The 72,089-nt window shown below is 42.5% G+C and overlaps 1 protein-coding gene across 3 annotated transcripts; it reads right to left on the bottom strand.

The window, feature by feature from the left end:
- Window positions 1-19,136: 19,136 nt before the first annotated feature.
- LOC132403458 (alpha-N-acetylgalactosamine-specific lectin-like) lies at window positions 19,137-43,009 on the bottom strand. Of its 3 annotated transcripts, none has more exons than XM_059986861.1 (6): window positions 42,939-43,009; window positions 42,390-42,460; window positions 29,481-29,635; window positions 26,571-26,711; window positions 24,520-24,634; window positions 19,137-19,314 (listed from the first exon to the last, which is right to left on the bottom strand). In XM_059986861.1, exons 2-6 carry the CDS (start codon window positions 42,442-42,444, stop codon window positions 19,238-19,240), a joined length of 543 nt encoding a protein of 180 aa, XP_059842844.1. In that variant the 5' UTR covers window positions 42,445-42,460; window positions 42,939-43,009; the 3' UTR covers window positions 19,137-19,237. The 3 variants fall into 3 exon arrangements, with proteins under 3 accessions (XP_059842844.1, XP_059842845.1, XP_059842843.1); XM_059986862.1 differs by lacking the exon at window positions 42,939-43,009 and adding an exon at window positions 42,538-42,656 and having other exon boundaries at window positions 24,577-24,634; XM_059986860.1 differs by lacking the exon at window positions 42,939-43,009 and adding an exon at window positions 42,538-42,647.
- Between the last annotated feature and the right edge of the window lie 29,080 nt (window positions 43,010-72,089).

Below are 72,089 nucleotides of genomic sequence, written 5' to 3'. Positions count from 1 at the left end.
GACAGAAAACTATCAGCCAGTTAGGCTAACTTCAGTGTTTGGGAAAGTTTTGGAGTCAATTATTAAGAATAAGGTTTCAAGATACTTGCAGACTGATGAAAAATGTCAAAGTCAGCATGGTTTCTGTGAAGTGAAATCTTGCCTTACAAATCTGTTAAGAGTTCTTCGAGGAAGTAGCAAGCAGGGTGGACAAAAGAGAGGGCAGTGGATGTCACTTACTTGGATTTTCAGAAGGCATTTGATAAGGTGCCACACATGCTGCTGCTGAATAAGTTAAATCCTCAGCTGTTACAGGAAAGGTATTAGCATGGATAGAGGAATGGCTGACAAGCAGCTGGCAGTGAGTAGCAATAAAAAGGACCTTTTTGATGTGGGTGCCAGAGACTAGTGGTGTTCCTCAGGGGTCAGTATTGAGTCTGGTACTTTTCACATTGTTAATAATTTGGATAACGGGATTGATGGATTTGTGGCAAAGTTTGCAGATGATACAAAGCTAGGTGGATGGGTAGGTAATGCTGAGGAAGCAATGCCTTTGCAGCAGGGCTTAGACAAATTGGAAGAATGGGCAAAAAACTGGTAGATGGAATACAGTGTTGGGAAATGTACTATAATGCATTTTGGTAAAAGGAACAACAGTGCAGACATCAGAACAATAGGTTCGAACATTAGAGTTGCAGATCTACTTAGGAAATGTCTTGCAATATTCCCAAAAGATTAATTTCCAGAATGAGTCTATAGTAAAGAAAACAAGTGCAATGTTGGCATTTATTTCAAGGGGAATAGAATACAAAACCAAAGAGATAATGCTGAGGCTTTATAAGATGCTAGTCTAGTTGCACTTGGAATATTGTCAATAGTTTTGGGTATCACAGAAAGAATGCTGTCATTGGAGGGAGTCCAGAGCAAGGATGATTCTGGGAATGAAGGGGTTAACATGCGAGGGGCAGGTTTAGGCCTGTTCTCACTGAAATTTAGAAGGTATGGGGGGGGGGGGATTTCATTGAAACCTACCAAATGTTGAAAGGACTAGATGAGGTGGATGTGGAGAAAATGTTTCCTATGGTGGGGGTATACAAAACTAGAGGGCACAGCCTCAAAATTGAGGGCCATCATTTTAGAACAGAGGTAAGGAGGATTTTTTTTTAGCCAGAGAGTAGTGAATCTCTGGAATGCTCTGCCACAGACTGCAGAGGAGACCAAGTCCATAGGTATATTTAAGACAGAAGTTGATAGTTTCTTGATTTATCTGTGCATCAAGGGATTTAGCTGCCTTCTCGCCATATGAGGTTGAGTGGGATCCAGAATCAGCCATGATGGAATGGCTGAGCAGACTCAAAGGGCTGGATGGCCTAGTTCTGCTCCTATGTCTTATGGGCAAAAAACAAACCTGGAACACTTGACCAAGTTCTTGCCTACTTGCAGAAGATTTGGAACAATTGAAAAATTCTGAGATGAAGGAGACAGTGCACCATCAATGCATTCTGACAGCATCAGAGGAAATTTATGGCTGAGGGGGAGATCCATTGGCCTATTGGTGTTGGTCTTGGTGGAAATTCAACATGACCCACCTCACACAATTGTGTCCATAGCACTGCTGGTCACAGCTTCTCAATAATACATCTCAGTGTCAAAATATTGTTTAATGTGATGAGGGTTTCTGCTTCTACTGTCCAATTAGGATGACAGTTCCCCACACCCATCACCTTTTAGGTTAAATAAGACCACACTTGTATAAAATTGTTTCTCAAGTATCTAACAAAATTTACTTTTCTAGTTAAAGTAGCCATGATGTCCTTTCTCAAATATTTTGTTCAAATCTTTGATTTCCACAGCTAATATTCTATCCAACCTGATACTTTGATTGAAGATATCACATTAATTGTTCATTAGAAACAATTATGTTAACAAATGTGCTATCCTTGAATAAGTTGCTAAACTCTCAATACTATGTCTTTCCATCCATCACAACCATTTCTAACTAGTTCCCATCACCAGTGTCTTTGTGATCTTGTCATAAGGTGAGCATTGAGAGCAGATCCAAATGCAAGATACAGACACTGAAGTACTGGGAACAGGACTAGGCGTATCAAGAAAGCAACGGAAGTGGGGAAGTGGTGGAGAAACAACACTGGCAAGACACAGGCCCTGGACAAGCCTAGGATATAGGGCCTAGGCTAGGACTAGACTAGGAAAGCAGGACCTGGACAAGGACTCCAAGCCAGAGACTGGACAGGGACTCAGAACCTGGGTCTACACTCAGGCTCAGACTCCAGATCTAGGTGAGGACAAGACGTGGCAAGGCAACAGGACTGGAAGAGGGTGCAAGACTCAGGACTCCTGGGCTGGATGAGGACATGAAGCTCAGACTTGGTCCTGGGAGGCAGGAACGCAGAGCGCAGAGCCTTGGTCCTGGGAGGCAGGAACGCAGAGCGCAGAGCCTTGGTCCTGGGAGGCAGGAACGCAGAGCGCAGAGCCTTGGTCCTGGGAGGCAGGAACGCAGAGCGCAGAGCCTTGGTCCTGGGAGGCAGGAACGCAGAGCGCAGAGCCTTGGTCCTGGGAGGCAGGAACGCAGAGCGCAGAGCCTTGGTCCTGGGAGGCAGGAACGCAGAGCGCAGAGCCTTGGTCCTGGGAGGCAGGAACGCAGAGCGCAGAGCCTTGGTCCTGGGAGGCAGGAACGCAGAGCGCAGAGCCTTGGTCCTGGGAGGCAGGAACGCAGAGCGCAGAGCCTTGGTCCTGGGAGGCAGGAACGCAGAGCGCAGAGCCTTGGTCCTGGGAGGCAGGAACGCAGAGCGCAGAGCCTTGGTCCTGGGAGGCAGGAGCTAGGACCCCTCCTTGGGAATAGGACATTGGGCTAGGACTCATACACAGAAAGCTGAGCATGACAAGACAGATCCCAACTCAAGGTAGCAGCAAACAGCAGACCTACCTAGCAAAGGTAAGGACACAAAGAGACAGTTCCAAACAACAAAAGACAGTTCCTGAGCTAGACACAACAAGGCTCCAGTCTTTCTCCAGCAGTAGAACTTGACAGCAAGAATAGGCAAAGACACAAGGCTTCAGGCAAGAGCTACAGAAAGAAGGGGAAGGGAAGAGGCCAGCCTCAGGGTAACAGCAAAGACAGTCTGACTTACCCCACAGAAGCAAGGACAGCATACTGACAAGACAAACCAGCAACTACACACAAACCCAGGGCCACTTATATTCCCAGCATAAGACAAGCATCAGGTGCCTATGATTAAGCCCAACTGAAACAAGGGATAGTCAGAAGACCCGGAGTCTGGAGTCCACGGACCATACCAGGAACTGGAACACGGATTTCACGGACCGGACCACAACAGATCTGTAATTTCTGGGTTTAGCCCCTGTTCCCATTTCAAAAGGGTTGCCCTCTGGAAACCTCTTAGTTTTCTGGCACCGTGCTATGGGCAAAGAGCATTGGCCAACTTCTTTGGCTCTCTCTGTTGTTGTGACCATCTGGGAATGGTGCTTCAATTATTCCACTTAGTTTAACTCTTAATTCCTCTTTAAAGGGATAGCCATTTCCACAGAAGTGGAGGAAGTACTGCAGGCCCTTACAGAACTTGTGAGGGAGGATGGTTTGTATATCCACCTGCAAGATCCTATTACCATTGTTTCAAATCCATGAAACAGAGAATGACATGGAGGCAAGTCCCTGAAACCAGTGAGTGATCTTGGAGATCTGCTGAATATTTGTCTCTGCTGGTTCATTCCCCACAGCCACTGTGATCAGTCCCTGTGTTCCAGGGTGTGTTTCACTGCACTTGTTGGTTCCAGTTTCTATCAGTCCGATCAATGGGTGAAATATTGCAGATTTAAGAGTCATAAGTCATAACACATGGAAAAGGATGTTTTGGCACAATTCATCTTCTATACCGACTTTCCTGCCTGATAGCCTTATAATTCACCTTACTCCAATTAAAGGCTTTTCTAACTTGTCTGTTCCTATCTCTCTCCAATGCTATTGTAAAGGAGATAGAATTATGATCACTATCTCCAAAATGCTCTCCCACTGACAGATCTGACACCTGACCAGGTTTATTTCCCAATATCAAATCAAGTGCAGTCTCTCTTCTTGTAGGTTTGTCTACATATTGTGTCAAGAAACTTTCCTGAACACACCTAACAAACTCCACCCCATCTAAACCTCTTGCTCTAGGGAAATTCCAATTGATATTTGGAAAATTAAAATCTCTCATCATGACAACTCTTATTACTACACCTTTCCAGGATCTGTTTCCCTATCTGCTCCTTGATATCCCTGTTACCATTGGGTGACCTATAAAAAACACCCAGTAAAGTTATTGACCCCTTCTTGTTTTTAACCTCTACCCACAGAGACTCCGCAGACAATCCCTCCATGATGTCCACCTTTCCTGCAGCCGTGACAATATCGCTGCCATGCCCCCACTTCTTTTGCCTCCCTCCTTGTCCTTTCTGAAACATCTGAAACCCGGCACTTGAAGTAACCACTCCAGTCCCTGAGCCATCCCGGTCTCTGTAATGGCCGCCACATCATAGCTCGAAGTACTGATCCACGCTCTAAGATCATCTGCTTTGTTCACAATACTCCTTGCGTTAAAATAGACACATTTTAATCCGTCCATCTGAGCGCATCCCTTCTCTATCACCTGCCTGTCCTCCCTCATACACTATCTCCAAGCTTTCTCTATTTGTGAGCCAACCGCCTCTTCCCCAGTTTCTTCAGATCGGTTCCCACCCCACAATTCTAGTTTAAACTCTCCGCAGTAGCCTTAGCAAACCTTCCCTCCAGGATATTGGCCCCCTGATCCTTTTTGCACAGGTCACACCTGCCCCAAAGAAGGTACCAATGATCCAGAAATCTGATTTGTGGGTGGTGACACAGTCATGGGTGTACAGAGAGTAAAGGAGTGGGTGTAGGACACAGCTCTGATTGCCTCCTATGTTGAGGGTCAGAGGGGCAGAGGTGAGGGAGCCCACTCTCAACACTTGCTGGCAATCTGACAGGCAGTCCAGGACCCAGCTGCACAGGGTAGGATGAAGGCTGAGGTCTCTGAGCTTGTTGTCATGTCTGGAGTGAAATATAGTGTTGAATGCTGAACTGTAGTCCAAGAACAGTATTCTCACACAAGCATCCTTCCTCTCCAGGTACGTAAGGACGGTGTGTAGAGCTGTGGCTATTGCACCATCTGTCAATCGGTTGTGTCAGTAGGCAGGTTGTAGGGGGTCCAGTGTGGGTGGCAATATGTTGCAGAGATAGTCCTTGTCCAGCCTCTCAAATCATTTGCTTATTATTGAGGTAAGTGCAACAGGGCCAATCGTTCAGACATGTAATCTTGGTATTTTTAGATACATGGACAATGGTGGATGTTTTGAAGCAGGAGGGCACTCTACACTGGGAGAGGGAGTTATTAAAAATGTCTGTAAGCACAGGATGATCCACAGAGGATGATCAGGGAAAGACAATAAATGCTGCTCTGGCCAGTGTCACTAAGTTCTTTCTCAATTGTTTCACCATCTTTCTTTGGGAGATCATGATTTGTGTTTATGTTCAGTGACTATCTTTTCCCACATTGTCCGATAAGGTCAATACTGTGCACTCAGTAATTACAGGAGTAAGTGATAACCCTATTATTATTTTATCTCTTTTGATTTTAGACATGTCACGATATGTTGGTCTTTACACAGAGGAGCTGAACCATCCCTGTGAGTCAGAACTGAACTCAATGCCCAGCAGTTGGAGGAGGATTAATGGGATGTAATGCAGGCAACAGACAGTGAATGAAAATGAAAGAAAATTCAGATAATGCTGGAACTCTGAGATAAAATCACTAAACACTCAGCAGGTCAGGCTCACAGACACTGACTCAAAATGATGAAACATTTAGACTCAACAGAATGCAGAAAATTCTGGAAACACTCAGCAGGTGAGGCAGCATCTGTGGAGAGGGAAATAGAGAAAATGTTCCCATTAATGGCCTTCCTGTTTCTCTCTCCACACCTGCTGCCTGACCCATCGATTATTTCCAGCATTTCCTTAAGATTTCCAAAATTTGCAGAATTTTGCTGATCTAAAAGTAAGTAAATGTTGGATTCGTTTCCTTGTTCCTAGGTCCCAGTGGATGGATTTAGATTCATTGCAACTACCATACCTATTCCATTTGTGCCTCCAAATATTACTGAATCTAGAAGACTCTTGAACCATCCACTCATGGTTTCCAGCAGTGGATTCAGTGCCTTGATTTATTTGTAGCTGTTCTCACTGTCTGATGTGACTATGCTCATTTAATTTCTCGGCCCATAATAAAGAGAACTGCACCATGAGCTGTGTGTATGTTGTTGTGTGAGTTCCGTTTCCAGCAGCCTTCCTGTTCCACTGTTGCTTCCTCTCCAGTTCTGCACTCAGTGCTGAACAAAGGAGAGGCCAGCACAGACTTTGCAAAATTAACTCTTTCCCTTTGACTACACCTAGTACGTCAGGCCCTGTTCACGTGAAAATAGGCTCTGGTGTGGACACAGAAGGACTTACTGAAATGGTTACAGGGTTAACAACACAATGAGCTGCTGAAGATAAAATGGGCCCAGACATTCCTTTGCACAACTGCAATCCTGTCTGAAAATTGGCTGAACTTGTAAATAATTCTGAGAGTCTTGCATCATTTGGAGCATAGTACTCCTGACATTTCAATTGGATTTTCTTTTTCCCAGTCACCTCATTTCCCATTTAAGACTCCCCCAAGTGACATCATCACATTACTGCAGGAAAACCTCATCTGCTGTGGGATGTTCAACTCATTGGCTTGAAGGACAACAGTTCCTCTGTACTGACTGAATCAGCAGCATTTGTTATTGCTTGCCCATGTATTTCAGGACCAGAAATCTTGACTGATTCCTCTTTCCTCTGGGGGTTGCTGTTGAGCCAAAACTCAAAGTTACATTGATTCCTCCCTGTATTTTCAATGGCCTGCTTGTGTTGGAGGAAGCATCGGCAGAGCTACCAACAGAACACCCCTCACTGAAGGCTGTAACTCTGCACTAAACAACAGTGTCTGGTTCAATAATCTATCAGGGTTATGCTACGTGGAACATGTAATTCACAAAGACACCTTTACACTTCTAAACAGTAATATGTGCAACACTGGAATTATACAATGCAGATCAACGCCTCACACCTGACATAGAGCTCATTGGCTACTGTGTCTCAGTGAACATTATTGTTTTAGGAGTTTGATATCAAATATGCAGATGATAAGGGTCAACTGTCAATGGTAGCTGAATGTAATTCAAGCCTGTATGTCCACAACAACTATCATAAAATAGGGAACGAGGATAAATGTGCTGATCTCTGATTGAAAATCAGTCAATACAGGATGCGTCAGGGGTCATGGTGAACCTCAAAAATTTATTATCGACGTTGCTGACTTGGATGAAGGAACAGAGTTACAGAGAGTCACAGAGTGATAGAGCAGTACAGCATGGATACAGGCCATTCGGCTCAACAAATTCATGCTAACCAATTGTTCACCAGCTGATCCTAATTTCCTGCGTTCAGCCCATATACCTTAAAGTCACAACCCGTCCACATGTCAATCGAAATGTCACCATTGCACCTGCCTCACACTCTTCCTCTGGTAGCTCATTCCATTTACTCATATCCTCAATGTGAAAAAATTGCTCTTCAATTTCCTTTTACATCTTACTTTGCTCACCCTTGACCTATGCTGGCTAGTTTTGGACTCTTCTTCCCTGTAGAAATGGCTGTTACCATCCACATTATCAATGCCACTCATAATTTTAAACACATCTGTAAGATCGCCCCTCATTCTCCAGCATTGCAAGGAATAAAGACCGAGACTGACCAGCCTCTCCCTGGAACTCCGACCCTCTCGTCCTGGCTGTATCCTCGTAAACCTTTCCTGCATCTCTTCCAGTTCAATGATACTGTTTGAATAACAGTGTGATGGAAACTCCACAATACTCCAAGTTGTCACACTTCCTGATTGCCACAGGACTTTGCCCAAGCTGATCGATCAGATTACCAAACCAGGAGAAATGCATGTATGTAGGGTCTTTTAACATGGGAGACTGATGCACAAGCAGCCATCACACGGTCCTTGACAGAGAAAGAGCCAGAATCCAATGGCATGGACGCCAAGACAATTAGGGGCCTACTTCTGCTGTAGCCTTCCTCTGACTTCACATTTGTTGTGATGGTCATCAGAGTTCCAAGATTCCAGAGACTCTAATTTACTACAATCTTCTGCCTGCTCTGCCATTGAGGTCTTGTTTAGACTGTGCTTTGATTAGATCCCTTCCCTTGACATTATTGCCGTGGGTGACCCTGCCAGGAGCTAAGCTCCGCACGGCATCACTCTCAGGTTCTCAGAATCACACAAGCCTCTTCATCACAACAAGGTGGCCGTACCCCGGAGAGGAATATTGAGAGCCTAAAAGACACAACATCTCTAGTTGTGAAAGACTCTGAAAGACTCCCGAAGCAGTATCTGGAGGACATTGAAGCAAACTGGACCATACTGAAGACCACCATCCTTGATGCTTGTAAAAACACCATTGGATACAAGATCAGGAAAAACAAAGATTTGTTTGATGAAAATGACAATGAAATAGGAGAGCTAATCAACAACAAAGGAAAAGCTTTTTGTGTCTGGCAACTGCAAGGGAAAAGGAGAAGCCCACTCCAAAGCTAACACCATAGTCCAACACAGAATGAGGGGAATAAATATTCTGTGGTGGACTGAGAGGGTCCAAGAAATATAGCAGATTTCTGGGGCTTCTTTAATGCAACTAAGGCAGTGTATGGTCCAAATCATTGTGGCCTAAGCCCCCTTCACTCCAAAGGTGGACAAAGGCTGCTAAAGGACAATGATGCCATCAATTCTCAATGGAAGGAACACTTTCAGGAACTGCTTAATCGTAACAACATGGTTGACATTGAAATGATCAATCAGCTTCCACAATGATCCATAAAGGCAGACATGAGTACCCAAGAGGTGTGGACTGCTTGAAAGAAATTAAAGAACAACAAGGCCACTGGGCCTGATGAAATTCCAGCAGAAATCCTCAAGGAAGGTGGCTCAGAACATTTAAAGCATAAATCAAGATCTGGGACCAGGAAAAGATTCCAGTTGAACAGAGGGAGGCTCTGAAAGTCACACACTTCAGAAAGGGTGACAAAGCTGACTGGAAATTATAGAGGCATCTTCCTCCGTTTTATAGCAGGAAGGGTACTCCACTGAATCTTTACGTGATTGGCTTTCAACCTGACAGAAGATCTCCTGCCTGAGTCTTAGTGTGGCCCCCACCCAGTCAGTATAACATCTGATATGATTTTTGCAGCATGTCAGTTGCAGGAAAAAGCCTGGGAACAAAATCTCCTACTTTATTTGGCCTTCAAAGACATTAAAAAATCATTTGATTCTGTAAATTGTCCTGCCCTTTGGCAGGTACTGTCCAAACTTGGGTACCCAGAGAAATGCCTCAAGATCCTGCAGCTCTCACAAAATGACATGAGTGCAACGGTCATCAGCAACTGCGGTTCTGAAACAGCAACTTGTAAGGTTGAGAGCAGGGTCAAACGGGGGTGCATCATTGCTCCAACTCTGTCGGCCATTCTCATTGCAACCATTCTTCACCTCACAGGGCAAGACCTTCCACAAAGAGTCCAGATTCTCTGAAGGACAGATGAGGGGCTCTTTAGCCTTAACAGATGCAAGGCAAAGAGCTAGGTGTCAACTACTTCCGTCATGGAGCTCCAATATGCTGATGATAATGCCATCATTGCTCTCTCTGTTGAGGATCTGCAGTGCATAATGGATGCTTTTGCCAGAGCATACAAGCTCCAGGGGCTTGATCTAAACATCAAGAAAACCCAAGTCCTGCACCAACCTGCTCCAGATTGAGCTCCTAGATCTCCAACCATTCAGGTTGACAACATCCCTCTGAAGAACACTGATCAATTCTCATACTTCTTCAAGAGCCAACTTTGACCTTGAAATTAATCACAGAATCGGCAGTGCGAGTGGAACATTTGCCAGGCTGAGTAAGAGTTTTTTGAAGGTGTTAGTTGTAGGGAAATTGCTGGAGAAATTTCTTAGGGATGTGATTAATGAGCATTTGGAAACCCATGACCTACTTAAGGAGCGCCAGCGTGGCTTTGTGCATGGCAGGTGGTGCCTTACCAATTTTATTGCTGTTTTGGCAAGGTGATGAGAGAGATTGATGAGGGTAGTGCAGTGGATGTTGTCTACATGAATTTTAGTAAGGTGTTTGACAAGGTCCCTCACGGGAAGCTAATCCAGAAAATTAAGATGCATGGGATCTGCAGCAAATTGGCTATTTGGATTTAGAACTGGTTTGCACACAGAAGACAGAGAATAGTGGTTGAAAGGACTTATTTGAGGCGGAGGTCGGTTTTAGTGGAGTTCCACGGGGATCTGTGCTGGGACCTCTGCTGTTTGCAATGTGTATAAATGTCCAAGACAAAGATGTAAATGGGCGAGTCAGTAAATTTGCAGATGTTACCAAGATTGGTGGAGTTGTGGATGGTGTAGAAGACTGGCAAAGAATACAGCATGTTATAGACTAACTGCAGCTATGAGCTGATTAATGGCAGGTGGAGCATGAGATGAAGAGTCCTTGATAGTGAGTCCATAGGTTGTGGGAACAGTTGAGTGATAGACAAGTGAAGTCGAGTGATGTTATCCCAAATGGTTCAGGAGCCTGATTGTTGGGGGATAATAACTGTTACTGAATGTGTTGGTGTGAGTCTTGAGGCTCCTGTACCTTCTTCCTGAAGGCAGCATTGAGAAAAGAGCATGACCTGTGTGTTGGGGGTCGCTCATGATGGTACACAGAATGTCCTGAATGCTCCCTCTCACTTCTTTTTATGGTCTGTTGGTGGGGAAGTTAAGGATCCAGATGCAGAGGGAGGTATTGATTCCGAAGTTCTGGAGTTTGGCGATGAATTTGCTTGGAGTTATAGTATTGAAGGTGGAGCTGTAGTTAATAAACTCTAATCTATCATAACTAGCTTTACTCTGCAGATGCTCCAGAGTGGAGTGTCGGGCCAGAGAAATGGCATCCACCATAGACCTGTTCTAGCAATAGACAAATTACACTTGGTAGAGGTTATCTGGAAGACTAGGGTTATGTATGCCATTACCAGCTTCTCCATAAGACAGAGGAGTAGGATTAGGCCATTGGGCCCATCAAATCTGCTCTGCTGTTCCATAATGGCAGATTTATTATCCCCCTCAACCCCATTCTCCTACCATCTCCCCATGACCTTTGGCCCCCTTACTAATCAAGAAACTATCATCCTCCACTGTACATGCACCCAATGACTTGACCTCAATAGCTGCCTTGGCAAGGGACCCAACAGATTCACCATCCTCAGCTAGAGAAAGTCCTTCTTACCTCTGTTCTAAAGAGTTGTCCTTCTCTTTAGAGGCTGTGTCTTCTTCTCCTAGATTTCCCCATTATAAGAAACACCCTTTCAATGTCCACTCTATCTAGGCCTTCCAATGGTTTTTAGGCTTCAATGAGATACCCCTTATTCTTCTGAACTCCCAAGAGTACAGGCCTAGAGCCGTCAAATACTCCTTGCACATTAATCTTTTCATTCCCAATGTCTTTCTTGTGAACCTTCTCTGTCTCTGTCCAATGCTAGCATAGACTTTCTTAGATAAAGGGCCCAAAACTGCTCAGGTACTCCAAGTGCAGTCTGACCAATTTCTTATGTAGTCTCAGCATTATATTCTAATTCTGACAAAAAAACTACTAACATTACTTTTGCAATCCTTACCACCAACTCAGTCTGGACGATAAACTTTAGGGTATCCTGCACAAGGACATCTCTGACCCGGAGACCTGGGAGGCAACTTACCATCTGGGAGTGTCATAGTCTTCAAAACCCCATCTGTTCTCTTTCAGTACTGCTCACCTCCTCTCCCCTCTTACCTCTGAGCCACAGAGCCAGACTCAATGCCAGAGACCTGACTGCTGTGGTATTGCTTTGTGTTTTGATTGTCAGGTTGGATGGTGTGGGAAAATGCTAACTCGCAAAATTCCTTTTGGGCAAAGGAGGCTCATGCACTATTCTCAACACATCCTACAAGTCACCTGGACCAAATGGACTACACCTGCAGTTTCTGAAAGAGGTAGCTGAAGAGATTGTCATGACATTAGCAGTGATCTTTCAAGACTCAATAGGTTCAGGTATAGGACTGGAGGATTGGAAAATTGCAAATGCTGGACCATGTTTCAAGAAGGGAAGAGGCAGAAGAAAGGAAATTATAGGCCAGCTGATTGACTCAGTGGTTGGGAAGATGTTGGAGTTGATTGGTAAGGATGAGATTTTGGGGTGCTTGGAGACACAACAAAATAGGCCAATGAAGGTATGGTTTCCTAATGCAAAAATCTTGCTTGACAAATCTGTTGAAGTTCTTTGAAGAAATAACAAGCAGGATTGACATAGGTGGATATTGTGTACTTGGATTTTCAGAAAGTTTTGACAAGATGCTGCACATGAGTCTGCTAAACCAGATAAGTGCACAGGAAAGATACCAGCTTGAAAGGAACATTGGTTGATTGGCAGGAGGCAAAATGTGTGAATAAAGACATCCTTTTCTGTTTGGATGCTGGTGCCTAGTGGTGTTCCACAGGGGTCTGTGTTGGGACCACTTCTGATGATGTTGCATATTAACCATTTGGATAATGAAATTGATGATTTTGTGGCCAGGTTTGTGGATGATGTGAAGATTGGTGGAGGGGCAGGTAGTGTTGAGGAAACAGGTAGGATGCAGGAGGACTTAGACAGATCAGGAGATTGGGCAATAAAGTAGCAAATGAAATACAAGGTTGGAAAATGCGTGGTTATGCACTTTGGTAGTAGAAATAAATGTGCGGGCTATTTTCTAAACAGGGAGAAAATCTAGGAATTTGAGATTCAGAGGGACTTGGAAGTCCATGCGCTCAACACCCCGAAGGTAAACTTGCCGGTTGAGTCGATGGTGAGGAAGGCAAATGCCATGTTAGCATTCATTTCAAGAGGTCCAGAAAATGAGAGCAAGGATGTGATGCTGAGGCTTTATAAGGCACTGGTGAGACTTCACCTTGGGTATTGTGAACAGTTTTGGGTCCCTCATCTTAGAAAAGATGTGCTGGCATTGGAGAGGGTCCAGAGGAGGTTCACAAGGATGATTCCAGGAATGAAAGGGTTATCATATGAAGAATGTTTGATGTCTTTGGGTCTGTACTCGCTGGAATTCAGAAGGATGAAGGGGGTCTTTTGAATGTTGAAAAGCCTAGACAGAGTAGATGTGGAAAGGATGTTTCCCATGGTGGGAGAGTCTAGGACAAGACGGCACAGCCTCAGGATGGAAGGGCACCCTTTCAAAACAGGGATATGGCGTAATTTCTTCAGCCAAAGGGTGGAGAATTTGTGGAATTTGTTGCCACATGCAGCTGCGGAGGCCAGGTCATTTGGTATATTTAAGGCAGAGAGTGATGATTGGACATAGCATCAAAAGTTATGGGGAGAAGGCTGGAAACTTGGGTTAAGGAGGAGATAGAATAACAGATCAGCAGTTATTGAATGGCGGAGCAGACTCAATGGGCCAAATGGGCCAATTCTGCTCCAATGTCTTATGGTCTTCATTTCAAGAGCACTAGAATATAAAAGCAAGGGTGTAATGCTGAGGCCGTTTCAAGCACTACTCGTGCCTCACTTGGAGTACTGTGAGCAGTTTTTAGCCTCTTATTTAAGAAAGAATGTGATAACATTGGCATTGGTTCAGTGGAGGCTCATGAGAATGATTCTGGAAATTGAAGGTTTATCATATGAGCAGCGATTAAAGGTTCCGGGCATGTGCTCGCTGGAATTTAGAACAATAAGGAGAGATCTCATTGAAAGCTGTGAGATGTTGAAAGGCATAGGTAGAGTAGATGTGAAGAGGATGTTTCCTTTTGTGGGGGAATCTAAAACCAGAGGGAAAAGCCTCAAAATAGAGGGACGTCCATTTAGAACAGAGATGAGGGGAAATTTCTTTAGCCAGATGGTGGTGAGTCTGTGGAATTTGCTGCCACAAGCAGCTGTGGAGTCCAGGTCACTGGGTGCGTTTAAGGTGGAGGGTGATAACTTCTTGATTAGTCAGGGCATGAAAGCTTACGGTGAGAAGGCAGAAGAATAGGGTTGAGAGGGAATTGGATCAGCCATGATGAAATAATGGAGAGGACTCAATTGTCCAAATGGCCTAATTCTGCTCCTATATCTTATGTCTTATATTAAGTTAAAGCTCCATATCTTTAAGTTGCTCACCCCAGCAATGCCAGCATTTAAACTGCTGACAATGCAATCACCACAGAAAGGTATTAAAATTTGATCAGTGACGACTGAGTGCAAAACATTCCAAACACTTGGCTGTACCTCAGTGTTCAAGCTCCAGTTCCATATTCTACACCAAACACAGAACTTCTAAGTCTTCCTCCACATCATCAGTGTGTGAGCAGATTGGATCTTCAGTTTTGTTCCACCGGTGCACTATTTCTTGTGCCTCATCAATTATCTTAATCCAGGAAATGGTGGATGGATAGGTTAACTCACAGCTTGTGGGTGGAAAACCACATTGCCTATCCAAAGTTTAATAGTGAAATTACTGACATTGACACTATTGTTGATGAAAGAACATTTTGGCTTCTTCATCAGGTAGTCTGAAGCTGCAGCAACCATGTAGTATTTGCCTTTCACTAGAGCACAACACAAAAGATTGGTATCTGTGGGAATATTGACACTGAACAATTTTCAGAAGTCACCAAGTCCAGACTCTAAAGTTTCCTTCTGCACCATTTCTTTGGGACAGATCCAATGGTTCTCACCTAAGTCCACCACCATTTACCCTGTTTCATACTTTATTAATTTGAGCAGTGAAACCCAAGTGCCTTGATGATATTTGCCCATGTTTTAACCTCTGTGCATAGAATGAGACTGGTAGTCCCCTCTTCTGAGTATGTCAGATACTGCACCCACTAAAAACTGTCTTCACCTTCAGCACCTTCTAGTACCTGGTTTATTGGTATTAAATTGGGGATACCCAGTTGGGGACATACTGTATCACTGTTTGGCACACATAGGAAGAGATTAGACAAGGTGTGATCCTAATTGAAGAGATGATAGCAATGGCCAGGTATGGGTAGAGACATGCAGTGCTGCTAAAAAGTTTGTGAACCCTGCAGAAAATTTTCTAGTTCTGCATTTTTATGACTTAACACTTGATCAGATCTTCACTCAAGTCCTGGAACTAGATAAAAAGAACCCAAGTAAATAAGTAACAAAAAAAACATTATACTTGTTCATTTACACTGAGAAAAAAATGATCCAATATTACATGTATTTGTTGGAAAAAGTATGTGAACCTTTGGGATAATTCCTTCTACAAAAATGCTGGAGGAACACAACAGACCAGACAGCATCTATAAGGAGAAGCACCTTTGACGTTTCGGGCCGAGACCCTTCGTCAGAACCCTTCCTTCGTCCTGATGAAGGGTCTCAGCCCGAAACGTCGACAGTGCTTCTCCTTATAGATGCTGCCTGGCCTGCTGTGTTCCACCAGCATTTTGTGTGTGTTGTTTGAATTTCCAGCACCTGCAGATTTCCTTGTGTTTGCTCCTTCTACAAAAGCTATTATTTGGAGCCAGGTGTTGCAATGAATGAGATGAGGTTGGATGTGTGGGTTGTAGAGGTGCTCTGCCTTATAAAAAAGACACACAAAGTCAGGTAACTTACAGAGCCTGCTCTTCTTAAGGATCAATACTAGGATCAAAACAACTTTCAGAGGACATTAGAAGAAAAAAATTGAAGAGATGCATGAAGCCAGAAATGGCTACAAAAGCATTTCTAAAGACTTGAGTGTTCATCAGTCCACAGTCAGAGAAATTATCTACAAGTGGAGGAAACTCAGTACTGTTGCTACTCTCCCTAAGAGTGGGCATCCTGTAAAGATCATGGCAAGAGCACAACGTGCAATGCTAAAGGTGGTGAAAAGGAACCCAAGGGTAACAGCAAAAGACCTGCAGGAATCTCTAGAACTTGCTAAAGTCTTTGTTCATGTGTCCACTTTCAGAAAAAAAACCTGAACAATAATGGTGTTCATGGAATAACACCACGGAGGAAACCACTGCTTTTTAAAAATAAACATTTCTGCGTGTCTCAAGTTTGCAAAACACTACCTGGATGTCCTACAATGCTATTGGGGCAAGATTCCTTGAACAGATGAGACAAAAGGTGAACTTTTTGGCAGAAATGCACGTTGCTATGTTTGGAGGAAAAAGTGCAACGCACACCAACACCAAAACCTCATCCCAACTGTGAAACATGGTTGAACAATCGTCATGGTTTGGGGCTGCTTTGCTGCCTCAGGGCTTGGACAGCTTGCAATTATTGAGGGAACAATGAATTCAAAAGTGTATAGTGTATCAAGACATTTTACAGGAGAATGTCAGGGTAGCAGTCTATCACCTGAAGCTTAATAGAAGTTGGATAATGCAATAAGACAATGATCCAAAAAACAAGAGTAAATCAACAACAGGTTTAAAAAGAAGAAAATTTATGTTTTGGAATGACTGAGTCAAAGTCTGGGCCTTAATCCAACTTACGTGTTGTGGAAGGACCTGCAGCAAGCAGTTCATGCAAGGAAGCCCACCAGCATCCCGGAGTTAAAGTAGTTTTGTAAGGAGGAATGGCGTAAAATCCCTCCAAGCCAATGTGCAGCACTGATCAACAGTTACCAAAAACATTTGGTTGAAGTTATTGCAGTACCAGGGAATAACACTAGTTACTGAAAGAAAAGGTTCACACACTTTTTCCAACAAATATATATACTATTGGATCATTCTTTTCAATAAATAAATGAACAAGTATAATGCTTTTTTGTGTTTTTTATTGCATTGGGTTCTCTTTATCTAGTTTTAGGACTTAGGTGAAGATCTGATCACATTTTAGGTCATATTTATGCAGAATTAGGGAAATTCTACAGGGTTCACAAATGTCCTAGCACCACTGTAGTTAAGTTTTCCCAGTAGATTCAGAATTAAATTTACTTATCATGTGTACATGGAAACTGAAGGTGAAAGGTGTTGTTTACTTGAACAACCAACACATCTAAGGATATGCTGGGATTTATTGTGCTCAAAATGCTCAGCAGAATAACACAGAACACAATGTGAACAGAACACAACAAGCGCCAAAACAATAACAGTGAAACAGTGGGGTGCTTGGCCAGATGGATTGGAGGAGGATACCAGCAGGGATGACAGCACAGGATAGATGGCTGAAGTTTCTGGGAATAATTCACAAGATGCAGAATAGGTATATCCCACAGAGGATGAAGTTCTCAAATGGCAGGGGTAGGAACCGTGGCTGACAAAGGAAGTTAAAGACAATATAAAAGCCAAGGAAAAGGCATATAATGGGGCAAAGATGAGTGGGAAGTTAGATGATTGGGAAGCTTTTAAAATCCAATAAAAGGCAACTTAAAAGCTATAAAAAAGAAAAAGAAAATATGAGAGCAGTGGGAAGATTCAGTGAGTGTGGATGCTTGGGAAATGGAGGACATGCTGGTGAGGGCAACATCACTGGTGGAGGAAGGGAAATCCATTTTACTGAGTGCAGTAATGATTGTAGATTCGATATTTAGGGGACCAGACAGGAGATTCTGTGGACATGAAAGAGAAACCCAGATGAAATATTGCCTCACATATACGAGTGTCAGGAATGTTTTGGATCAGGTCCAGAGCATCTTGAAGTCAGAATTGTGATGCATATTGGTAAGAACATCACAGGTAGTAAAAGGGAGGAGGTTCTGAAGAGAGGATATAGTGAGTTAGATAGAAAGCTGAAAAGCAGGACCTCCAGGGTAGTAATCTCTGGATTGTTGCCTGTGCCACGTGCCAATGAGGGTAAGAGTAGGATAATTTGGCGAGTGAATGCGTGGCTGAGGAATTGGTGTAGGGGGTAAGATTTCAAATTTATGGATCATTGGAATATCCTCTGCAGAAGGTATGATCTGTACAAAAAGAATAGGTTACACCTGAACTCGAGGGGGACAAATATCCTTGTAGACAAGTTAGCTAGAGCTGTTAGGGGGGATTTAAACTAATTTGGAAGCGGTTGGGAACCGGAGTGATAGGGCTGAGGATGGGGCAGTTGATATACAAGTAGATGCAGTGTGCAGTGTGGCTGTGAGGAAGGAAAGGCAGATCAGCAGGAACATTTCAGTCAGTGGGATGAGTTAATGAGCAACAGGGGGCCAAAATCTAAAAGGATGAATAATACAGGACTGAAGACATTATATTTGAATGCACGTAGTATACAGAATAAGGTAGATTATCTTCTCGTGCAGTTAGAGATTGGCTGGCATGACATTGTGGGCATCACTGAGTTGTGGCTGAAAAAACAACATAATTAGGACCTTAACATCTAAGCATACGCATTGTATCAAAAGGACAGGCAGTAGGCAGAGGGGATGGGATGGCTCGGTTTGAAAAAATATGAAATCAAATCCTTAGAAAGAGCTGACATAGGATTGGAAATTGCGGAACCCTTATGGGCAGGGTTAAGAAACTGCAAAGGTAAAAAAAGACTCTGATGGGAGTTATACACAGGTCTCCAAACAGTTGTCAAGATATGGGATACAATTAGAATGGGAAATTGAAAAGGCATGTAAAAAGGGCAATATTATGATAGTCATGGAGGATTTCAATAAGCAGGTAAATTGAAAAAGTTAGGTTGGTAATGGATCCCAGGAGATGGAATTTGTAGAATGCTGACATGATGGCTGCAGCCTAGTCACACTGTTGTAAATTCTCATTCTTTGCAACTATTCCAATAAATCCCCTCTGTGTCCTCCTCAGAATCTTTATTTCACTCCAGTATATGGTGACCAGGACTGAATACACCAAGTGCAGGTGACGGGAAAGAGATAATTTTGCAATGTTTGAGCTGCAGCATTGCGTGCAGATGAGGGGTGAAAGCAACAGTGGGACAGGATGTCTGCTGGAAACTGGACTCACACAACAACACACACAGCTCAGGATGCAATTCTCTTTATTATTGGCTGAGAAACTAAATGAGTACAGTCTCCACAGACAGTGAGAGTGTTTACAAAGAAATCAGGCACTGAATCCACCGCTGGAAATGATGAGTGGATAGTTCTGGAGTCTTCTAAATACTGTGAAATTTGTAGGCACAAACAAAGCCAAGTTTCTCATCACAGGGATAATCATTCCACTTTGAAGGACCTTGAAGCAGAGAAAAGGAATCCAACATTGACCTGTTAGTCCACAAGCTTAATGTTACAGTTGCTGAAAATCTGAAAATAATTCTGGAAATATTCAGTAGGTCAGACAGCATGTGTATATAGAGAAAGAGGAAGGTCATTAATGGAGAAAATACATTTATTTCTCTCTCTCCACAGATGCTGCCTCGCCTGCAGAGTGTTTCCAGCACTTTCTATTTTTTGTTTAATCTAAATATTTCCTCTTTTTGAGTCAAAGTCTATGAGCCATGAATTTTTTTTGACCTTGATCCATGTGGTTGCCTTGTAAAATAAGGGAGTCACTTCCTATTGTGGTCAGGATAAGTGTTGCTGAAACCTGATATCTCACAAAGTTCACTGGGGACTTGGAGTGTTCCAGACTGAAGTGGCTGGGCTCACCCTGGGCTGGAACCCCTGGACAGCGTGCCTATCCCATCAGTGATAAACTGAGCCTTCACTGTTTCATGGGAACAGGGTCTGGAATCTCTGGAATGTAGAAGATAAACATAATATTTCTGGTTTCAATTTTTACCCAGAAAAAAATTATTTCTTTCTGTTATGAGGAGAAAATGGGAGGGCCATGAGTCAGTCCGCATTAGGGGATCAGAGGCGAAGAATTTTATATTCCTCAGCATTACCATTTCAAAGAATGAATCCTGTGTTTAGCACTTAAATGCCATTACAAAGAAACCATGGCAGCACCTTTACTTTCTTGGAAGTTTGTGAAGATTTTGACAGACTTCTATAGATGCACAATAGAGAGACTGGTTGCATCACAGCTTGGAATGGAAACACCAATACCCTCGAACCAAACAGTCAACACAAGGTAGTGTGTATGGCCAGTCTGTCACCTTATGAAGGACCCCACACCCACCTCATACAAACTCTTCTCCCTCCTGCTGTCTGGGAAAAGGCACCGAAGCATTCAGACTCTCATGACCAGACTATGTAACAGTTTCTTCCTCCAAGCTATCAGACTCCTCAATACCCAAAGCCTGGATGAAACCTTACTGCCCTATTTTCTTGTTTATTATTTATTGTAATGCCTGCATTGTTCTGTGCACTTTATGCAGTCCTGGGTAGGTCTGTAGTCTAGTGTAGTTTTTCTCTGTGTTTTTTTTTACATAGTTCAGTCTAGTTTTTGTACTGTGTCATGTAACACCATGGTCCTGAAAAACATTGTCTCGTCTTTACTGTGTACAATACCAGCAGTTATGGTTGAAATGACAATAAAAAGTGACGACTTGACTTGAGTATACCAAGAAAGAGTGCTATCACAAGATATCAGATACTATTATTAAGGAGCCCTCACCATCCAGGCCAGGCTCTCTTCTTGCTGCTGCCATGAGAACGGAGATACAGGAGCTGATGGTCCCACAAGCACTGAACTGATTCCACAACCTATGGAATCACTTTGAAGGACTCTACAACTCATGTTCCAATATTATTGAATCTTTATTTATTTATTTATTTATTATTATTTGGTTTGTTTCTTTTATACTTGCACTATTTGTTGCCTCTTGCACGTTGGTTCTTTGCCTGTCTTTGTGAGTAGTTCTATTGTGTTTATTTGTATTTACTGTGAATGCCCACGAGCAAATGATATTAAATTTTCTTTGAACTTTGTACTTTGAGTTTCTTTATCTGCAGTGCCACGCCTCAGGATCCTCCAAACCTGATATTACATTCCTTGTAAGCGTCACACTGAGTCGAATCTGAAAAATTAGCTCTGTTGTTCAGATGAGCATGGGGTCGATTCATTCCTCTGTGGTGACAAGTGTGGTGAACTACATATACCTGCCTGGACACGCCCCTCTGCCAACTGCTCTTGTGGCTCCTCTCACAGACCCCTGTATAAAGGTGATTGGGGCACTGCTCCTCCCACTGTCTTCAACATGGTTGTGCCCGTTTTCGCTGTTAATAAAAGCCTATTATTTTGTACTCTACTTCCAATCTCCTAGAGTTATTGATAGTGCATCAATTTTATTAACAGCAATTTTAAAACATGGAATCCATTTTATGACCCGACAAATTGGATATAGACCCTCAATCACAGGAGGCTGGCAATGCTTTCGAACTCTGGCTAGCCTGCTTCGAATCATACCTCAAGGAAATTCAGGTGACCGAGCCTGCCACTATGAGCAGAGTTCTCCTCTCCAGGGTCAGTCCACGGGTCTACTTGCTGATCAGGGATCAACCGAACTACCAGGGTGCGATGGATGCCTTCAAACAACAATACCTGTGGCCGGTGAACACCGCCTATGTAAGATATCACTTAGCGACACGGCAGCAGCAGGCAGGAGAGTCGAGCGCTGAGTTTGTCCGGGTCCTACAGACACTCGTGCGGGCCTGCGATTGCAGGGAGCTGACGGCGGAACAGCATGCAGACCTCCTGGCACGAGACGCCTTCGTCACGGGGATCAGGTCAGTGTACGTACAGAAGCGGCTGCTGGAACACGCCGATCTTACCTTACATTCGGCGATTGAGCTGGCCGACACACTGGAGGCCGCTCTGAACAATGCTGATGCTCTCCAGGCATGCGATCTCCCGCCGATCTCGTGGACACTGCAGACCCCTCAACCTGCCAGTGAATTGACCACGGCTGCTGCCAGTCGTGAGTCTGTGAAGTCCCTGCAACCCTCCGACAAATCGACCACGGCTGCTGCCAGTCGCAAGTCCACGAAGTGTTACTTCTGCGGACTCGAGAAGCACCACCAAAAATGCTGCCCGGCCCGAGAAGCTACCTGCTCCAGCTGCGGAAAGAAGGGCAACTTCGCCAAGGCCTGTAAGTCCAAACCGGGAGCACTGAGAGTTTTGTTCACCCGGACACGGTGCAACGCTGCAGACTCGTGAAACGACTGGTAAGCCAGAGGGTAGCTATGGCTTCTGGGTCGCATACTACAGACATCCTGGGGGATTGTGTAGTGACACTGGTGGTGCAGGGCACAGAATATCAGGACGTTGTCTTACTGGTCATGCCTCAACTGTGTGCCCCTGTGCTATTGGGGCTCAACTTCCAGAGCCACCTGAAAAGCGTGACAATGGAGTATGACGGGCCCCTCCCACAATCACTGTCAGGAATCCCCAGTTCTGTGGGAATTCGTCACATACCCCGCTACTGACCACACACACACACCGAACCGCACATCCCACCCTACACCATGCCAACAGCTGCACTACGGACACCACTTGCGGCCTCTCTACCCTTAAGATCCCTCCCCCACCACTGTTCACCAACCTGACTCCCAACTGTAAACCTGTGGCAACTAAAAGCAGGAGGTACAGCGTAGGGGACAGGGCCTTCATTAAGTTGGAGGTGCAGCGGCTGTTCAGGGAGGGGATCTTTGAGCCAAGCACAAGTCCTTGGAGGGCCCAGGTGGTTGTTGTTCGGAACAGGGAGAAAAATAGGATGGTCATGGACTACAGCCAGACCATCAATAGATTCACGCAGCTTGACGTGTACCCACTACCTTGCATCACGGATATGGTCACTCAAATAGCTCAGTACAATGTGTACTCGACCATAGACCTAAAATCCGCTTACCATCAGCTCCCCATCTGCCCGGAGGACCGCCCCTACACTGCCTTCGAGGCGGGCGGCAGACTTCCTGCGCCTCCCCTTCGGTGTCACAAATGGTGTCTTTGTCTTCCAGAGGGAAATGGACCGGATGGTGGACCAGTGCCAACTGAAGGCCATGTTCCCATATCTGAATAATATCACCATTTGCAGTCCAACTGGCAAGATCACGACACCAACCTCCAACAATTTTTACAAGCGGCCAAAGCTCTTAACCTTACCTATAACAGGGACAAGTGTGTGTTTGGAACCACCCGACTTGCTATCCTTGGGTATGTCGTGGAGAAGGGAGTCATTGGCCCTGACCCCGACTGTATGCGCCCCCTGTGGAAATCCCTCTTCCCATCACCCTCAGAGCCCTCAAAAGGTGCCTAGGCTTCTTCTCCTATTACGCCTGCCCCCTGGTCTAGTCCACCACCTTTCCCCTCTCAGCTGAGGCCCACGCGGCCTTCAGCTGCATTACAGGGGACACCGCTGAAGCAACAATGCATGCAGTGAATGAGACCATTCCCGCCCAAGTAGAGAGTGACGCCTCCGACTTCGCGCTGGCTGCTACCCTCAATCAGGCAGGAAGACCGGTGGCGGTCTTCTCCCATACCCGTCAAGGCCCTGAAATTCAGCTCTCCGCAATGGAGAAAGAAGCTATTAGGCACCAGAGGCACTATCTCACCGGCAAAAAGTTCACCCTGCTGACTGACCAGCGCTCGGTTGCATTCATGTTTAGCAACCAACAGCGGGGCAAAATCAAAAATGATAAAATTTTGAGATGGAGAATTGAACTCTTCACCTACAACTACGACATCCTGTACTGGCCTGGACGGCTCAAGGAACCTCCGATGCCCTATCCCGGGGAACATGTGTCAGTGCACAGATCAATTGGCTATACGCCCTCCATGCAGATGTTTGCCACTCGGGGGCCCAGCAGGTTCACCTACTTCATGCCAACCTGATGGGCGGGAGGACATGGTCTCCATCCATGACCTGGCGCCCGCAGGAACACCAGACCCCTACCCTGAACAGTCTGTGGTAACTATGAACCCCGTACCCACCGATCTATATCCCCACGTGACACCGCGCACTCCAAGCCCTACACGGACACCTCACGACACTCCCGTACTGAGCACCACGCATACGCACACGCACACGCATGTGGGGTTACTGATGCCTAACGGGCTGGCACCTCAAGTCAGGCCGGAGCCAGCACAACACCCGTCACCGGTGCAATCACCACTGGTGCTACGTAGATCGCAGCAATGTACTCGACCGTCTGATAGGCTTGACCTGTAAATATACATGTCGGGAACTTCGCCCCCTGGGGACTCTCCTTTAAAAAAAAAGGAGGGGTGATTGTGGTAAACCATGTATATCTGTTTGGACATGCCCCTCTGCTGGCTGCTCCCGTGGTTCCTCCCACAGACCCCTATATAAAGGTGATTGGAGCACTGCTCCTCCCACAGTCTTCAACATGGTTGTGCCCATTTTCGCTGTTAATAAAAGCCTATCATTTTGTACTCTACTTCCAGTCTCCTAGAGTTATTGATAGTGCAAAAGACAAGCCTCTTCAATACTGTGTCTGAAACGGACTTCGAAGAAAATAAAGTTTCCCTCACTGTTAACACCATGATGAATATGCACACAGTCTTCATTGTCGTGATCATCAGGCTGACCTCTATCCCAGTCTTTGTAAGTGTAGTCAGTTCCATCGATCCATGTGAAATTCCCTTCCTGTGGGATAGAAATCAGTGATTATTTCTGTGGGAACACTGAGTAACCTGTCACTTAATGGTACAGGGAGGAGCTGGACCTGAGTCAGAGTGAGACCAGAATACGAGCAGACAGGACAAACGGGGCAGTGAATGAGATTTTAAATGATGGACTGTCAGGGTGGGGGAAATCTCATGGAAGAAACAGAATCCTTGGAACAAAAGAAACCGGATCTGAGAGTAAAAGTCAGGGAGAAGGAGAAATGATAACTCGGACAACGAGTTATTGAGCACAAATACACAAACTGATCTCATAAACACTAGAGGGACAAACGACAGACGAACTTAAAAAGACTGCACATGAATGGACACAGACTACAAAACCAAATGTGAATTGGAGGCAGGAAAATTTGTGACTCACTTAGATCCTGTATAGAGTTCTGGTCTCCAATGTATGGATTGGGTATGGAGACACCACTGAAGGTGAGAACACGTTTGCAGGGACAATACCAGAAATGAAAAGTCATACATATCAATAAAGGTTGAGCAAACTTGAGCCATTGTCTCTCATTGACTGATGGTAATCTCTCTCTCTCTCTGAATGGCTACCTTTTCTAACTGTAGAGCCACATCTACAATTAACACTTGGATGTTGAAGCCAGATGATTGTGTGTGGAATGGCCAAGCAGCTCACTGGGATCCTCCTTCAAACTGTGAAGATTCAACAGGATCAACATAGAGAAATGTTTCCACTTGTGGTGCATGGCCACAAACACAGGAGAGCCACAGATCAATCCAGCAGGCTCCTCGAGAGAAACTCTTTTCTCCAGATTGTGACGCACTGGGGTCAGTGATTGGTAGGAAAAGACAGAGACACCACTCATGAGGGAGAAAGGAAAGTCACACTGATCATGTCAGATGAAGGAGTGATGCACCATCAATAACTCTGAGACGTGAGTTAAGGTAGGCTTTTATTGGCTGGAAGAAAGCACAAGCAGCAAGTGACCACCACACAACATCCTGGAGACTGAGGAAGGGGCTGTGCCTCCAATCGCCTTTATACCGGGGTCCGTGGGAGGAACCACAGGAGCAGTCAGCGGGGTGTGGGGGGCATGTCCAGACAGGTATATGTAGTTCACCACAAGGAGAGAGAGAGAAGGCTCGTGTAAAGATAAACAGGGACATTAACATTTGTAAACTTGAGGAAATCTGCAGATGCTGGAAATTCAAACAACACACACAAGATGCTGGTAGAACACAGCAGGCCAGGCAGCATCTATAGGGAGAAACGCTGTCGACGTTTGGGGCCGAGATCTGAAGGGTCTCGGCCCGAAACGTCGACAGTGCTTCTCCCTATAGATGCTGCCAGTCCTGCTTTGTTCCTCCAGCAATTTGTGTACTTTAAAATGTGTGACTTTATTTGTTCACATGACTTGGTGTCATTGGTCAGAGCATAATTTATTGTCCTTCCCTGATCATCCTCTGACCATTTCAGAGGGCAGGTAAGAGTCACACATTGATGGATCTCTGGAGTCACAGTGAGGTCAGACTGGGGAAGGATGGCAGATTCCTCACCCTGAAGAACAACAGTGAACCGGATGAGTTTTTACAACAGTCTGGTCGTTCCATTGTCACCATTTCTGATAAAAATGTTTTACTCTGGATTTATTGCATTTTATTTACTTGGATCCAAATCCGGATTTGGATGGGATTCAAATTTGTGTCCCTGGATCATTAGGGTACACCCAGTAACTTAACCACTACACTACTGCACCCCTGTTACTCTACAGGATGTCAGGTGTAATTCTGTCAGTGAACACTGATGCCACTTCAGAGATTCATCAATGTGTTAATGTAATCTGCCCTCTGAAATGGTCAGAGGAGGTTGGGGAAGGACAACTTCTGGTCTGGCCAGGGTCATGACATCCTGTAGTGTAAAGCCTCATCGTTAACTTTACCATGCAAATGTCATTCAGGCCAATCCAAGCCCATGGCTTATTCTTCTCCACGGCAGCGACTACTTCAGAAATGAAAGCATTGTGTTCATCTGAATTCACTGAAGCCAGCTGTCCGTAATATGACTTTTGATCACAGAAATCCTTTAAATGAAAGAAATAATTTATCTGTCAGTGAGAATCAGCGTCTTTCGTCCTCTTACAGGCCGTTCAGTAAATTGCCCAACCTGACAGAACAAATAACAGTAGAACTGAAGAACAGGCCTTCAGATCCATAATGTTGTGAGGTTAATTAAGCCAAAAATGCCAAATTAACATAATGTCTTCTGAATGCACCCAGCCCATATCCTTTCATTCTCTGTATATTCATGTGATTATCTAAGAGCCTCGTAAGCACCTCTATTCTATCTACTGCCACCACCACTGCAGAGAGCACATTGCAGGCACCCTCCACTTCCTTGTCAAAATTTGTTCCCACATAGCTCCTTTGAAGTTACTCCCCCTCAACTAAAATACTGTACCTGCCCTCTGGTATTAGACACATTGACCATGGGAACAGGATACCAGCTGTCTACTCTGTCTAGGCATTTCATATTTATATAAACTCCATCAAGACTCTCCTTAGTCATCACCACTCCAGAGATAAAAATCCTAATTTCTCAAACCTCTCCTTAGAGCACAGGACCACCAATGTAGGCAACAGCTTCATAAACCTGTCTGACTCCTTTCCAAAGCCTCCACATCCTTCTTGTAATGGGCAGACCAAGAATGAATAAAATTTTCCAGACAAGGCCTATCCAGAGTTTAATAACACTGCAAAATAACTATATAACTTCCTGTCTCTTGAACTCATTGCCTCAACTAATAAGAACAAGCATGCCTTACACCTTCTTCATCTCCCATCAACTTGTGCAACCATTTTCTGGGAGCTATGGACTTACATCCTAAGAAGTATCTGTACATCATGGCTGTCAAGGGCCCCAATACTAACCATGTACTGTTCCTTCACATTTGATCTCCTAAAGTGCAGCACCAGCCTGGATTAAACTTCATCTGCCATTCTTCACCCATATCTACAATGATCCATATTTTTTGGCAATCTTTCACACTCTCCACAACACTATCACTCTCTGCAGTCTGTGAACTTACAAAACCCACCCACCATGAATTTTTATTCATGTGACTTACATCCATCACAAACTGTAGAATGTCCCAGGACAGTTCACAATGGAACACTATCAGTCAGGGAATACCATCCAGAATAAGATACATTGACTACTACACTCTCTCATCTACATGCAAGTCAATTCTGAATCCAAGCAGCCAGGTCACCACAGATCTCACTCACTTTCACCTTCTGGATGAGCATCCCATGCAGGACCTTATCAAATGACTGACAAAAATCAATGTAAAATAGTAGTCGCCAACCTGTCAATCGCGATTGACCAGTCGATCTGTAAGACTTCCCCGGATGATCCCAAAAAAAGAAAAATAAATACACAAATACTGTTGAGAGATTGTTTCTGGGTTGCAGGGTTTTAGTTCCGTTCTTTCTGCCCAGTGCACAAGCGTGTAGCTCTCCTGCACTACACAGTGTACTTCTGTGGTCCCCACAGCTGAAACAATATGAGTCAGCTGCATCTTTCCTCATTCCCTGTCACGCACACTGTTGAACTTGAATACATGCGAGGTCATCAGGCGACTAAACGCAGTGACACACTCGCGCCAGGGATCGCTGGTTGGCCTCGTGTGGCCGGCGGGAAGTGCCGTCGCTACTGGCCTGGAGCGCTGCCTCTGAACCTGTTCACCACACCGAATGTTCATGGGGAACCCGGTGCTAAAATATTCGCAGACGACCTAATTCGGACTCAGCATTTTGTAAGTAGCAGAGCAGCTACCGCGCTGCGATCTACCGAAGTAAACTTTTGTCGGCCGATAGATCCTACAAGGGTGGGCAGGTGGGTGCTCTGTCGCACGCCCCGCTCGGTCGGCCACTTGCTCCGGACTGCGACCGCTGTGGGGACCTCTGGCTCTGAACTTGTCCTCTCACCCCACCCACGACCAGCTGCCCTTGGCCAAGGCGTCTGGTGGTGGGCGGGCAGGAGGCTGAGTTCGGGCACAGAGGCTGTCTAATGAGGCAATGGCTCAAAACAGTTTCAGTACCTTGTGTCCAAGCACCCTGCACTTAAAGATGAACCCGCTGAGCTTTTTCAGAGGAAGAAACGTGAGCAAGCCGAACAGAAGCTGAGAGCCGCGAAAACTAAATTGCGGAATAGACTGGAAATAAGGAACCTGCGAGTATCGCTGTATTCCCGTCGTGATTAGCCACACCCCCCGCCCCCATCGGCCAGTCCACAAGAATATTATCAATATTAGACCGGTCCGCAGTGCAAAAAAACAGTGGGTACCTCCGGTGTTTAAACATTATCTCTGCTTCCGGGTTGTGGGGTTTTACTTCCGGTCTTTTCTGCCCCGGTGCACATGTGTGTAACTAATTGATGTGGGGTCGATCTTGCCTTTTACAAAGGCTGAGGTAGGGGATCTTGGACTTAAAAAAGTTGGTGACCACTAATGTAAAACATTAACCACAGCTCTACCTTCATCAGTCAGCTTTGCCACATCCTCAAAAAGCTCAATGAAATTATTAAAGAAGTGACTTGAACTTCCACTGCAAAATCATTAGTTTCTAAACCCACTTCTGGATGTGTAGATTCTACTAAAATCCAAATATTTCACCCTTTGATCCAACTGATAGAAACCTGAGCCCATGGCTACAGTGAAACACTCCCTGGAACATAGGGATTCATCACAGACAACTCAACTAGAGGCTGTGCTGTGAGTTCATGGGAATGAACCAGCAGAGACCGATATTCCACAGGACTTCCAAAGAAATCACTTAATCCAGGGACTTACCTCAGCTGCTTCCCATGTCTTTTCTTCACTGAAAAACCGGTAACAGGAGTTTAAAAGAGAATAATAAAACCAGTTTTCATCACAGGGTCCTCTGGATAGTTCACGCTTTTCAAGGTGATGCTGAGTCCTCTCCAGTTCCAAGGAATTCTCTGTCCCTTCAGTCAAAGAATTAGCGTTTAAACCAACTACAGTTAGCAAAGTACCAGTCATAAACGAAGGACGAGGGATGACTGCACAGGCGCGCGGATGTCAGTGAGTTAGACCAGTGTGAAGTTTAAAAGGAGACAGCTTTACAAAGCGGGTGTCGGAGAAGCGGGTGATGGAGTAGGAGGGCTTTGGTTCAACAGGAGTTGAGGCCAGGTAGGTTACCTGTGAAGAATAGAAACAGGAAGTATGTCTGTGAGGCCGGTGTTCTGTACTGGGTGTCAGACGTGGGAAGTCCGGGAGACTCCCAGCCTCCCTGATGGCCACATCTGCACCAGGTGCATCAAGTTGCAGCTCCTTAGAGACTGGGTTAGGGAACTGGAGCTGCAGCTCAATGACCTTCATCTGGTCAAGGAAAGTGAGGAGGTGATAGAGAGGAGCTTTAGGCAAGTAGTCACACCAGGGCCTCGGGAGACAGATAAGTGGGTGACAGTCAGGAGAGGGAAGGGCAAGAGGCAGATACTAGAGAGTACCCCTGTGCTGTCTCCCTTAACAATAAGTACTCCTGTTTGAGTACTGTTGGGGGTGACAGCCTCCCTGGGGGAAGCGACAGTGGCCACAGCTCTGGCACAGAGTCTTGCCCTGTGGCTCAGAAAGGTAGGGAAAGGAAGAAGGCAGCAGTAATAAGGGGACTCTATAGTTAGGGGGTGAGACAGCTGATTCTGTGGACGTAGGAAAGAAACACAGATGGTAGTTTGCCTTCCAGGTGCCAGGGTCATTGATGTTTCTAACCGTGTCCATGATATCTTGAAGTGGGAAGGAGAATAGCCAGAGGTTGCAGTACATGTAAGTACCAATGACATGGATAGGAAAAGGGAGGAGGTCCTGAAAACAGACTACAGGGAGTTAGAAAGGAAGCTGAGAAGCAGGACCTCAAAGGTGGTAATCTCAGGATTATTGCCTGTGCCACGTGACCGTGAGTTAAAGAATATAGTGAGGTGGAGGTTAAATGCGTGGCTGAGGGATTGGAGCAGGGGGCAGGGATTCTGATTTCTGGATCATTGGGACCTCTTTTGGGCAGGTTGCACTTGAATCCAAGGGGCACAAGTATCCTGGCAGGGAAATTTGCTAAGGCTATTAGAATTGCTGTGGGGTGGGAACTGAACTGAAGAGACGGAGGAAAGGGCTGTTGGCTCACAAATAGAGAAAGCTTGGAGACAGTGCGAGTGGGAGGATAGGCAGGTGATAGAGAACGGATGCGCTCAGACCGATGGTTTGAGATTTGTCTATTCTCATGCAAGAAGCATCATGAACAAAGCGGATGAGCTTGGAGCGTGGATCAGTACTTGGAGTTAATGTATTGTGGCCATTACAGAGACTTGGATGGTACAGGGGCAGGAATGGCTATTTCAAGTACCAGGCTTTAGATGTTGCAGACCAGACAGGGAGGGAGGCAAAAGAGATGGGGGGTGGCACTGCTGATCAGAGTTAGTGTCACAGCTGCAGAAAAAGAGGAAGTCATGTAGGGATTGCTTACTGAGTCTCTGTGGGTGGAAGTTAGAAACAGGAAGGGGTCAATAACTCTACTGGGTGTTCTTTATAGACCACCCAATAGTAACAGGGACTTTAAGGAGCAGATAGGGAGACAGATTATGGAAAGGTGTAACAATAACAGGGTTGCTGTGGTGAGAGATTTTAATTTCCCAAATATTGATTAGCATCTCCCTAGAGCAAGGGGTTTAGATGGGGTGGAGTTTGTTAGGTGTGTTCAGGAAGGTTTCCTGACACAATATGTAGATAAACCTACAAAAGTAGAGACTGTACTTGATCTGGTATTGGGAAATGAACCTGGTCAGGTGTCAGGTCTCTCAGTGGGACAGCATTTTAGAGATAGTGATCACAATTCTATCTCCTTTACCATAGCATTGGAGAGGAATAGGAACAGACAAATTATGAAAGCATTTAATTGGAGTACGGGGAAATATGAAGCTATCAGGCAGGAGCCTGGAAGCATAAACTGGGAGCAGATGTTCTCAGGGAAATGTATGGCAGAAATATGGCAAATGTTCAGGGGATACTTGCGTGACATTCTGCATAGGTAAGTCCCAATGAGACAGGGAAAGAATGGTAGGAACCAGGGTGTACAAATGCTGTTGAAAATCTAGTCAAGAAGAAAAGAAAAGCTAACATAAGGTTAAAAGATGAGGTAATGATAGAGATCTAAAAGATAATAAGGCTAGCAGGAAGGAGCTTAAAAGTGAAGTTAGGAGAGCCAGAAGGGGCCATGAGAAGGCCTTGGTGAGCAGGATTAAGGAAAATCCCCAAGGTATTCTACAAGTATGTGAAGAGCAAGAGGCTAAGATATAAGAGAATAAGACAAATCAAGTGTGACAGTGGAAAGGTGTGTATAAAACCAGAGGAGATAGCAGAGATACTTAATGAATACTTTGCTTCAGTATTCACCATGGAAAAGGATCTTGGTGATTGTGGGGATGACTTACAGCAGATTGAAAAGCTTGAGCATATAGTCATTAAGAAAGAGGATATGCTGGAACTTTTGGAAAGCATCAAGTTGGATAAGTCACCGGCACCAGACAAGATGTATCCCAGGCTACTATGGGAGGTGAGGGGAGGAGGTTGCTGATCCTCTGGCAATGATCTTTGCATCATCAATGGGGATGGGAGAGGTTCTGGAGGATTGGAGGGTTGCAGATATTGTTCCCTTATTCAAGAAAGTGAGTAGAGATAGCCCAGGAAATTATAAACCAGTGAGTCTGACTTCAGTGGTTGGTAAGGTGATGGAAAAGATCCTGAGAGGCAGGATTTCTGAACATTTGGAGAGGCATAATATGATTAGGAATAGTCAGCATGACTTTGTCAAAAGTAGGTAGTGCCTTACGAGCCTGATTGAATTTTTTGAGGATGTGACTAAGCATATTGATGTAGGAAGAGCAGTAGATGTTGTGTATATGGATTTTAGCAAGGCATTTGATAAGGTATCCCATGCAAGGCTTATTGAGAAATTAAGGAGGAGTGGGATCCAAGGGGACCTTGCTATGTAATTGCTTGCCCACAGAAGGCCAGGAGTGGTTGTATATGGGTCATATTTTGCATGGAGGACGGTGACCAGTGGTGTGGCTCAGGGATCTGTTCTGCGACCCCTTCTCTTAGTGATTTTCATAAATGACCTGGATGAGGAAGTGGAGGGCTGGATTAGTAAATTTGCTGATGACACAAAGGTTGGGGGTGTTGTGGATAGTGTAGAGGGCTGTCAGAGGTAACAGAGGGACATTGATAGGATGCAAAACTGGGCTGAGAAGTGGCAGATGGAGTTCAACCCAGATAAATGTGAGGTGGTTCACTTTGGTAAGTCAAATATAGTATTAATGATAATACACTTGGCAGTGTGGAGGATCAGAGGGATCATGGGGTCTGAGTTCATAGGACACTCAAAGCTGCTGTGCAGGTTGACTGTCTGGTTAAGAAGACATACAGTGCATTGGCCTTCATCAACCATGGTATTGAGTTTAAGAATCAAAACGTAATGTTACAGCTATATAGGACCCTGGTCAGACCCCAGTTGGAGGGCTGTGCTCAATTCTGGTCACCTCACTACAGAAAAGATGAGGAAACCTTAGAAATGGTGCAGAGGAGATTCACAAGGATGTTGCCTGGATTGAGGAGCATGCCTTATGAGAATAGGTTGAGTGAATTCGGCCTTTTCTCCTATGTTACAAATGAGGAGCAACTCTGATGGGCAGAAGGGCACAGAATCGCCAAAGCCCCCCTCCCCCTTTGGAGAATCGCAAATCGCTACTATTCCGATGCTTTTATCAAAGGAAATGAGAGAGATAAACAGCTCACACAAATTTATGAGAGAGAGGCACAGCACAGGTTGGAATGTCTCCTATTGACAAAGAGAGAAATTACTGTTATTGTCTCTTGGAGAAGGAATCATGTATTGAGTACTGTTATATTCATTGAAACCCCTCGGGGGCAACCAGAGTGGTCTGGTTGAGGGATTGCATCATCCCAACCTGATTGACATCTGAGACCCTGTGAGTGGGGATAAAAGTAGGATCTGGGGAACACCCCTCAGACGCACCAGGAGAGATGCTACGAGACCGGTGGGGGCTTGTGTGTGTGTCTACACTTGCCTGGGTGATGAGTCCTCCACGGAACGGTCTAGCTAAAGGACGGAGACGGATCAAGATCGTAAAAGGAAAGTCAGCAAGTCAATAGCTGTTACTCTCTCTCTCTCCCTCTTTCCCTCCAACAATTGCAACACAGTGAGCAGCAACTACCGCAGCCTGCATGAACTGAAGTGAACTTTATATTTCCATCGGACAATTCATTATCCCCTAGACAACGATAGAGCTTATTTCTTATTGATTATTATTATACCCGCACTTTTAGGTTTAGTATTGATGTCGTATATTATCTGTATATTTGCATTGATATTATTTTTGTGTATTTTTACTAATAAATACTGTTAAAATAGTATCATCAGACTTCAACGGATACTCCTATCTTTGCTGGTACCCAGTTACGGGCTTCGTAACACCTTGCAGCGGTGAAGGATGAGAGGTGACCTGACAGAGATGTATAAGATGATGAGAGGCATTGATCGTGTGGGTAGTCAGAGGCTTTTTCCCAGGGCTGAAATGGCTAACATAAGAGTGCCCAGTTTTATGGTACTTGGAAGTAGGTACAGAGGAGATGTCAGGGTAAGTTTTTTACGCAGTGAGTGGTGAGTGCGTGGAATGGGCTGCCAGTGACGGTGGTGGAGGCAGATACAATGGAGATTTCTGGAAAGGTACGTAGAGCTTAGTAAAACAGAGGGCTATGGGTAACTCTAGGTAATTTCTAAGTAAGTACACATTTGCAAAAGCTTTGTGGGCCAAACGGCCTATATTGTGCTGTAGGTTTTCTGTTTTCTATAAACATTCACAGAATTTGCTGATTCACAACACCAGATTTTGATGGACAGACAGAAGGTCAGAGTTCGAGGGGAGGAAGGAGCACCAGCTGTAACCATGGCCTGTCTAGTGTTTAATACAGACCTAATGTGATCTCCCTCGGTCCATCTCATGTAAAAAGGAGAAAGGGACAGATGGACAAACTGCAGGCTGATTAGCCTGACATTAGGAAGAGAAAATATATCAGGAAATGATCTGAGTGATGGCACAAATCATCATTTAGAGTGGTGCTTCTAATCAAGGACAATTGCATGGAGATGTTAAAGGAAACTGTACACTTTCTCTTCTTAGGCTGTCCATCAGGATCGAGAAGGATTTGCCTTCCAAAGGAGTATTGGTGCAGGATTTCATTCAATGTGGGGTGCCTGTTATACAACAACTACCACTCTGTCTACTCTAGACAAAGTGTGTGCCTGGTCTGCTGGCAATGAGGGCCAATTCCATTGGGGACTAAGCTCTATTAAACAGACAGACAGACAGGTAGACAGACATGCACTCACAATCTGACCACGTACTCATCATGATCAGAGATACAACATCTTGCACAGGTTTGTTCTCACCTCTTTTCCTTCCATCTCGTCCCACCCTGGCCCCCTCCCTCAGTCTGTCCTCCCTTGACAAATTTGTCAACTGGTGTGATTTTCTGTCCATTCCTCTGGAAATCTAGTTACAAATTGACCATTGTTGGGAATTAACTATTTTCAGATGGGATTTGAAGAGACAGAGAAATTGATAAAGGAGGGGTTAGTCCTGACATAAATGATGGGATGAAGACGGGGAGAAAGGATCTGGGTTTAGTAAATGAGGTAATGTCAGTTTGCTGCTTTTTCATTTGCTGAGAAACCAAAATGTGCAGAAGATATTGGGTTTGTCTCTGGGCCCCCAGTGGTGGGAGTGTAAAGTGTGGAATACAGCAGAATCTCAGAGGCACATTTCAGAAGGGTAATACTACAGTCATGAGGTTCTGTGACCTTCATGTAGATTGGGAAATGCACATTAGCAGCATTCACTAAGTATATGCAGAATGGCTTTCTGGACCTTAATGTTAAAGATCCAACAGTTCAGCAATGAGCAATGAACAAAGTTTAATTCAAAATCTTGAAGTCGGGGGCGTCATGTGATGATGTAGGCTTGAGACGTTGGGAATCCAGCTCCCTAGTAAAAAGTAATGAAATAGGGTTTAAGTGAAGAAGAGTTAACAAGTACCTATTAGAAACTGTTTATAAGCAACTCAGGATTATCTTTAGATATGGCTCCTAAACTGAAACAGAAGAAAGCTACTCCTTCGAAGACTGCGTAAGTCGGCGGGGGAAAAGGCCTAACCGTTTCGGTGAAGCCTCGGACTCAAGTTGGATTTCCTCCCGGTGAAGTGCATGGCACTTCTGATGGTGCGGGACAGGAAGTTGCGGCAATGTCAGCGGTCTCTAAGAAGAAACGGTAAGAACAATGCATGTGCGAAGAAACAAGTATGCATGAACAGATATTAACAAAACTACAAATCCCAACTACAGCTGGAAGTGAATCGGAAGTGGAATCAGATTCTTTGGGAAATACATATGAAGAAGAAGAGGGAAAGGAGGAGATTAAAGGAGACATAAGAGATATCCTGATATATATGATGAATGAATTAAAAGCTATAAGAACAGATATAAGATGGATGCAGATTACACTTGATAGTGTGGTGGAAAAACAAAAGAAGATGGATAATAAAGTTAAAGAGATGGAAGTAAAAATGGAAGAAAACACTGAAAGAATAGATAAGATAGAAGACAATAATCTTGCCTGGACAACAGAAAGAAAACGGATGTTGGAAAAAATAGATGTGCTTGAAAACTCTAGTAGATGAAATAATATTAAAATTGTTGGTCTTATAGAAGGTACAGAGGGAGAAAATCCAACAAAATTCTTCCAAGAATGGATTCCAAAAATTTTGGAAATGAAAGAAAGAAGTCAAGTAATTGAAATTGAAAGAGCACACAGAGCTTTAGGATCAAAACCTCAACAAGATCAAAATCCAAGATCAATTTTGATAAAATGCTTAAGGTACCAAGATAAAGAAGTGATCTTGAAGGTGCAAAAAAGAGAAATGGGCCATTGATGATCAAAGGGAAGAGAGTTTTTTTGTATCCAGACATAAGTTACTATCTTCTGAAGAGGCGGAAGGAATTTAATCCAGTGAAAAAATCTTTATGGGAAAAGGGCTATAAATTTTTATTGAGCTACCCAGCAAAATTGATCATTTTCCTGGATAACGAAGAAAGAAGATTTTTTGTTGACTACCGGAAAGCGGAGAAATTTGTGCAAGAACTACCTGATATCCACGAGGGGGAGTAAAGAATTATAGAAATGAAGTGGACTAATGATGAAGACTGAAACATGGTTGGACTTGACAGACATCTATAAGGAATAAGAAGAAAAAAATAGTTGAGGAGTATTAACTGGGAGTAGAGACATTAATTATTTTCTTTTTTGTTTCTTCACTAATATATTTTCTTTCTTTTTTTTGCTGGGGAGCTGGAGGAGCTCCTGATCGATGGCTGCAAGTTTCACGTGTACAATCATGGCGATTACCATGACCTGTAAAATGGGGGAGGGTAATGTTGTGTTTCTTTTTATTCACAACATTAATGGGGGGGGGTATTTTGTTTTTTTTTCTTATATATTGGTTATCTTTCTTCTATTTTTCTTCTTTTTTGCCTGGATAGTTGGGAAGAGACTCATAGCAACGTGGAGTATTTTAAAGGATTCCCAAGGTATTATGAATGATTAATTTACTTAATTTTTTAAATTTAATGTTAATGGACTTAATGGACCTGTGAAAAGAAAAATAGTTTTAACATATATTAAGAAAATGAAAGGAGATATAGCTTTTCAACAAGAAACACATTTAACAGAAACAGAACATAAGAAATTAAAGAGAGATTGGTTTGGAAATGTCATTGCAGCTTCATTTAATTCAAAATCGAGAGGAGATGCAATTTTGGTTAATAAAACTTTACCAATTAAAATACAAAATGTCATAATTGATTCTGTGGGGAGATATGTGATTATACATTGTCAATTTTTGTTCAGAATTATGGACTCTTATGAACATTTATGCACCAAATGAAAATGATGCAAAATTCATACAAGAAGTTTTTGGCTGTTGCACATGATAAAATATTAATAGGTGGAGACTTTAACTTTTGTTTAGATCCAGTTTTGGATAGGTCAACTAAAGTCGCTACAAAATCAAAAGTAATAAAACTAACTTTATCATTAATGAAAGATTTAAACCTGATTGATATATGGAGAAAAATTAATCCAAGAGAAAGAGACTATTCATTTTATTCAAATAGACATAAAACTTATTCAAGGATTGATTCTTTTTTATTATCAAAAAATATTCAGGATAGAGTGAAAAGTATGGAATATAAAGCAAGAATACTGTCAGATCATTCCCCCTTGATAATGACAATGATAATGATGGATAAGGAGGAATCGATCTATAGACGGAGATTTAATTCAATTTTATTAAAACATCAATATTTTTGTGATTTTATGAAAAAACAGATTCAATTTTTTTTGGATACAGATTTACATTCAGTTGAGGATAAAATTGTATTATGGGAAGTGATGAAAGCATATTTAAGGGGTCAGATTATAAGTTATACATCTAAAATTAAGAAGGAAGACATGGCAGAAATAGATCAATTGGAAACATGGCAGAAATAGATCAATTGGAAAAAGATGTCATAAAGTTAGAAAGAGAATCTCAAAGATATATGACAGAAGAAAAACAAAGACCTTGTTAATAAAAAATTACAATATAATACACTCCAGACATATCGTACAGAAAAAGTAATTATAGAGAACTAAACAGAAATATTATGAATTAGGTGAAAGATCACATAAGATTCTTGCTTGGCAGCTGAAAACAGAACAGGCTTCTAAAACAATAAATGCAATTTGAACAAGTGTAAATCAGGTAACTTATAAACCTTTAGAAATTAATGAAATTTAAAAAAAATTTATACTGAACTATATCAATCAGAATCACAAAATAAGATTGTTGAGATAGATAAATTTTTATCACAAATAACTCTTCCAAAATTAAATTTGGAAGAACAGAAAGGATTAGATATGCCCTTTACGTTAAAAGAGGTTGAAGAAGCTTTAGGATCACTTCAGAGTAATGTAATAAATCCCCAGGAGAAGATGGTTTTCCTCCTGAATTTTATAAAAAAATTTAAAGATTTATTAATTCCTTTTATGGAATTAATATATCAAGTGGAAAGAATGCGTAAACTCCCACAATCTTTTTTAGCAGCGATCATAACTGTATTGCCAAAAAGAGATAGAGATCCTTTAAAACCAACATCATCTAGGCCTATTTCTTTGTTGAATACAGATTATAAAATAATAGCAAAAATTTTATCGAATAGAATATCTAAATATTTACCAAAATTAATACATATGGATCAAACAGGTTTTATTAAAAAACAGACAATTAATGGATAATATACCTCGGTTAGTATAATTCATTTGGCACAAAAAAGAGAGGAAATGAGTGTGGCTGTTGCTTTGGATGCAGAAAAAACATTTGATAGATTGGAATGGGATTTTTTATTTAAGGTATCGGAAAAATATGAGTTAGGAAAATCTTTTATACAATGAATTAAAACCTTAAATACTAATCCTCAAGCTAAAGTCGTTACAAATGGTCAGATTTCAACATCATTTTGCTTAACAAGGTCAACTAGACAAGGCTGCCCATTATCACCTGCTTTATTTGTATTGGCAATAGAACCATTAGCTGAATTAATTAGAACAGATTCAGACATTGGGGGCTTTAGAGTTAATCAAGAAGAATATAAGATTAATTTATTTGCTGATGATGTTTTGATTTATTTACCAAATCCATTGCAATCTTTGCAAAGACTATCTTTTAGATTGGAAGAATATGGGAAAGTATCAGGGTATAAAGTAAATTGGGATAAAAGTGAAATTTTACCCCTTACCAAAGGAAATTATAATCAATGTCGATTAGTAACTCAATTTTGATGGTCAATAAATGGGATAAAATATTTAGGTATTAGAGTTGATAATGATGTAAAAAATTTATATAAACAAAATTATTTGCCATTATTAAAAAAATAAAAGAGGATCTTGATAAATGGATGACATTACCAATAACATTAATAGGTAGAGTTAATGCTGTAAAGACGAATATATTTCCTAGATTGTAATATTTATTCCAAACTTTACCAATACAATTGCCTCAGAAGTTTTTTTCAAGAATTGAATAAATATGTAAGGAAATTTCTTTGGAAAGGAAAGATGTCAAGAATATCATTGGAAAAAATGACATGTAAATTTGATTTAGGAGGATTACAACTTCCAAATTTTAATAATTATTATAAAGCAAATCAACTTAGATTTATCGCGTCTTTTTTTGATGAAGAAAAACCGGCATGGATTAGAATAGAATTAGATAAGATAGGAGGAAACATACCAGAAGATTTTATATATAAATGGGAATCCAAACAGATACGGGGATTGATTTATGGAATAAGGTAAATATGGACAATGAGATGAAGAAATCTTTACTAGCAAAAAGAACTTTAATTCAAAATAGGCTTATTCCTTTTACAATGGATAATAAATTTTACATAATTGTTTCCAAAAGGGGATTAAATATATAGGTGATTGTTTTGAAGGAGGTATATTGATGTCGTTTGATCAATTAAAAAATAAATATAAAATATCAAACAACACTCTTTTCTGTTATTTTCAATTAAAGGCTTATTTATGAGAAAAGCTGGGTCAAACAATGTTGATGCCAAAACCTAGTGAAATAGAAATATTAATTCAAAAAGGAAAAATTTAAAAAATTTACAATCTGTATGTACAATTTGATTCAAAAACAGACAATTAAATCAGGAATTCATAAATCAAGACAAAAATGGGAATCTGATTTGAATATTAAAATTGATGGAAAAAGCTGGTCAAGATTATGTTCTGATAGTATGATAAATACAATAAATGTTTGACTTTGATTAGTACAATATAATTTTTTACATCAATTATATATAACACCACAGAAAATAAATAGATTAAATTCAAATATGTCTGACCAGAGTTTTTGATGTAATCAAGAAATTGGTACTTTTTTACATTCTACTTGGTCTTGTTTTAAAATTCAATCATTTTGGATAAATCTAAGACTTTTATTGGAACAAATTACTGGAGTACAACTCCCACATAGTCCAATATTATTTTTATTAGGAGACATTGAAGGGACAATACCGAAACTTAAATTGAATAAGTATCAGAAAAAAATTATAAAAATTGCATTGGCAGTAGCCAAAAAAGTTATCGCAGTTACTTGGAAATCTGATTTATATTTAACTATGGAGCATTGGAATAATGAAATATATAGTTGTATTCCACTTGAAAAAATTACATACAATCTAAGAAATGAATATGATATATTTTTGAAAATTTGGCTCCCATACCTACAAAAGATAAGATTAAATACATAGGTCCTTTGAAGATAAAATTATAAAGTAATTGGGGAAAATTAAAAATAAAAATAAAAATTATTTTGAACCCCATGGAGCATGTGGGGATCCTCTGATATCCAGGCAATCTTTCTCTTCTTTCTTTCTTTTTTTTCTTTCTTTAGACAAGGGTTAAGGGGGGGAGGGTTAAGGGGAGGGAGGAGGGTTAATATTATTTTTTTCTCTTTCTTACTATTTTATCATTACATTTAGTCCTTGTAATTTTCTAAAAAATTAATAAATAATTTTTAAAAAATCTTGAAGTCCATGTATCTTCAGCTAAGAATGAACATATTAAAGAGATTTTCAACAACTCCAGAATTTAAAAGTAAAATAAGCCAGATACAGATATGAGGCGTGACTTTGCCTTGGTCAGGTGGGTAATGGAGAATATACAAAAGGAATCAGAATCAGGTTCACTTTCACTGGTACATTCGATGAAATTGGTTGTTTTACAGTAGCAATACAGTGTTAGACTTAAAACCACTCTCACAGGTGTGATAGCAGAGAAGTAATAATGAAAATTTAAAGAACAAACCCACAGTTTATAACAAACACACTGTATATCCACCAGAGATACAAAGAACAGCAGATAGAGCTGTCCAACCATCGGTAACATTCAATGACAAAGATCAAAGGAAAAGGATTTTATCAGTGATAAAAGAGCAGCAAGCTGGAGATTTGGAATAATTAAAAATGCTCTTTAACAGCAAAACAAAGAAAATACACTTCATCAAATAAGAACCAAGTTATTGCTTATGAAAAAGGAAGCAGAATTTCAGGGCCATCATCTGAGAAATGGAATAAATTTTCCTCCAGAAAAAAAGGAAAAGATGAACAAAAGCTGTGAGTCGTTTGCAATCAGGCCATGCTCCCTCAGGCCTTCACGCTCAACCTCACTGGTGACAAATAGACTGCACTTTGTGCATTGGACCCAGTGCCTAGAGAAGTTACTTCTCTATATCCACAGAGTTCCTCACAGAAAGTCACATATCCACTTACCTACAACTTTATTTTGCTATGAAACATCACTGTTGAAAAATCTCTGTCTATTGATCTGCAGGAGAGTTTCTGACATCTTCCATATCAACAGTTTGGAGATGAGTATCCCAGAAAAAAGACAATTGCTACCACATCCTGACCAGTCCAATGTCAACAAATTCCCATGTCCCGCAGTCCCAACATAGGACCTGTGTTCCTCACAGCAATATATTTATAAAGCTCCTAGAATGAATGCACCTTACCTGTCACATCACTTACAAGCAGCACGGTCATCACCAAAACCCAGACCAGCATCATGTTTCTTCTCTCAAACCTGAAACAAAAGAAAATAATCCATCATTACAGTCAAGTTTCCCAGTGAAGTTGGGGATATCCCGTCACCATTCGCACCTCTCTCTCTCTCTGCCAGTTCCCTGCATCAATAAAGTTTCTAATGGAATTGCGTCCCCAAATATGTGTTGTTTTCAATCTTAGAAACCTCAGAAAATATTGAAATTAAACACAATTGGCTCGTCTAACCAACGTAACTGTTACCACTGGCTAATCAACATAGACTGAACAGAACAAAATTAACAGGAAACCACAGAAATGACTTGTGAGCTCTAAGTATGATTGCAGAACATTACTCTTTAACTGAACACTGAGAAGTGGAGGCTGTAGAAAGCATTTATGATCCCATGACGTTTTTGTGATATTTGAGTTCAATAAATATTATCAACAAGAACAATTAGGATGTAATATTCAGTTAAACCCTTCAAAAACAGAGTATTCACACAGATCACCTCACTCACTCATATCCTTGCTCTGGTTTGTTTCCCTTCCATTTCCCATCATAGGGGATGATCTCCCTCCATCACTGACTCTGGAATTTGTAATCCATTTGTGAGGAATGGGCTAATTTAGAATGACGACCACTTTCCAATAAGGAGCTGGAGTGAAGTCTGCTCAGATGGAACATGGACATTTGGGGGATAATGATCTGCCTGATTTTGATGCTTCTCCAGGGACAGTTCAGTGAGATCCCTGAGCTAACATGATGTGGGAAGGAATCCCACATTGATCTCCAGTAGAGTGGGACCAATGGGTCTTTTATTCTCTGGAATCTCTCTGTTTTTCAGTCACTTCACTCTCACAGGCAGAACAAGTGATCTCTGAAGCTCATTGTACGTTCAGCTCATCCTCATTGCCTGCTAGAATAGAATAATGCAATGATACTGCACAGGAGGAGGATATTTGCCCCATCATATCTGTACCATCTTTTGATTGTGTAATCCATTTAGTTTAATTCTCCTGTTCTTTCCTTCTGCCACAAGAATCTTTCCTTCACACATTTAGCCAAAACCTTTGATAGTTATTATTGACTCTGCTTCCACCAGCCCTTCATTCAGTGATTTTCACATCATGACAACTTCCTGAGCAAAATGAATTCCTCCTGAAACATCTGATCCATTTGCCATCTAAGATCTCATCCCTTTGGTTACTGTTCTTGCAGCCTGGCAGAACAATAGTTATTGTTGGCCTGTGCTGGTCAGAGCAAATCGTCAGTGTGGGGTGTGGGTGGCAGGGAAGTATACAGAGAGTACTCCACAATGTTTCTGATCTCAAAACTTACAGATGATGGAAAGGCATTGGTACGTCAAAGATGCATTATTTGCTGAGAGATACCCAGCCTCTGAGTTACTCTTTCTGCCACAGAATCTGTGTGTTTCATTCAATTGGTTTTCAGGTCAATAGTGACTCCCAAGTTGTAGATGGTGGGGAACTTGTGACATTAATGTGATTGGCTGTTAAGGGACAGCCCTCACTTTTGGAGATGGTCATTGCCTGGGGAAAATGCTTCTTGCCAATTATTGTCCAATATCTGAATGTTTTTCCTGGATGGACTGCTTTATTTTCTGAAGAGTTGTGAATGGAACTGAACATCATGCAGACATCAGGGAATGTCCCTACTTCCAACCTGCAGATGATGATGACATTGACCTAATGAATGCCTGCAGTGACGTCCTGCACTGGGATGTTAGACCACAGCCATCTGACTTGATGTGAGGAATGAATTCAACAACTGAAGAGTTCTCTCATTGACAACACTTGTCTCAGAATCACCAGGTCTCCTCGATGCTGCACTCTGGCAAATGCTACCTCGTTTTGAAGGAGAGTCTCTCTGACCTCACCTCTGGAATCCAGCTCTTTCTTGTGTTTGGACCAAGACAGTTATTTGTTTCAAGGCTGATTGATCTTGGTGAAACCAACACGAAATGTGGGTGAGCAAATTATTGGAAGGGCAGTGACAATTAACCTCATTATGGACTATTCCTCTCACTTGCTGATGACAGCGAGCAGCCTGATTGGCTGGTAATTAGTTGTAGTAGATTTGTTCTTCTTCATTGTGGGATACAAAGCCATTTTATTTATTCAGACAATATGGATTTTGCAAGCTGAGTCAGCATTTAATCATAAATGCCTAATTGTCCTTGGAAAATTGATGGTGAATTGTCATCTTGAACTACTGAGGCAGATCTTAGACTGTTGACGGAAGGGACATACTATCTCACTGTATCTCACTTCCTCTTGTGGGCAGGTCCATTGGTATTTTCCTGTAAACACCCAAAATATAACAAATTTGATATCGCCTTGTGAAATGGTTTACCAAAGAGGAACTTACTGACCAGAACTTGTTACTTAGAACTAGTGTTGGACTAACATTTTGAGATATCACTGTGTCTGATCGCTAATGTCAAAGGCATCAAACAAGACCATAAGGCAAAAAGACCATAAGATACAGAAGCAAAATTAGACCATTTGGCCCATCAGATCTGCTCCACCATTTCGTCATTGCTGATCTAGTTTCCCTGTCAGACCCAATAACCTGCCTTCTCCCTGAAAAGAAAATACTTTATGTATATCCAACCCTTTCAGTGACTCTGCCCAGCAACCCCTAATTTAACCCTGGCCCGATCACAGGACAATTTACAATAAACAATTAATCCATCAACCAGTGCGCCTTTGGAGTGTGGGAGGAAACTGGATCTCCTAGAGGAAGTCCACACAGTACAGTCCAAACTCCTTACAGGCAGTCGGGGGGAATTGAACCCAGATCACTGATACTGGAAAGCATTGTGCTAACTACTACACCCCCATGCTGCCTGAATGTGGGACAAGTACTTTGGATAGGTACTGGGGTCACATAGAGGTCACAGTAGTAATGATCTGCAGGCTTCACTGAGGAGTTGTTTAATACTGCAGATTTACAGTTTTAATGTAAATGATGACAAACTGGACACTGGGTATCCATCAACTTCTGCTGGTTATATCATGAAAATTTCTATTGGATTAGAGAACTTGGTTTTTCCTTCATACTCCATGTTGACTCTGCATGATAATGTCATGTTTTTCTTAGCACTCGGCTCCATATCCTTCTTGGTGGTTTCAAACTTTTACCAGTTTTTATGCTGCAGTACCATTTCCTGGATGCGAGCAGCTGGAACAATTTGTGGTTGGGGTGACTCAGGTCCCCAATGATCCTTGGTGTCCTTTTTACACTCCTATCTCTGTAGATGTCCTGAATAGTGGGAATTTCACACCTAAAGATGCACTGGGCTGTCCACATCTCTCTCTGCAGTCCTGTGATTGAGGAAAGTACAGTTCCCATACCAGGCTGTGATGCTCTCAGTTGTGCCCTGTAGAAAGTCCTGAGGATTTGGGGATTCATGCCAAACTTCTTCAACCATCTGAGGTGAAAGAGGCAGTGTTGTGCTTTCTTCACCACACAGCCGGTATGTACAGATCACGTGATTTCCTCGGTGATGTGTATGCTGAGGAACTTAAAGCAGCTCACCCTCTAAACCCCAGATCCATTGATATCAATAGGGGTTAGCCCATCTCCATTTCTCCTGTAGTCCACAATCAGCTCCTTTGTTTTTGCGACCTTGAGGGAGAGGTTGTTTTCTTGACACTGTTATGTCAGGGTGATGACTTCTTCTCTGTAGGCTGCCTCATTATTATTTGAGATAAGTTCAATGAATGCAGCATTCTCAGGAAATTTAATTAACAGATTGGAACTGTGGCTACTGGCACAGTCATGGGTATACAGAGAGTAAAGGTGGTGGCTTAGGACACAGCCCTGAGGGGCTCCTGTGTTGGGGGTCAGAAGGCAGATGTCCTCCGACTGGACATCCTGTTAGAGCACCTGCAGAAGTTTGTACCAACTGCAGGCATTCTGACAGGATGTCCAGGATCCAGCTACACAAGGGAGGATGACGACTGAGGTCTCTGAGCTTTCTACAAAGTGTGGAGGGAATTATGGTTTTGAATACTGAACTGTCATCCAAGAACACCATTCTCTCAGAAGCATCCCTCTTCTCCAGGTGTGTAAGGGCAGTGCGTAGAGCTGTGGCAATTGCATCATCTGTCAGTCGGTTGGTTGGTAGATGAATTGTAGGGGGTCCAGTGTGGGTGGTAGCATGCTGCAGATGTAATCCTTGACCAGCCTCTCAACGCATTTGCTTATTATTCAGATGAGTGTGACAGGATGCTAGTCATTCAGATATGTTACCTTGGTCTTTTAAGGTACAGGAACAATGGTGGACGTTTCTAACAGGAGGGCTTCTACACTGTGAGAGAGAGAGATCAGAAATTTCCGTAGCGCACACACTGGAATGCGGTTTGATCCCGCAGCGTGCGACTGTCCACTCGTTGGAAACACCTGCGTACTTCAGCTGCAGAGATGACCAAGGTGCAGGTTGCTTCGGCGGCTCTCCTCGGGGGCTCAGTGTTGGCGACATTGAACCCTGAGTAAATGGGATTTAGCTCCTTTGGGAGAGAGGCAGCAATGTTGAAAACACCACTGCGCTTAGCTTTGAAGCCTTAGATGGTGTGCAGACCCTGCCTTAACCATCCTGTGTTGTTGGTGGAGAGTTGTGTCTGGATCTTGTCCCTGTATTGTCATTTCACTGCCTTGATGATTTTGTGTAGATCCTAGCTGCATTTCTTGAGTTCCTGTTGGCTTCTGGTAATATTAGCTTTGTCTCAAGTGGTAAGTGCAACACGCACGAAACTGTTGACCCAGGGTTTCTGGTTTGGATAGACCCTGACCATGTTTTGGGAGACAACACACTCAATGCACTTCTGCATGAAGCTCGTGACCACCTTCTTTTTTTTTAAATGTTATTTCTTCTTCTACTTGGGTTTACAAAGTTTTTAATGCTGCATCATGTCTTTCATTTTGCTGCTTTGATACCTGCCCGGTTTATTCAAGTAGGAATTCCAATGATTGAATTCTGCTTTCCTTGGCATAGATGTCTTCCAGAAAAGTTGAGATTGTTAGCTTTTGTTTTGATTATCTGTACTTGTTCCTCTTCCAGTTCTCTTTTGAGTAATTCATTCTGCCTTTCCACTTCATGACACTGCTCAGACCGTAGCTTCCTGGTCTGTTCTCTAGCAGCAATATATTCTTCTTGATGCTTTTCAATTAATTTCTCCAATTTGACAATTTCATTATTTTTTTCCCGCAAACGTTTTGGTCATGTTCAATAATTTTCATGGCTTTGGCTGAGTACGCAATGGTTTTCTCCTCCAGTTGTCTCCCCACTGTAGAAAGCTGTGTCTTTGTTTTTCTTAGCTCCTGCTCCAACTTCTCCATGCCATTTTCTTTTTCCAAGAGTTGCTCTTCAAATTTCTGACAGTTGATTATCTGCTCAGTAATCTGAGTCTCCAATGTTGAGATTGTAGATTCTGCCTCTAATAATTTTGTCTGCAGTTCTTCAAATTCCGTTTGTTTACATCGTTCTTCTGCTAAATGCTGTTCCAGGGTCTTTCTCTCAGCAGTCCTTTTTCTGCTTGAGGATAGATCTGGGCTCATTCTATCCAATGAATCTCCACTTCAGTCAAAAACAGCAGAATATTGCTGCTTTGAGACTTTGCTGTTGGTCAGATGAGATTCCAGCCTCTGAATTTCACCATCTTTCATTCCTAATTTCAATCTTGGGTCTGCAGAAAGTGAATCACTGAAAGCAGCATTTAATTTGGAATCTTTCATTTCATTTTTCTTTTTCATATTAAAGACATCACTGCAGTTTATTATCCCTGCACTGAATACACCACTTTCATTCTCTTTATTTCCTCTCCAATGCAGTTGCAGAAGTGACAAGTTCATCATCTCCAATTTAGTGCACTCAAGCTCTTTACTGAATTAAAGCATCTTTTCATTTTGGGAAGCTTCAAGTATTCTTATTTTCGCATTCTCTGGCCTCAGGCCTTCCTGGTCTTTCAAAATTGTCTCTTTAGTAGCCAGTTCATTTTGCAACATTTGAATCTTTTTGTTCGCATCAGATAAAACTGAATATGCCCTGAATTTTTAGCCTCCACATCCCTTTGAATCACCTTCAGATTGCAGTTCTGTTCCTTTAAAAGCCTGATTTCTTCATTCTTTTTTCTAACTCATTTTCTAAGGTGATATATTTCTCATATAACTCTTCGTTGTCCTTGTCATAATGTTCCAAGCTCTTCTGCAAATTTTCTTCATTAGCTTGAAACATAGTAATTTTTTCAGCAGTCTTTTCCTTGTACCATTTGAAAGCATCAGTAAGTTCTTTAGCATTAATGAGGGCTTCATTTCTTTGCTGTTCAGCTCTGTTTCCTCTTCTACTTTGTTCATAAAGCTCTTCCTTTATCCTTTTGCATTCTTCTGTCAGCTCTTCCACCAGCTTGTCCTTTTCAGCTACCATCCTTTGACTCTCTTCCAACTTTTTTTCAATAACACTGAGAGCATTCTGTTGAGACTATTATTGCCTCTAAATCTAGGATATTTCCATTTAACTGAGAAATATGATGTGTCTTTTCCTTAATAGATGGTCCAAGATTAGAAACTTTAACTTTCGATTCAGTCAGCTCCATTTGCATACTTTCAGTTTCCCGTACTGAACTGTGATTTTGGGAGGCCAACGAGCATTATCCTCTCGTAGGGCACTGACCTTTTCCCGTAATTTTTCATTTTCCTGCCCCACACCAGATGTAGCCAACAAATGAAACGTCCTGCCTCCAAAACTGCTGGTTGGATTAATGTCACTGAAGACAATTTTTTTGAGGAAACATTTTCTCAGCTGTTGACAGGTGATGGTTGGTGATTGGAGGAACTGCAGGACTGGACTGAAAGAGATCTTCCATTGTTAAAGGTGCTATATGATCTTGCTGTGAGAGTATCAGATTGGTCATTTAACCAGGAACTGTTTAAATCTATTCTTGGGCTTTGCAAACTTTCCTCAATATTCATCAGCTTCTTCCTCAAAGCTACTAAATTATCCATCCACTTGCCCATATGACTGCAGTATATTAGGTGGCAGCACTTATATCTAGCTCCAGAAGTTTCATATTGGCTCAAGTTCCATTTCAGGGACTTAACCCCATATTCAAAACTGACACTCCAGTACAGTACCTACGGAGTGTTGCTGTCACTAATGCACCTACTTTCAAGTACCTTCAGCACAGTATAAGTGTAATTTATCATAAAGTAGGGAAGTGGGTGGGTGATCACAGATGAGAGGGAGCCAGACTTGTGGCTGCCATCTTCCCACTGGGCTATTGCTGCTCTCGTGACCACTTTCTTGAAATCGGAGATGCCTTCATCATGAAGGACAATCCAGTTGATGTCATTAAAGTAGACTTGTAATATGGCAACCGAATTGGTCAGACCAACAGTGGACCTATCTAATCTATTCAGGCCTTTCTGGATCCAATCAGAGATCCCCATTCATCCTCCAGACTCTATTAAGTGCAGGATCATAGATATCAAATATTCTTCTTCTGTTATTCCTTTCATTCCTGGGATTATTCTTGTGTACTTTGTCTTGACCCACTGTAGGGTCTACACACAACCTTGGACACATGGCTGGGTTATAGTTCGCCAAGTTGCTCTCCTTACTCCACTGAAACATTGTTAAATTTGAAAATGTAGTTTTCAGGTAGAGCAATGTAAATATCTCAGACAAGGTGAAATCAGAGGAAATATTTGGAGATAATTATGAAAGAAAGAGATGTGTCTAGGTTCAGAGAGTTGGGAGGAAGATGGTTTGTGTGTCTGTGGGTAGTGAATGAATTTGGGTTACCTGCACAGAGTTGGTACAGACTTCACAGGGTGAATATCATCCTTTACACTGCAAACATTCTGTGAGTCCGTGACCAACATGAGTAGAACTGAGGAATCAGAAAGCCAAAATCACCCAGACAGAATGGACTTCAGGTCCCCAAACACACTACTGTTTTGAGAGTTGGTCAGAATGGAATTTGGATGTGGTAAGACATTGAGTAAAGTGGTGTCTGCCCCAGTGTAAAAATCCCATTCCAGTACAGTCTTTCAGTCCACTGAGAAACCTCAGTACGGTGGTGATGAAGGTGAACGTAAATATTTTAAAGTAAATGTTTTACAAAATGTATTTGTCCTGCAATTCTTGCGTAGAATTTTTATGAAAATCTCACAAAGGTTTGATTGATCAAAAGCACAGTCAGTTTAATAAAACAGAGACTGATCTCATGTTGTTGAAGGATGGGAGACTTACATGATTTTTATCTGTATTACTCGTTTCCTTTTGAGAGCGGATATGTTGGTTTTTCTCTGTAGCACACAAAATGTGTTAACTTACATCTTCTGATAAAACCGGAAATTGTTAATCTCAAAGTTTTGAGACTTAACTGTTTATCTCCAATGACAATTGAGAAGGTACAAGCATTTAGAGAAGTATGGAGTCACTCAGAGGTCAGAGGGTCAATGATCGATGGGTTCCATCTAAAAAGTGTTCACTCAAGAGCTGGATGTTTACTGCAGACTGACCGATCCACATACTGAGATGTCCCATAATATAGTAATGGGAATTTGTACCGTCTGATCATTGTTGGCCTCTAAGACATGACTTTTAAAAGATTGTCAACCATCCATAGAAAGGAATTTCTCCCCTCTAAATCCAAATATGTTAGTTGTACCCTAGTTCTAGCTTCTCCAGATTGAGGAAATAGCACTTCATTATCCACCCCTGAGTTCCTCTCAAAATCCAACACTCTCAATGAGATTATTTTCAGTTTTTATCCTAAATTCTAGTGAATTTATTCAATGTCCCTCATTATCTTTTCAATGGACACTTCACTCATTCCAAACATCCACTCGATGGATCAAAGCTGCACTGTCTCCAACACAGGTATTTCCTGCCTTAGGTACAGAGTCCAAAACAACCCCTGATCACCAGATGAAGTCTCATTGTAACATTCTGGAATATCAGCAAGACCTCCTTAAATTTGTTCTCCAAAGTTCTTACAATAACAGACAAATGTATTATTTCATTGTACCTGCAAATTAACATTGTGCATCAAATTCAGAATCAGAATCAGACTTATCATCACTGAGAAAAGACTATAAGACCATAAGATATCAGAGCAGAATTAGGCCATTTAGCCATTGAGTCAGCTCTGCCATTTCATCATGGCTGATCTATTTTTCCCTCTCAGCCCCCATCTCCAGTCTTCCCCCATTAGAGTGAATTTTAGTTTCAGCACACTTAGCAGATAACTTCGGTCATCAGTCTTCGGATCTGAATTGTGGATAGAGTTTAATACAGCTCTGAACAATAGGTTCACAGACCAGACAGAGCAGGAAACAGGCATTGGCTGATCGTCTGCATGTGCATGAATTGTACCTGCCAGGACTTTTCTCCAGTGACGTTATTCACACAACAAGACACACTGCACCCCTTCATGCCCAGACCAATCAAGAATCTATCAACTTCTGCCTTTAAAATAGATAAAAACTTGGCCCTCACAGCTAACTGTGGCAACAAATTCCACAAATTCATCGCTCTCTGGCTGAAGAAATTCGTCCTCATCTCCGTCTTGAAAGGACGTCCCTCTATACTGAGGCTGTGTCCTCTGGTATTTGTCTCTCCCACCATTGGAAACATCCTCTCCACATCCACTGTATCAAGGCCTTTTACCATTTTATAGGTTTCAATTAGGTCATCCCTCATTCCTCTAAATTCCAGTGAATACAGGCCCAGAGGAATCAAACACACTTCAAACGCCAAGCAGTTCAAATCTGGAATAATATTTATGAACCTCATTTAAACCCTCACCAGTTTCAGTATATCCTTTGTAAAATAAGGAGCCCAAACCAGCCCATAATATTCCAAGTGAGGCCTCACCAGTGCTTTATAAAATCTCAACATTACACCCATGCTTGGTGTAATGTATATCATAAAAAGAATTGGTCCCAAAACAGAACCCTGTTGAACATCACTATTCAATGGCTATCAATTAGAAAAGGGTCCCTTTGTTCCCACTCTTTTGTCTCCTGCCAATCAGCCACTGCTTTATTCATACTAGGATCTTTCCTGTAATACCATGGGCTCATAGCTTGCTAACCACCCTCATGTGTGGCACCATCTCAGAGGTCTTCAGAAAATTTAAGTGCACAACATAAACCAATTCTCCTTTGTTCATCCTGCTTGTTATTTCTTCCAAGAATTCCAACAGATTTGTCAGGCAAGATTTTCCCTTGAAGCCACCATAGTGAAATATATCCTATATTATCGTGTGCCCCCAAGTAGCCTGAAACCACATGCTCAACAATCAACTCCAGCATCTTCCCAACCACTGAGGTCAGACTAATTGGCCTATGATTTCCTTTCTTCTGCCTCTCTCTCTTCTTGAAGAGCGTAGTGATATTTGCAGTTTTATAATAATCTGGAACCATTCCAGAATCTAGTGATTCTCAAAAAAAGATTATTACTAATGCCTCCACAATCTCTTGAGTCACTTGGGGTAAACACCATCTGATCCAGGTGACTAATCTACATTCAGACCTTTCTGTTTCCTAAGAAGTTTCTCCCTAGTCATGGTAAGTTCACACACTTCATGATCTCTGACACCAGGAACTTCCACAGTGAAGACTGATGCAAAGTATATATTCAGTTCATCCGCCATTTCATTGTCCCCATTACTAACTCTCCAGCATCATTTTCCAGCAGTCTGATATCCACTGCTGCCTCTCTTTTACACTTTATATATCTGAAGAATTTTTGGTATCTTCTATAATATCATTGGCTAGCTTACTTTTGCATTCAATCTTGACCTTCCTAATGACATTAGTTGCCTCCTGGTGGTATTCAAAAGTTCTCAATCATCTGAATTTTCACCGATTTTTAATCTACTATATGCTATCTCTTTGACTTTTATGTTGGCTTTGACTTCTCTTGTTAGTCACGGTTGTATCATTTTGCCTTTAGAATACTTTTTGCTCTCTGGGATTTATATATTCTGTGCCTTTTGATTTGTTTCCAAAAATTCCAGCCATTGCAGCTCTGCTGTCACCCTGTCAGTGTTCTTTTCCAATCAGTTCTGTTCCACTGCTCTCTCATGCCTTTGTATTTCCTTATACTCCACTGTAATACCGATACTTCTGACTTTAGCTTCTCCTTCTCAAATTTCAGGGTGAATTTGATCATGTTATGATAACTTACAGTATACCTAAGGGTTCTTTTACCTTAAGGTCTCTAATCAATTCCAGTTCATTGCATAATGCCCAATCCAGAATAGTTGATCCCCAAGTCTAATCTTCTGAAGAACCATCTTGTGGGCATTCTAAAAAATCCCCCTCTTGGAATCCAGCATCAACCTGATTTTCACAATGTACCTGCACATTGAAATCTCCCTAGACTAATGTAACATTGTCCTTTTGCCATGGATTTTCTATTTCCCGTTTACATTTGTAGACCACATCCTTACTAATGTTTGGGGGTCTGTATATAACTCCCATCACGGCCTTTACTCTTGCCAGTTCCTTCACTTCATCCACAATATTTCAACACATTTGTCACATCCGTCTAATGATTTGATTTCATTTTGTAGTAACAGAGCAATGCCACCCCCTTTGTTTTCCTGCCATTCTTTTTGATACATTGTGCATCCTTGGACATTATGATCCCATCTGTAATCTTCTTTCGGCCATGATTCAGCAATGTCTACAACATCATACATGCTGATCTGTAACTGTGATGTTCATTCACCTTATGATGTGACCTGAAATGTGTTGACTTTCAGCAGCTGTACAGTGTCATTTCTTGACGGAGGTTGTGTTTGAGCCCTCAGGACTTTAACTGAAGTTGCCCATCCTCAGAACTGCACAGCAGGTGAACAATGAGGCACCATGAACCCACAGATTGTGTCTGTTATTTGTGGCTGCAGATTCACTCAGTCTGTCAGTCTTCAAATACCGGCAGTTCAGTAATTATTCTACATAATTAACAGCCAGTTTCTCTATCTGGAAACTGCCACTGTAGAAATATCCTCACCAATTTACCCCCTTCAATCACTCTGCACACATCCCCCACCTGGTGATTTTAATGACCATCCTCCCCTTCAGTTTCATGCACTGAATCCCATTTATTGTCAGAGAATTTAGGAAGGTAATCGCAAGTAAAATGAAGCTGTGGAGAAATTGAACAGTTCAATGTTATTTAAGAGGAAACTGTTTAATCACATTTGGTACTTATAGAAGTGAACTTAAAAGAAGTTATTTGCATTATGCTGCTTAACCTGAGGTTTAATAAAACATTGACATATGTTGTTGCTAGAAATGTTCTCCCTGTAATGATAAACACATTTATTATCAGTGAGAAGACAATGGTTGTTACTGAACCAGTCACCTCCAGTCCTGGACTAATGGCCCAGGGAACGAAGTTTGAAGCAGCTGAGAAGTAAATAGTCTGGAATGAAGAGCTGTTGTCAGCAATAACGAACATCAAACATCCCGACACCTTCCATAATATCCTTCAGTAAATAACATGTACAGAGTTCATTCTGAATATCAACCATTGAACTCTGCTACCTGGAGAACATTTCCTTTATGACATCCACTTACAACCCTTTTGCTATTCAATATTGATGTCATGATCACTAATACCTAGATTAGTGGTCACCAACCTTTTTAAGCCCAAGATTGACCCTACTAAATCAGTTAGTCACACGCATGCGCACCAGGCAGAAAAGACTGGAACCCGGAAGAAGAAATAATGTATGGACAGCAGGGGTTATCACCCTTTATTGCACAGCGGACTGGTTTAATATTGACAATATTCTTGTGTATCGTCTCACGGGGGGATGGAGGGGGGATTGGTGTTAAACATTACTGGGATATAGCGATACTCGAAGCAGGTTCCTTATGTCCAGTCTATTCCGCAATTTAGTTTACGTGGCTCTCAGCACTTGCCTCTGTCCCACTTGCTCACATTTTTTTCACTTAAAAAACTCAGCGGGTTTGTCTCTGAGTGCAGGGTGTTTGGACTCAGGGTACCGAAGCAGTTTTGAGTGCTTCATTGCCTCATTAGAAAGCCTCCCGCCCGCCTGCCGCCAGACGTCTTGGCCAAGTGTGGCTGGTCGTGGGTGGGGTGAGAGGACAAGGTCAGGGCTGAAGATCCCCGTGCCAGGGCTGTGGCGGTTGCAGTCGGGAGAGAGCGACAGGGCGTGCACCCGCACCCCCTTTAGGATCTATTGGCCAACAAAGGTTTGGCTCAAGGGATGACTTTCAGTAGATCACAGCAAGGTGGCTGCTCTGCTACTTATGGAATCCTGAGCCCGAATTAGGTCGTCTGCAAATATTTTAGCACCGGGTTCCCCATGAACATTCGGTGTGCTAAACAGGTTCAGAGGTGGCACCAATCTGTCCGCGCTCCAGGCCAGTAGCAATGGCACTTCTCGCCAGCCACGCGAGGCAGCCGGTTACCCAAGGCCAACCAGTGATCCTTGGCATGAGGGTATCACTGCTTTTAGGTGACTGATGACCTTACGTGCATTCAAGTTCAACAGTGGGCATGACAGGGAATGAGGAAAGGTGCAGCTGACTCATATCATTTCATTTCGACAAATCATATCGTTTTCTCATGGCCCAGTGGTTGGGGACCACTGAAGTACACTGTGTAGTGTGTGGCAGGGGAGCTACACACATGCGCACTGGGCAGAAAGAACGGAACTAAAACCCTGCAACCCAGAAACAATCTCTCAACAGTATTTGTGTATTTTCATCTTTTTCGGGATCGACTGGGAAAGTTTCAAAGATTGACCAGTCGATTGCGATCGACGGGTTGGCGACCACTAACCTAGATGCTCCGCTCGATGATACTGATGTAGGGTAATATAATTGGTGGAAGTATATATAATTAACAAACAGTGTCATTGAGTTGGGGTTCACATTAAGTGGCTGGGGTTACGTGATGACGTAATTACATGAAGTTTGGTTACCGTGCTTTGCGTTCAGGTTTTGGAGAACATTAACTGAATTGTTACAGTTTTTCTTAAACATAAAATGCCTCACTTCATTTTGTTTGTGAAAACCTACATTGGTGACTCAATTCTGATGCTCTTGGACAATTCCTGAGTTATTGAACATGTCGACCAATGCAGTCGTTTTGAATTTGCTGGAGTTCTGGGAGAAAAATGCCGTCAGCTTTTTAAACAAGCTGAGGCCAAATTCACTTGGTGAGAAATCTCCAACAACACCAAATATTTCTACATGGTAGTGGCACTCAGCAATTACATGATTGCGAGAGTGGTGAGTCTACTTGAACACCCACCTGAACATGATAAATACCAATCGCTGAAAACTTACCTTTTACCAATTATTGGGCTAACGGAGTCTGAGCACGTCGAATAGTTGCTCTCCTTGCCCAGTCTCAGTGATGCTAAGTCATTGGAGTGAATAGACCACATGGCGTCTCTCCTGGGAAATCACCATCCTTCCTTTATTTTAAAGAACTCTTCATGTAGCAAATGCCTGATCACGCTTGCATAGTCCTTGCTAATGCAACCTTGAAGGGGTCAAGGGAGGCTTGTTAAAATGGTGGAGAGTCTACACTCAGCCATGCAGAGGTGCGTAATTCCTCCTCCTTTCCTTGCCTCAATAAAACTGGTCAGCAAGGCCTCCAAACAGACAGGTCCTGTCTGTGTTTTTACCACGCTCACTTTGGTATGAATACTTGGACATTCTGACAGCCGTGCAGCTTCAGCAGTGCCACCGCATCGGGACATCAGAGATCTGTAAACACAATGGGCTCCAGCTGCCAGGGACATCTATCGTTCATTACTGACACCCTTTCAGGACGACTCTTCCTGTGTGACATGGGTGCTCAAGTGAGTTTGCTGCCTGCATCGCTTGTTGATGAGAAGCAAAGAGTGACAAAACCTCGCTGGACGCTGATAACGGCAGTGGGATACAGACTTATGGGACACGATGGGTGACACTCTGCTTCAGTGGGCGACATTACACATGGGACTGTTCTGGCTAATATGGCTAGAACTCTGCTCAGTACAGATTTCCTGTGTGCCCAAGGACTGTTAGACAATCTTAGGAGCTGCCAGTATGTGGATGTCAGGGACCTTGGGTCTTTACCCTGAACCCGAGGTAAGTTGTCTACAATGATTTTTTCAAGTACATGCATCACCAGATGTGCATTTACTCAACTGCTGGGTGAATTCCTAAACCTTGCCAAGCCCACTTTCTCCGCTACTGTCACAAAACATGGGGATGAGAATCATATTTCCACAACTGACTCACCAGACCAAGACCACATGCATAGACTGGGCCCAGAAAAGCTGGCAACTGTGAAGGCTGAGTTTGCCGACAAGGAAAGACTTGGCATTGGATGCTGGTTGAAGAGCCCCTGGGCTTTGTCCCCCGCATATGGTCCCTAAGTCTGATTCTGGTTGCTGCTAATGTAGCGATCACTTATGCCTTAACTAGTTCTGCACACCTGATCACTACCTACTTCCATACATCTAAAACTTTTCGGCACATTTACCTAGAAAGTTAATTTTTTCCAAAGTCGACTTACCTAGGGGTCACCGGCAATTGCCAGTGTGCTCGGAGGACATTCCCAAAACAGCTGTGATAACACCATATGACCTCTTTGGCTTTCTACATTCACTTTGAAAATGCAGCAGAGGCTTTCCAATGACTGCTAGTCTCCGTATTAAAATTAGACTTTCTTTTTGTTTACCTGGATGACATACTCGTCGCCAGTGAATCCAAACCTGAACACGTATCTCATCTCTGCACACTTTTTGAGCACTTAAGACAACAAGGGTTGATATTAACCCTTCTAAGTTTGGGCTGTTAACCATTGAAATTCTTTGCCATCATATCTCCACAGAAGGTGCAAAATCCTTCCTGTTGAAAATAGCTTACTGAACGTGCAGTTGGCTGATGGTAAGTTCATGGAAACTGTGGTTTCTCTCTTGTGCAATGTCTCAACCGGTTGCTCTTGCCTCATTGTGTCTGCAAGCTGAAGGCAGATCATTTTTGACTTCTTTCGTGGCCTCTCACATCAGGGCCGGAAGGCCTCACAGCAACTGGTTGCACTGGAGTTAGTGAGGCACAGCATTAAAAAAGGTGTGCACGATTGGACTGCAGCCTGTGTGAAATGCCAGTGGGCAAAAGTTAACTTTCATGTTCAGGCACCATTGGCACCTTTTATAGGCCATCAGTGATAGTTTAACCATTTCAATGTTGGTCCTCTTCCTTAAAACTTGCAGAAAATACTACAGAGTAAATTATATACAGAGAGCATGGCAGATAGAGAAAAATAAATTCACTGCCCAGGGAAGAAAGAAAAGCTAAAATGTCAATTTGCAGTTTCAAAAAGAGCACTAATCTATATGTTGTTGATGAAAAATCAGGTAATGGTGAGAGTGACATAGGACTGTGAAGCCTTGAAATCTATAGTGTAAAAAAAAGAAAGTGGAATGGAGTGATGATAGCACTAAGTGGTGACTCCTTTGCTGGCATCTTTGGAAACAGCTCTATTTCCATCTTTAATACCTTTATTCAGATTCAGATTCAGTTTATTGTCATTTAGAAACCACAAATGCAATGCAGTTAAAAAATGAGACAACGTTCCTCCAGAATGATATCACAAAAGCATATGACAGAACAGACTACACCAGAAAATCCACATAACGTTTGGCAATCCCCAATCCAGAGTCCAGAGAGACTGCTGTGTATTAATATCGTGCTAACGTCTTAGCGCGTTCCCCAGAAAGGAGCTCCAAACACGCCAGACAAAACAAGACAAAAAATTAATGCTACAAGACCTGCACAAAACCACAAAGTTACAACAGTGCAAACAATAGCATAATTGATAAAAAAAACAGACCATGGGCACAGTAAAAATAGTCCAAAGATGTTAAAGGACTATAAGTTCAAAAGAAATCACCACACAGTTTCTACAAAGTCCACAGGGTCCCGACAGACTCGCCATCCCACGTTGGCGGCAGAAGGGAATACTCCCGCTATGGACTTCCACGGCACCGCCCGATTCAGCCTTGCAGACGCAGCACAGAATGAAAGGTCTGTCGAACCCAACTTCGTAGACGCAGCACACATCGAAAGCGACCTGACCGCAGCGGACTCTGAGTTCGTCGAACCTCCGATCCTCCGACACTCCCCTCCGGCACAGCTTCTCCAAGCACCATCCACTACCGAACGTATAAGATGGCCCCGCCAACGGCCATCGGCAACACGACCCCGGGGACTGGGGGCCTGTTCTTCCCAGTAAAGTCCTGGACCTCTCAGCAGCAGCAGCAATGAAGAAGGTCTTCCTGGAGATTTCCCTTTCAAGGTTTTTTTGAAGGCCTTGTTTGTGAAGCTGCTCTGTGACTTCCATTTTATGAACTGCTTGATGAACTGATTTTTGCTCTTGGATAACTTAATCAGAGCAATTGAATGTGGACTCAGGGAGTTTCTTCTAAATCTGAGACCATTCTCAGATGAACTGTTCATTGTGTTCAGTGGCAGGTTTGCAGAAGTAACCTCTTTATTCCGGCCCATTGTCTGGGTGACCTGGTTTGATTGGTTTGAAAGTGTGTTGAATAGAAGAAAAGAAGTCACCTAAAACATGAAATTATGTAGCACTAGGACAATATCCAATGAGAAGCTGGCACAATGAGCCAATGTGATTGAAACACAACAGTTGAACTGATAAGGGAAAACTATAAGAATGAAGAGCCTCAAATGCAAAGCAGCGATATCTCCAGAGACTTAACTACCGCGAAGAACCCCCATGTCAGGAGCAGGGAGAAGGAACAATTGTCCAGCCAATATATTGGTGTTATAAATTTGAGAAGTGGTCTGGGTGTCTATTGGCAGAATGGGATCAGTAGAATTCATACTTAAGTTGTTGGCCTGGGGTCAACATTGTTGTTTGTGCAGAGTCAGTAAAGTGCAGCTTTGACTAATTAAGAGTTGTGTAGTGAATTACATAACCTCAATCAGCTGATGATTGATCAACACATGGATCTAAGCAAACCAGGCAGGGAAAGGTTCAACCATGCTTCTAATCTGTCTTGCAGCAAAAGAATGTTGTACATTTCAGCTTGGATTCTAATTTTCTAATTATTGTAGTAAGCAACGAGATTAGTGCCATTCAGAAAACATGATCTGACAGAAACTTACACACTCCTCCTTTTCACTTTACATTTGCTTATCTGTAGCACATCTGTCTTTATTTTACATTTATGGCTTTGGTATGTTGAATTACCGGGTAAACAAGTAGCCTTTGGGGAACTGTCAGTCTGTGTCTTCTTTGAGGCTTGCTGCACGCTTGAGTGCTTGCTGGAGTGGTGCTGATGCTTTTTTGCTGGTGGGGGAGGGGGGGATCGTTGCTTTGCTGCTGCTTGTGTGTTTGAGGAGGGAGTTGTGGGGGGCTTGCGGTTCTAACATTTAACTGTCATTCATTCTTTGGGGCACTCCTTTGTTTTCGTGGATGTTTGCGAAGAAAGAATTTCAGGATGTATATTGTATATTAAATGTATTTACTTATTGAATTTGAGGTTTATTAAAATTCTGAGTTTTGTTTTGTTTCGTTTATAAATTCAAATCAGAAACCTTGGAGATGATTTGCATTTTTATACTGTATCTGATGACACAAAGAGTTGCGGTAATCAACACTAACCGGAATGAAATACATCATTATTTTTCATGTACTGAGGTCAATGAAAGTCTTGTCTTGCATGCCATTCATACAGATCAACTAGAAACATAGAAATATAGCTACATAGAAAACCTACAGCACAATACAGGCGCATTGGCCCACAATGCTGTGCCAAACTTGTACTTCCTTAGAAATTACCTAAGGTTACCCATAGCCCTCTATTTTTCTAAGCTCCATGTACCTATCCAGGAGTCTCTTATAAGACCCTATTATATCCACCTCCACCACCGTTGTTGGCAGCCCATTCCATGCACTCTCCACTCTTTGCATAAAGAATTTAACCCTGACATCTCCTCTGTACCTACTTCCAAGCACCTTAAAACTGCGTTCTCTCATGCTAGCCATTTCAGCCCTGGGAAAAAGCCTCTGACGATCCACATGATCAATTAATTACAACAGAGCTTTGAGTTAGCACAAGGTAAAACAATGACAGAATGAAGAATAAGGTATTACAGAGAAAGTGCAGTACAGGTAGACAATAATGTACAAGGTCATAATGAGGTTGATTATGAGGCCATATTATCGTACTAGGCCACTGTTCAGTAGTCTTATAACAGCAGGATTGAGATTGATCTTAAGCCTGGTGGTCCATGCTTTCAGGATTTTGTGTTTTCTGCCTGATGAGAGGAGGGGCAGAAAGAATATTGAAAGTTGGTAGAGTATTATGCTGGCTGGTTTAACAGGGCAGCACAACAGTATACAGTGTCTATGGAGGGATGGCTACTTTCTGTGATGTACTGAGATGTGTCCACCATTCTCTTCAGTTTCATGCAGTGACATGCAGAACAGCTGCTTGACAAACCACCATGTATTGGGATAGGATGCTTTCTGCAGTGTATTGATTAACGATAGTTGAGGGTAGAAGGGGAATGCCAATTTTTTTTTAGCCTCCCCAAGAAGTAGATGTACTGGTGAGATTTCTTGGCTGTGGTGTTGAGGTAGCTGGAGCAGGACAGGCTATTGGTGATGTTCAATCCTGGGAGCTTCACTCATAGAAACTTGGAGCTCTCAGACCTCTTGACCTCAGTAACATTAATATTATCAGCAGCATGTGCACTGCACCCTTCCTAAAGGCAATGACCAGCTCTTTTGTTTTTCTGACATTAAGGGAAAGGATCTATTATAAACGTCTTTATTGTCCAGCTGCTTCAGAGATGAGTATAGGGTCAGGGAGATGGTATCTGTTGTAGACCTATTTTAGAGCTCGGCAAATTGCAGAGGGTTGAGGTTTTCTGGGAAGCTAGATGTAATCTACACCACGTCCAACCTGTCCTCTACTCACCTACGCTGGTTGCTGAATCTTTGAACATGGACCAGTCTATGGATTCAAATCAGTTACATAGAAGCTCATCCATTTCACCAGAGTAGCACTGAACATCATTCTTCATGTTCTGTTTTTATTCAGGGAGAAAGAGATCAGCCTGGTGGTCTGATTGCCGAAGTGTGGGTGACAGACTCTTAAACAGCCTTGTCCAGATTCAACAGGCAAACTCAGGCTGTATCTCAGTGAGTGTCCGGGGACCCAGCAATGGAGGAACTCAGGTAAAAACTTAATAATTGACTTGGATCTGACAATGAAACACACTCAAAGCTGGAAGAAGGCAGAAATTCAGGCCACATCTCCAGAAGGGAATAAACAGTCAATGTTTTCAGCTATGTCCCTTGATCAGGACAGGAAAGGAAGAGGCAGAAGGCAGAATAAGAAGTTGTGGGACAGAGAGAAGTACCAACTGCCAAGTGAGAGCATGTGATGGGGAAGATGGGAGAATGAAGGAGCAGCAAAGAAGTAAGAAGCTGGGAGATGATAGTTGGTAAGGGTAAGAGTTTGAAGAAGAAAGATTCCAAAAGGAGCACAGAGAAAGTCATTGAAGGAAGGGCAGATGGAGAAGAGCCAGAGGGAGGTTATGGGGAAGTGAGGAGAAGGAAGGAGAGGTTAAGCAGAGTGAGAAATGGAAAGAGAGAGGTGGGGAGTGTGGAGTAATTACTAGAAGTCAGAGCATTCGATGTTTGTGCCATCAAGTTGGAAGCTACCAAGACAGTGAAACTGCAGCAGGAGTCAGTCCTTGGTTCACCATTGGGAGAATTGAGATCCATTCTGGAGACCAGTGTGTAACTGTGGTCTGGCAATTGGAGAGATGGTGTTCAGTTTTTGTCATTAAATCCGGGACCAGCAAAGTCAGAGGTGGGAAACTTGTGCAGGACATCTAGGGATCAAGCTCAGTGCATGGAGTGGTCTCACTGTTCCTTCTTTTCTCTAGGTGATGACAATGGTAGATTTGAAGTCAACAATATCACTGGAGCAATAATGATGAGGTGGCCAGTCCGGACTTTTGTGAAGAACCCCATATTCACTCTGACTGTCATGGTAAAAATAATAGTATTAACAATGATTTATAGCTTTTAAAAAATCAGTGTGACTATGATTGTTTCTGGTTGTTCAAGTCTCATACAAGGCTGCAATGTAATCCAGCAAAAGTATAATTGACAGAACTATGAAGGAGCTACTACAGGCCTGTAATCTGCTCACTGATGATCACTTTCAGTTTTCCAAGGAATTACTCATCTCTGCACCTCATCAAAGCTTTGCTTCAAATGTATAAAAATAGATTAATTTGTAAGGTGAGATATGGTGACTTGAAATTAATTGTCTGTGACTTCAAGAGAACACGCGGATGTGTGGTTTCAAGGAATCTGAATGGAATTGAAAACAATGGAAATCATGACAAAAACTCTTCACTAGGAAGAAAGAAGACCATTATAGTTCTAGAAGCCTCTCATCTCAGTTCTAGGACATCACCACAGGGCAGGACAGTATTCTGGCTCGAATGATCTTCAGTGATCATGATCATCAATGATCATCCTCTGTCATACGATCAGAAGTGAAAATGTTTGATGATGATTGCACAAGTTAATTTCCATTTGCAACTACAATAAAGCAGACTAGTGGAGGATTCATTGTGTCAAGGGTTGATTTATTGGGTTGATTCATCTGGGGTCCACCATTGAGTTCCTGAATTGTTGTTCACCACTTTGGTTTCACTGTCAGAATCTTGGTTCATTGTTGGATCTCTGATTCACTGTATTGGTGTTCACAATCAGGAATTTTGGATTGTGATTGTCTGTATTGCGATCTCTGTTTTGGATTCATAATTATAGTCTCTGAATTCCAAATCACTGTCTTGAGATATTTGTTTTACGACATTGAATCACAATGGATTTAATTTGGCTTTTTTGACACTGATCAACAGAAAATAACTCTTTCAGATCAAAGAGAAAACAGATCTCTACAAAGTGCTAAAAATTAATTACAAATATAAAACACAAAGTAAGTGATTGTGTAAGTATTCACCTCCTTTAATATGATACACCAAATCATCACTGGTACAGCCAATTGGTTTTAGAAGTCACATAATTAGTTCAATGAAGATCACTGGTGTGCAGGCAAAGTGTTGCAATTGACTGTAGTAAAAATACACTGGAATCTGAAAGGTCCAACCACTGGTGAGTCAGTATCCTGGCAAAATATACACCAGGAAGACAAAAGAACACTCCAAGCAACTCCATGAAAGGTTTTTGAAAAGCACAGGTCAGCGGATAGATACAAGAAAATGTCCAAGTCACTGAATATCCCTTGGAATACAATTAAGTCAATTATCAAGAAATGGGAAGAATATGGGACAGCTGAAAATCTGCCAAGAACAGCCCATCCTCAAACCGTGAGTGACTGTGCAAGAAGGGGACTAGTAAGGGAAGCCACCAAGAGACCCATGACAACTCTGGTGGAGTTACAAGCTTCAGCGGCTGATATAGGAGAGACATAAGGAATAGGAATAGGAATAGGCCAGCTGGCCTGTTGAGCCTGCTCTGCCATTCAATAAGATCATGGCTGATCCAGCAACGGACTCATCTCCACCTACCTGCCTTTCCCCCATAACCCTTAATTCCCCTACAATTCAAAAATCTATCCAGTCTTTTCTTAAATATATTTACTAATGTAGCCTCCACTGCTTCATTGGGCAGAGAATTCCACAGATTCACCACTCTGGGAAAAGCAGTTCCCCCTCATCTGCATCCTAAATCTACTCCCCTGAATCTAGACTATGTTTTCTAGTTCTAGTCTCTCCTACCAATGGAAACAACTTTCCTATCTCAATCTTATCTATCCCTTTCATAATTTTATATGTTTCTACTCTCTTCTGAATTCCAACAAGTACAGTCCCAGGCAATTCGATCTCTCCTCATAGTCTTATCCCCTTATCTCTGGAATCAACCTGGTGAACCTCCTCTGCATTGCCTCCAAAGCTAGTATATTCTTCCTCAAGTAAGTAGACTAGAACTGCATGCAGTTCTCCAGGTGTGGCCACACTAGTAGCCTGTACAGTTGCAACATAACTTCCCTGCTCTGAAATTCAATCCCCCTATCAATGAAGGCCAACATTCCATTTGGCTTCCTGATAGCCTGCTGCACCTGCAAACCAACCTTTTGTGATTCATGTACAAGTCCCTCTGCACAGCAGCATGGTGAAATGTCCTACCATTTAAATAATTATCTGCACTTTCATTTATCCCTCTAAAGTGAATGACACCGCATTTACCCACACTGTGCTCCATACTGTTTTATGGGGAGAGGGTGGCAAAGGGAAAGCCACTATTGAAAAAAAACATGAAATCTCAGCCAGAGTTTGCCAGAAGGCATGTGGGAGACTCTGGAGTCAGCTGGAAGAAGGTTCCATGTCCTGATAAAACCAAAATTGAGCTGATTGGCCATCAGACTGAATGCTAAGTTTGGTGTGTTATGTACCCCATAACTGGGTGTCTTACCAGCAAAGATTGAAGTGTCCATTGGAGTCTGGTACTATTTTCAAAATAGTGTTTATTAGTAAAATATACAAAACAATATCAATGCAAATATACAGATAATACACATGAGCAATACTAATCCTAGAAGTGTGGGTATAATAATAATCAATAATAAACAAGTTCTCTAGGGGATAATGAATTATTACATGGAAATATAAAGTTCAGTTCAGTTCATGCAGGCTGAGGTAGTTGTTGGTCGATGTGTTGTAATTGTTGGAGAGAGAGAGAGAGAGTGATCAAACCGTGACAGCTATTGTCTTGCAAACCTTCCTTTACGATCTTGATCCGTCGATGTGTTGTTGTGGCCATTCAGATATGACCCCTCTGTCCTTTAGCTAGACCGTTCTTCCATGGTGGGCTCGTCACCCAGGCAAAGGTGGACACACACACAAGCCCCCACCTGCCTTACTATAAACACTGTGAGTTAAAATTGAACGATCCGTTCGGTCCCCGATGCCCCACACTTTCTCGTGGGTTTCTGATGCTCACTAGTGTGTCTCCTGGTGCGTCTCCTGGTGTGTCTGAGGGGTATCTCCCCAGACCTCACTTTTATCCCTACTCACAGGTCTCAGGTGTCAATCAGTTTTGAATGGCTTAGCCCATCAAACCAGCCCACTCCGGCTGTCCACTGAGGAATTTTAATGAACAGAACAGTATCAAGTAAACAGCCCTCTCTGGAGCCGTGAGTCTTACAGGAGTCATAATATGGTCTCTCTCCCCTGGTGTTATCAGCAGAAGATGTTCCAACTTGTTTTCCTCTTATCTGTGTGTCTCTCTCATTCTCTCTCAATGGTAACAGTAACAGTTTGTGATTCTCCCAGGGAAGGTGGACATGGGCAACTCTGTACCATTCTGCCCATCAGAGTTGTTCATCCTTCATAACACCCCCATCCTTCTAGGAATTTTCACCAAAGGGGAAAATTAACTAGTACAGCATTTTACAGGATTACAGAGTTTAGCAAAAAACTACCGAAGTGTTCCTAACTATAAAGCAATACAGATATACCTTCAACTTAACATCTAGATAAACAGTCAGCGATTACATTGTCACTTCCTTTAATATGGTGTATTTTAATATCTTGTATCTTAATAAATTCCTGTAGCATCAGACTCCAATTTAATAACCACCTGTTTTTATTCCTTTTCGTCAGCAAAAAAAAAAACTAAAGGGTTGTGATCCTAGCTTAAAGGTATATTACAAAATGTGAACTAATACATGTGTGATTAAACTGTAGTACATTACAAAAGTTTTTGCAAATACTAATTTCTATTTTACTTTGAAACTTAACACTCAATCTTCCATGGTGTTGTCTTTATTATTTACATGCTTTGTCAACCTTTGCCCCTTTACCATTTAACTCTCACATGGTTAGCTTGCTCACCAGTGTGGAATAGGCTTTCACATACTCCTTTCATACGAGTTATCTTATCACCAATGTTTTCCAAACTGAGCCCATTTTCTGAACTTCCACACAATTCGTTATTTTTGAGCAAGTCATTAATTTTATCTTCAGGACCCTTCATTCTATTAGTTTTCAGTTTAACATCTGCAAGTTGTTTACCTTTACATTTCAAAACAAACTGTAATTGATTCACAGGCACCTTGTTAATAAGCCATTGTTCCTTCAGCCTGGTTACTGCTTCTGAAACCAATCCAGACTTTAAATTTTCTTTATTCAATTTAGGAACAACACCTTTCCCTTCAATAATATTCACATCACCACCCTTCATCTCCTCACTAACTTTTAACACACCTTCTAACACAAACAACTGAGAATTCTCACTCTCCACTGGTACCAAGGTTAACCCTTTCTTCACTGAACCAAGTCCATCTGACCCACAAGGACTGTATTCCTTTTCAACTAAATCAGATACCTCAGACTTTTCCTGAGTTTCAATACTAGGTTCAGTACCATGTGCATCCACATTTTGAACACACTCAAAAGGGACATCTACCTCTTCCAGGCTTTCCATACCAGTCCCTTTTTCAAATTCTAAGTCCCCCTGATCCTCCCAGTTACTCTCTGGGCAACTCCCTTCAGGAGTAAACTCAACCCTGTGGGTTAAAACAACCTCATCTGCTAACCCAGCAGACTCCTTCAAGGTAATGGCATCCTTTTCATCTAGGACTGTCCTTATGTCACTATTGGGAACACATTTAAAATTTTCAACTTCTTTAAACTGCTCTGTCAAGCCAGACAGATCATCCATGTCCAACCCTGGACCTTCTAACTGCCTTATCTGTTTCTCATCTTTACTCTGTGCCTCTATACATTCTCTCTTGGCTAAGGGTAGGTCTACCTCCTCTCCCTTGCTCTCTTTCACCTCCCGATTCTCCGTTTTACCATCCCCTAACTCCTCCTGGTACAGGGTCGGTAAAAACGTCTCAGCCAAATCAACATAGGACTCATTTAAACTGTCCTCTTTCTCAGCCGCCTTTCTCGACATGCTGCGAGTGATCGCACATGTGAGATAGATCTTAGAATCCAGGGGCGGGTCCTCAGCACTCACAGGCTTGCTTGTCAGTTTCACTGCTGACTCCACCTCACCACCTGCTAAATCATTACCAAGAAGGACGTCCATGCGGTCTCTCAGTAATTCTGACCGCACCCCTATTTCAACTGGTCCAGATACTATTAGAGTATAAAAGTTGCATTATTTGCTGTGTAACCAAAACTATGTAGTCAGCTTTGAAACTTGCTATTTGAAACTTGTGATATGCAACTATAGACCAATTGGATATGCTAATGCAACTAAACCAGGAGATTGCTATAAAAAATGCTATGTACAAGGATCGGTGGGCAATCAGCGACTAGCTCACTTTGTCTCAGCTTTGATTTGCAAATTAAAGTTTAATACTTCTCGAAGAATCTTCTGCGTCTCCTGGTCGTTTGTGGGGCACAAGAAACCACGACAAAATTGGCGACCGTGGCAGGACCGGAAAGAGACCCGCGGAAAGGAAACGGCAGATTGGGGACACTTCCCAGTCCTCTAGGGACCCCCACAAGGCTAACAGAATTAAGGGTGCACCCAAACAAAAGGTAAGCGCTTTTTGCGACAATTTGGACTAAGAATTCTGTTGGTTTTGGGGAGGTCTTGGAGTCTCAGAAGTGTGGAACCACCGCCGAAGGGTCTGTCCGGTCCAAAGAATCTGGCAGAATTGGGGGTTAACAGAGGAGGCTCAGGGGATTGATCAAGAACACTGCAGTGAGGGTAAGTACAAATAAGTTAATAAGAAGTTAAGAAAAATTCCACGTGGTGTTGGTAAGTCCCTGTGGATATCGCTTGTATAAAATGAAGGTCTGAATGGGCAGGGACAGGGAAAATAGAGAAAATCCCTGTGGATACCGCTTCGTATGAAACAAAGGTCTGAACGGGCAGGGAAAGGAAAACAGAAAAAATCCTCGTGGATACCGCCTTAAGAGATAAGGGTCTGAATAGACGAGGTGCAAAGAGAAAGTTCTGTGGATACCGCTCTGAATAGAGGTCTGTATGGGCAGAACAGAATAGGAAACAAGGACAGTCCAATATATAGTTTAAAGCGCTGGTAGATAGACAATAGACTAAGCATAGAATTAGAGTAAATAATATTATCCAGTAAACGAACTGTGAATCTCTGAAATACCTTAAAAAGAGAGATCAACATGACTGGTAAAGGAAGGGCAGTAGAGATTCTGAGCAAAAAAATCCCGGTAAATAAATATGAGATCACAAAAACTTCAGAAAAATGGGAAAAGAAAACCAAAAACCTGGTCACAAAATGGCCAAGAGAAGGAACGTTTGATGTAAGCTTGTGCAAAGAAATGGAGGCACTAATTAAAAATTACAAACCAGAAGATAAATCTAAGAAAAGAGGGCAAAAAAGAGAACGAGAAATGGAAGTGCTAAAACTCTTCAGAATGGAGGGAGAAAGGCTGAGGAGGACAGGTAGAATATTGATTACAAGCGAGGAAGACACTAAGGTGCTGGAGAAACAGCCTGTTAGAGAGAGAGGAAGGTACAGTGAGAAACTGGCTTCAGCTCCGTACCCGGATGTGAAAGAAACAGAAAAGCCCCCTCCCTATAATGAGGAAGGAACCCCTGAGCAGTGCCCCCTGCTGACGGGAACAGTAAACATGCAGGGAGAAGTACAAGTTTGGGATAATGAGGAGGAAAAAAGACAATATGAGAAGGAAAAAGCAGCGATATGGAAGGAGATACAGGCAGAAAGGATAAAGGTGGAACAGGCAAAGAGAGAAATGAAAGAAGAGATTGAACGGATGAAACACTTGAGAGAGGAAAAGGAGTATGAGGAGTATCGGTTATACCATAGAAATAAACAGACTAGAAAAGAAAGTGGCTCATCAGGGCAGGAAGAGATGAGGCATTCAAGAGGAAGTGGAAAAAAGATAGGAGATAAGAGTCTTGGAGAAACACAAGAGAGAAAGGAATCAAGCACATGTAAGGATCATGAGGAGTCCCTGCCACAGGTGTACAGACACGGACAGGAAGAAAGAGAAGGTGACTCATTGGAGGAGCAAGAGTTAAATGGAGAGAGAGAGGATGTGAGAAATTGTGGGGAAGAGTTAGGAGTTAGAAGCCTAGAAGAGCAGAAGGAGGCGGCAGGGAAGCGACTTGCGGAAGTAGAGAGAGAACTAGATAAGTTACTGAGAGGGGATTGTCAGAGGAGATGCAAAAAATACTCCAGGGGCCAACCAAGTATTGAATCAAGACAGAAAGGAAGGACTCCACAGGGAGACCGAGGGAAGAAGAGGACCCTGGAGAAATTTGTGTGGGAGGCAGTAAAGACATACCCTGAGACAGATGGGGAGTCAGCCGAGGAGGAGAGCCAGGGCAGGTGGGAAGAAGGAGGAAGAATGATGCCGTTGTTAGTTAAAGGATCAGGACAAGTGCAGTATATCCCTTGGGGATCCCAAGACCTGGAAGGGCTGAGAAACACTCTGCCCAATCTACACGAAGGAGCAGGGAAATGGATTAGAGCCTTTGAAGAAGAAACGGCGGGACGATTATTGGGTATGGCACTATTGATAAGGTTGATGGGAACCTCCAAATTTAACGAAATAATGGAAATGGCTGGCATAGTAAACTCAAACGACCCAAGAACTGATGGAGACGGGTTTGACAGAGTGAGGCAGAGGGTATGGCAGGCCCCCAGGAAGCTTTATCCACCCAAAGTGGACCCCAAAGCCTTAAAGGAGGATCCACTGGGAGACACTGAAAACCCAGCAGCCTACGTAGAAAACCAGTTGAAAAGGTGGAGACTGGAGACTGAGCAAGAGGTGGAAAATAGCTTATTTATGACCTCACTGTTCCAACATAGCATTTTGGATGCAATGCCTCCGCAAGTAAAATCCAAACTGGAGGAAGTGGTTGGGCTGACGTCAATGACCCAACAAGAATTTAGAGACCACGTAGTCCATGTGGTTGAGAAATATCGGAAAGACAAACAAAGGTTGGCTGAGCAGCAGGAAGAGGTGCAAAGAAAGTTAATACAAATGCAGCTCGAAGAACTCAAACAGAAGGATAAACGGAAAAGCAAAAAGATGCTGCCAGCAACCACCGATCCGAGTACAGCCATCGAACTGGATGAAGCACCACTATATGGAGGAACCGATCATACTGTAAGACAAGGGCCGGAAAACCCCATGCCAATAATCAATGTCTTTGGAGGAGCATTCCCACAAATGCCCTATCAGGAACAGACTAAATTCAAACAGCGCAGACAGGACTGGAAGTCCCAAGGAAGAGGACAGAGGAGCTATGGGCAGAGGGGACCAGTGAGGAAACAGGGGGAAAGAGAGGTAGAGAGATTGTGCTGGGGATGTAATCAGACAGGTCACACGAGAAGAGATTGTCCGTTTACACCATGGCCTGTCAAACACCAGCAGGAACCGATAAGAAGGGAACTAAAGTTTAGCCAAGGACCAGCCCCCACAGGTCCAAGCGGACCTGTGAACCCCTAAGCGAGGTATTAGGGGTGCCCCGAGAACTCGAGTGGGAAGGGACATTACCCAATGATAACAAGGGAGGCAGACAAGGAACCCATTGTTCAGGTTATGTTAGGAG

Source organism: Hypanus sabinus, chromosome 13 (genome assembly GCF_030144855.1).
Source record: "Hypanus sabinus isolate sHypSab1 chromosome 13, sHypSab1.hap1, whole genome shotgun sequence".
NCBI classification, from domain to species: Eukaryota; Metazoa; Chordata; class Chondrichthyes; order Myliobatiformes; family Dasyatidae; genus Hypanus; species Hypanus sabinus.
Note: the sequence above shows the minus strand (reverse complement) of the source record. Positions and strands in the feature narration are given on the sequence as shown.

What these genes read in the sequence shown, in the direction of transcription:
- LOC132403458 (XM_059986860.1), bottom strand. Translation starts at nt 42,566, where the DNA reads ATGCAGGGAACTGGCAGAGAGAGAGAGAG. An exon ending in AGACATGGGAAGCAGCTGAG is followed by an intron (nt 26,712 to 29,480) that starts GTAAGTCCCTGG and finishes TTTCATTTAAAG; the next exon opens with GATTTCTGTGATCAAAAGTC. An exon ending in TATTCATCATGGTGTTAACA is followed by an intron (nt 19,315 to 24,519) that starts GTGAGGGAAACT and finishes CTCTGCTTCAAG; the next exon opens with GTCCTTCAAAGTGGAATGAT.